Below are 72,089 nucleotides of genomic sequence, written 5' to 3'. Positions count from 1 at the left end.
GACGCGTGATTTATCGTCATGGAAGTGGGCACTTCTGTGATGATAATTTTGGTAATGTCATGGAACACTTCTAAGACAACACAGGTATGATTATCTTGATTCTGTCATAAAATCGTCATGGATGTACATGCATGACAGAAAACGTGACCTACTGTGACAAACACGTATCATCACGGAAGTGTATTTTTTGTAGTGATAGTGCCCCCTAGTTGGTGCTTTATAAGAGAAGATGGAGACTCAAATTTAAATTAAAAATTGCATAAAGTAAAATAAAGGCCCTTCACTTAGGGAAGTAGGGATTTGTAGAGGTGCCAGAGCTCAAAGCGAAAATTGAGAGATAAAAACATTTTGAGAGGCATACTTTTCCTACCAATGAAAACGACTTAGAGCTCCCAACACTTTCCATGCTAGACATATCATAGGCGGTTCCCAAACAGAAAATAAAGTTTATTCCTTTTTCCACCATACTTTCACTTCCCATGGCTAACCGTATCCACGGGTGCCCTCCATACCAACACTTTCAATGACAGAGTCTTTTCAATGACATAGTCTTTGGAGCAAATTGGTTCAGGATTCTAAGGTTAGAAAAGAGTTACCACTCAAGGGAGGAACATGATATGTGGAAGGCTATCCTAGTGGCTCAAGACTGACCGGTATACCTGGACCAGTCTATATTGAGCCATATTCATCAATTCGTCAGGCAATTTGGCCTGACAATGTATCCCTGTTGCACCAGACGCTTAATCAACCCTGGAACACAAGAGAACCCTTCATTTTTCATTTTTGGACTGGGCATCCCTAATACCTTTGCCTTACTCTTGTGCAATGACAAGTTAATAAACATTCATCGTGAGAATAACACATCTAGCATGGAAAATATCGGCCACCTCTCACCGCCTCGTGAGCGGTACGAGCACACAAAAGTGAAATTTATTTTCAAAATTAGAGATGGCACATACAAATTCTCTTAGAACGGCAAAAGAATACCGCATATAGGTAGGTATAATGGACTCATGTGGCAAAACTGGTTTAAAGGATTTTGGATGCACAAGTAGTGATCATACTTAGTGCAAAATGAAGGCTAGCAAAAGATTGAGAAGCGACCAACCAAGAAACCAATAATCTCATAAGCGAGCATTGAGCATAATTAACACCAAATAATGCACCACAAGTAGGATGTAATTTCATTGCATAACTATTAACTTTCGTGCTTGCATAGGGAATCACAAACTTAACACCAATATTCTTACTAAAGCATAATTATTCATCAACATGACTCACATATCACATCATCATATCTCAAAACTATTACAAGGAATCAAGTTTATTTTGTCCAATGATCTTCATGAAAGTATTTATTGTATCCTTCTTGGATATCTATCACTTTGGAACTAATTGTCATGTGTTGCTTTTGATAAGCTCAAACAAAGTTAACTGAAGATCATGAGCATAATATTTCTTTCTCTCAAATTAATTTAAGTGAAGCAAGAGATAATTTCTTGAAAATTTTCTAACTCTCAAATAAATCTAAGTGAAGCAAGAGAGCAAAAGACAAGCTACTCCAAAAAGATATAAGTGAAGATCAAGCGAGTAGTTAAGTAAATAGGTAGCTATTTGAGGACTCTCTCTTACTCAAAAACTTACAGATCTAAGTATTTTATTAAAACATCAAGCACAAACAAAATAAAACGACATTCTAAGAATAACACACATCATGTGAAGAAGCAAAAAACTTAGGTTCAACCGATACAAACCGATAATCGTTGAAGAAGAAAGGTGGGATGCCTACCGGGGCATCCCCAAGCTTAGATGCTTGAGACTTATTGGAATATTAACTTGGGATGCCTTGGGCATCCCCAAGCTTGAGCTCTTGTGTATTGTTCATTCCTTGTATATCATGGTTTTCCTAAATCTCAAAAACTTCATCCATGCAAAACTCAACAAGAACTCGTGAGATAAGTTAGTATAAGTCAATGCAAAAACCATATCATTCTCTACTGTAACAAATCACTAAAATTATTATTCAACATTTCATACTAAATGCCTCTGCATATTTAATACTCCTATCCTCGAATAGAATCATAAACAAGCAAACATATGCAAACAATGCAAACATAACAGCAATCTGCCAAAACAGTATAGTCTGTAAAGAATTCAAGATTCATCATACTTCCCTAATTCCAAAAATTCTAAAAATTTACCACACTGTAGAAAATTTATCATATGTTATTATGCAAAAAAATTCAACATTTTATCACATTCTGACCTTTCTAGGGACTTCTTGTAACAGCGATAAACTTTCTGTTTTGAAATAGCAACATGTAGACTTGCAAAATAAGCATGGTAAAGGCTATCCTTGGCATTTTTATTGAAAATAAAGATGAAAAACATTATTCTAAATAACATAAATCAAATCCTAGCAAAATAAATCGACTCTCCAAGTAAAACACATATCATGTGACGAATGAAAATATAGCTCCAAGTGAGGTTACCGATAATGTTGGAGACGAAAGAGGGGATGCCTACCGGGGCATCCGCAAGCTTAGTTGCTTGGATCTTCCTTGAATATTACCTTGGGGTGCCTTGGGCATCCCCAAGCTTAGGGTCTTGTCACTCCTTATTCTCCTCATAGCGATATCTCACCCAAAACTTGAAAACTTCAATCACGCAAAACTTAACGGAACTTCATGAGGTAGGTTAGTATGATAAAGAGCAAACCATTTCACTTTGGTACTGTCAAAGACAAGATTCATAATTGTTTCCACATGATGCCTACTGTAGCATATCATTTCTACAATTTATATTGAGCAATATAAGCCATAGAAACTAGAAAACAAGCAAACTATGCATTGAAAACAGAATTTGTCAAAAATAGAATAGTCTGTAGTAATTTGTACTCCAACCATACTTCTGCTACTCCAAAAATTATGAAAAATTAGGACAACATAGGTAATTTGTATATATATGACCTACAAAAGTTTCAGATCAAAATCACGTTCCAGTGAAGTTTCAAAATTCCTGGACTGAGCGCAAAAGCTTTGTTTTTGCACAGATTCAAGTTAACTATCATCCACACCATCCCAAAAGCTTTACTTGGCACTTTATTGAAACAAAAGCAATAAAACATGATTACTACAGTAGCTTAATAATGTGAACACACAAAAATAGTAGGTAGAAGTGTTGGGTTGTCTCCCGACAAGCACTTTTCTTTAATGCCTTTTAAGCTAGGCATGATGATTCCAATGATGCTCGCATAAAAGATAAGAAGTGAAACATAAAGAGAGCATCATGAAACATAAGTTACTCTCCCTTAATAATTTTCAGTAGCATCATGAACAGATTCATCAATATAACCATCACTTAAAGCATTCTTTTCATGATCCACAAGCATAGAAATTTTATACTCTCCACATAAGAAAATTTCTTCTCATTCACAATGGTGGGAGCATCATATGAAACTTGAATACTATAAATTGTTTCCATATTAAAAGAGTAATGTTCAGGAAAGGGGGAATCATAACTACGACAAGTTTTGTAAATATAATTCTCACTACTTTTTATAACATAAGTATCATCACAATAATCATCATAAGTAGCAACTTTGTTCTCATCATAGATAGGAGGCATGCAACCATCATAGCGAATTTGATCATTCAAAGTAGGGGGATGAAAAAATACCATATTCATTAAGCATGTCATCCCCAAGCTTGGGACACACATTACTTGCAGCAAATACATTCTAAAACATGTCATTGTCATCAAACATAGCATCCCCAAGCTTGTGACTTGGCATATCATAAGCATAATCACTCTCATCATTAATAGTATGAATAGCACCAACGGTATAACAGTTGCTATCATCATAATTTCCCAAGTTGGTGCCAAAAAGATTTCGAAGCTTATAAGAAGTATCATTATCTTCCCAATCATAATCATCACAACAAGCAACAGGCATAACAAAATCATCATCAATAGTGCTCTCGGACATTGTGCCATAAGACATAGAAGCAACATCATCATCAAGTGCATCATCTTTTTTGATTCATTTTCATGAGGCACAACAATAATAGGAGCAACATTATTTGGGAAAGATACCTTTTTACCTTTCTTCTTTCTTCTTTTGTTCTTCTTCACCACATCATGTGTGGGTTTAATTATTTTTTTCAAGCTTCTTATTGATGAGATTGGTTGAATAGGGAGCTCCTCCTCATCACCTATTTCATCATGAGAGAAAATAGGAGGGGAAGTAGAAATATTTACCCTTTCATTAGTATTCCTTTCATGTTCTATTGGTTTTCCCATCTTTCTATAGTTGGCAATACAAGCATTCTCGTTGCAATTTACCATGCAACATATAGATATTTTTAGATTAGTTTCAATGTCGTCCATGAGAATGAATACTTCAAACCAACTATTTTTATGTGTCAATTCTTCACTCCTCAAAATAAACAAAGTTCATTATAAATTTCTAGGGTGATCAAGTTATTGCAATATTTGGACATGATTCGATCATGAAAAAGCATGCATTGGAAATTAAGATGACCGTCCTTATTGCAAAGTTCACAAGTAATAGGAGAAAGACAACATAATTTTGTAGCAAATTCATCTATCAGTTTGAGCAAAGAATTGGTTCTATCATGCTTATGCTTCTTGCAAAATCTATCTTCCCTATAATGCACGTCTTCACAAACTTTATGCACTCCACAAAAATTGACATGCTTATAAGAAATATTTTTGTCATGACTTGTGCAATCATCATTAGCATTTTGGATATTCAAAGAATTCATACTAACAACATTGCAATCATGCTCATCATTTATACCAAACATTCTATTGAATTCTTCTCCTATCAATTGAGAACAATTTTCTCTTCCATCAGTTTCACAAAATACTTTATAAAGATGAATAATATGATGCAACCTCAATTCCATTTTTTGTAGTTTTCTTTTATAAACCAAACTAGTGATAAAACAAGAAACTAAAAGATTCAGTTGCAAGATCTAAAGATATAGCTTCAAGCACTCACCTCCCCGGCAACGGTGCCAGAAAAGAGCTTGATGTCTACTACGCAACTTTATTCTTATAGACTCGTGTTGGGCCTACAAGTGTAGAGTTTTGTAGGACAGTAGCAATTTTCCCTCAAGTGGATGACCAAAGGTTTATCAATCCGTGGGAGGTGTAGGATGAAGATGATCTCTCTCAAACAACCCTGCAACCAAATACAAGAAATCTCTTGTGTTCCCAACACGCCTAATACAATGGACAATTGTATAGGTGCACTAGTTCGGCAAAGAGATGGTGATAAAATTGTAATACGGGTGGTAGAAATATATTTTTATAATCTGAATAAATAAATACAACAAGGTAGTAAATAGTAAACAGGCACAAAAACTGTATTGCAATGCTTGGAAATGAGGCCTAGGATCCGTACTTTTGCTAGTGTAATCTCTCATCAATGCTAACATAATTGGATCATATAACCACCCCTCAAAGTGCGATTAAGAATCACTCCAAAGTTCCTATCTAGCGGAGAACATAATAAGAAATTATTTGTAGGGTACTAAACCACCTCGTACCTATTCTTTCCGATCGATCTATCCAAGAGTTCGTACTAAAATAACACCAAATAATTTCAGATTCATAATACTCAATCCAACACAAAGAACCTTAAAGAGCACCCCAAGATTTCTACCGGAGAAACGAACACAAGAACGTGCATCAACCCCTATGCGTAGACTACCCCAATGTCACCTCGGGAATCCACGAGTTGAGTGCAAAACACATATCAAGTGAATCAATATGATGCCCCAGTGTCACCATGAGTATACATATGCAAGACATATATCAAGTGCTCTCAAATCCATAAAAGTATTCAATCCGATAACAACGAAATCTCAAAGGGTAATACTCGATTTATCACAACAAGATAGAGAGGGGAAAACACCATATGGTTCGACTATATTAACAAAGCCCGTGATACATCAAGATCGTGACATCTCAAGAACACGAGACAAAGAGAGATTAAACACATAGCTACTGGTACAAACCCTCAGCCCCGAGTGTGGACTACTCCTTCCTCATCATGGTGGCCGCCGGGATAATGAAGATGCCCATCGGTGATGATTCCCCCCTCCGACGAAGTGCTAGAACGGGGTCCAGACTGGTTTTTGGTGGCTACAAAAGCTTGCGGCGGTGGAACTTCTGATCTAGGTTTTCCCCGAGGGTTTTTGGAATATTTGGGATTTTATAGGGCATAGAGGGGTGATACGTCTCCAACGTATCTATAATTTTTGATTGTTCCATGCTATTATATTATCTGTTTTGGATGTTTAATGGGATTTATTATGCACTTTTATATTATTTTTGGGACTAACCTATTAATCGGAGGCCTAGTGCAAATTGTTGTTTTTTTGCCTATTTTAGTGTTTCACAGAAAAGGAATATCAAACGGAGTCCAAACGGAATGAAACCTTTGGGAGAATCGTTCTTGGAACAAACGCAATCTAGCAGACTTGGAGTGGACGTCAAGGAAGCAACAAGGCGGCCATGAGGTAGGAGGGCATGATCAGGGGGAGGCGCGCCCCCCACCCTCGTGGGCCCCTCGTGGCTCAACCGACCTACTTCTTTCGCATATATATACTCATATACCCCAAAAAATATCCAGGAGCACCATGAAACCCTATTTCCACCGCCGCAACCTTCTGTACCCGTGAGATCCCATCTTGGGGCCTTTTCCAGCGCTCCATCGGAGGGGGAATCGATCACGGAGAGCTTCTATATCAACACCATAGCCTCTCCGATGATGTGTGAGTAGTTTACCACAGACCTTCGGGTCCATAGTTATTAGCTAGATGGCTTCTTCTCTCTCTTTGATTCTCAATACAAAATTCTCCTCGATCTTCTTGGAGATCTATTCAATGTATTACCTTTTGTGGTGTGTTTGTCGAGATCCGATGAATTGTGGGTCTATGATCAAGATTATCTATGAACAATATTTGATTCTTCTCTGAATTCTTATATGTATGATTTGATATCTTTGCAAGTCTCTTCGAATTATCAGTTTGGTTTGGCCTACTAGATTGATCTTTCTTGCAATAGGGGAAGTGCTTAGCTTTGGGTTCAATCTTGCGGCATCCTTTCCCAGTGATAGCAGGGGCAGCAAGGCACGTATTGTATTGTTGCCATCGAGGATAAAAATATGGGGTTTATATCATATTGCTTGAGTTTATCCCTCTACATCATGTCATCTTGCTTAATACTCTAGATGCATGCTGGATAGCGGTTGATGTGTGGAGTAATAGTAGTAGATGCAGAATCATTTCGATCTACTTTTCAAGGACGTCATGCCTATATACATGATCATGCCTAGATATTCTCATAACTATTCACTTTTCTATCAATTGCTTGCTACCCCTTGAGCATGCGTTGGTTTTTCCCTTGAAGAGGAAAGGGTGATGCAGCAAAGTAGCGTAAGTATTTCCCTCAGTTTTTGACAACCAAGGTATCAATCCAGTAGGAGGCTACACGCAAGTCCCTCGTACCTACACAAACAAACAAGAACCTCGCAACCAACGCGATAAAGGGGTTGTCAATCCCTTCACGGCCACTTGCAAAAGTGAGATCTGATAAAGGTAATAATAAGATAAATATTTTTGGTATTTTATGATATAGATTGGGAAGTAAAGATTGCAAAATGAAGTAGATCGGAAACTTATATGATGGAAAATAGACCCGGGGACATAGGTTTCACTAGTGGCTTCTCTCAAGATAGCATAAGTATTACGATGGGTGAACAAATTACTGTCGAGCAATTGATAGAAAAGTGCATAGTTATGAGAATATCTAGGCATGATCATGTATATAGGCATCACGTCCGCGACAAGTAGATCGAAACGATTCTACATCTACTACTATTACTCCACACATCGATCGCTATCCAGCATGCATATAGAGTATTAAGTTCATAAGAACAGAGTAACACATTAGGCAAGATGACATGATGTAGAGGGATAAACTCAAGCAATATGATATAAACCCCATCTTTTTATCCTCGATGGCAACAATCCAATACGTGCCTTGCTGCCCCTGCTGTCACTGGGAAAGGACACCACAAGATTGAACCCAAAGCTAAGCACTTCTCCCATTGCAAGAAAGATCAATCTAGTAGGCCAAACCAAACTGATAATTCGAAGAGACTTGCAAAGATAACCAATCATACATAAAAGAATTCAGAGGATATTCAAATATTTCTCATAGATAAACTTGATCATAAGCCCACAATTCATCGGATCTCTACAAACACACCGCAAAAAGAGTTACATCGAATAGATCTCCAAGAAGATCGAGGAGAACTTTGTATTGAGATTCGAAGAGAGAGAAGAAGCCATCCAGCGAATAACTATGGACCTGAAGGTCTGTGGTAAACTACTCACAACTCATCGGAGAGGCCTTGGTGTTGATGTAGAAGACCTTCGTGATCGATTCCCCCTCCAGCGGAGCGCCGGAAAAGGCTCCAAGATGGGATCTCACGGGTACAGAAGGTTGCGGCAGTGGAAATAAGGTTTCGTGGTGCTCCTGGATGTTTTCAGGGTATGTGGATATATATAGGCGAAGGAAGTCGGAAGGGAGCCACGAGGGGCCAACGAGGGTGGGGGGCGCCTCCCTGCCTCGTGGCTTCCTCGTTTGCTTCTTGACGTCCACTCCAAGTCTCCTGGATTGCGTTTGTTCCAAAAATAAATAACTCCCCCGAAGGTTTCATTCCGTTTGGACTCCGTTTTATATTCCTTTTCTCCAAAACACTAAAATAGGCAAAAAAAATAGCAATTTGGGTTGGTCCTCCGGTTAATAGGTTAGTCCCAAAAATAATATAAAAGTGTAAAATAAAGCCCATAAACATCCAAAACGGGTAATATAATAGCATGGAACAATAAAAAATTATAGATACGTTGGAGACGTATCAAGCATCCCCAAGCTTAATTCCTGCTCGTCCTCAAGTAGGTAAATGATAAAAACCTAATTTTTGATGTGGAATGCTACCTAGCATATTTCTCAATGTAATTTTCTTTATTGTGGCACGAATGTTCAAATCCAAATGATTCATAATAAAAGTTCATATTAACATAAAAATAGTAATACTTCAAGCATACTAACAAGTAATCATGTCTTATCAAAATAACATAACCAAAGAAAGCTCATCCCTACAAAATCATATAGTTAGGCTATGCTTCATTTTGGTCACACAAAATACTCCCATCATGCACAACCCCGGTTTCAGCCAAGCAATTGGTTCATACTTTTTAACGCGCTTTAGCTTTTTCAACTCTCACGCAATACATGAGCGTAAGCCATGGATATAGCACTATGGGTGGAATAGAATATGATGATGGAGGTTGTGTGGAGAAGACAAAATAAGGAGAAAGTCTCACATTGACTAGGCGTATCAACGGCCTATGGAGATGCCCATTAATAGATATCAATGTGAGTGAGTAGGGATTGCCATGCAACGGATGCACCAGAGCTATAAATGTATGAAATCTCAACAAAAGAAACTAAGTGGGTGTGCATCCAACTCGCTTGCTCAGGAAGACCTAGGGCATTTTGAGGAAGCCCATCATTAGAATATACAAGTCAGGTTCTATAATGAAAAATTCCCACTAGTATATGAAAGTGACAACATAGGAGACTCTCTATCATGAAGATCATGGCGCTACTTTGAAGCTCGGGTGTGGAAAAAGGATAGTAACATTGTCCCTTCTCTCTTTTTCTCTGAGTTTTCTTTTTTTATGGTGGGCTGCTACGTCTTGAGCTTGCGTTGGTTTTCCTTGAAGAGGAAAGGGTGATGCAGCAATAGTAGCGTAAGTATTTCCCTCAGTTTTTGAGAACCAAGGTATCAATCCAGTAGGAGGCTCCTCAAAAGTCCCACGCACCTACACAAACAAACAAAGAACTCGCAACCAACGCAAAAAAGGGGTTGTCAATCCCTTTACGGCCACTTGCGAAAGTGAGATCTGATAGAGATAGTATGATAAGATAAATATATTTTTGGTATTTTATAATATAGATTGGAAAAGTAAAGATGCAAATAAAAGTAGATTGAAAGCTTATATGATAAAATATAGACCCGGGGGCCATAGGTTTCACTAGTGGCTTCTCTCAAGATAGCATAAGTATTACGGTGGGTGAACAAATTACTGTCGAGCAATTGATAGAAAAGCCAATAATTATGAGATTATCTAGGCATGATCATGTATATAGGCATCACGTCCGTGACTAGTAGACCGACTCCTGCCTGCATCTACTACTACTACTCCACACATCGACCGCTATCCAGCATGCATCTAGAGTATTAAGTTCATTAGAACAGAGTAACGCATTAAGAAAGATGACATGATGTAGAGGGATAAACTCATGCAATATGATATAAACCCCATCTTTTTATCCTCGATGGAAATAATACAATGCGTGCCTTGCTGCCCCTATTGACACTGGGAAAGGACACCGCAAGATTGAACCCAAAGCTAAGCACTTCTCCCATTGCAAGAAAGATCAATCTAGTAGGCCAAACCAAACTGATAATTCGAAGAGACTTGCAAATATAACTTAATCACACATAAAAGAATTCAGAGGAGATTCAAATATTTCTCATAGATAAACTTGATCATAAACCCACAATTCATCGGATCTAGACAAACACATCGCAAAAAGAGTTACATCGAATAGATCTCCAGGAAGATCAAGGAGAACGTGGTATTGAGATCCAAAAAGAGAGAAGAAGCCATCTAGCTAATAACTTGATGATTGACAAGACCACTAGTTTCAAGAAAAGGGAAAAGGGAAAGAAAGGGAACTTCAAGTAGAATGACAAGCAAGTTATCACTCCCGCGAAGAAGCCCAAAGCTGGACCAAAGCCTAAAACTGAGTGCTTCTACTGCAAAGGAAATTGTCACTGGAAGCGGAAATACCCTGAATATTTGGTGGATAAGTAGGATGGCAAAGTGAACAAGGTTATATTTGATATACATGTTATTGATGTGTACCTTACTAGTGTTTATAGTAGCCCATGGGTATTTCATACTTGTTCGGTTGCTAATAATTAGTAACTCGAAACCGGAGTTACAGAATAAACAGAGACTAGTTGAGGGTGAAGTGATGATGTGTGTTGGAAGTGGTTCCAAGATTGATATGATCATCATCACACACTCCCTATACTTTCGGGATTAGTGTTAAACCTAAATAAATGTTATTTGGCGTTTGCGTTGAGCATGAATATGATTTGATCATGTTTATTGCAATACGGTTATTCATTTAAAGTCAGAGAATAATTGTTGTTCCGTTTACATGAATAAAACCTTCGATGGTCATACACCCAATGAAAATAGTTTGTTGGATCTCGATCGTAGTGATACACATATTCATAATATTGATGCCAAAAGATGCAAAGTTGATAATGATAGTGCAACTTATTTGTGGCACTGCCGTTTGGGTCATATCGGTGTAAAGTGCATGAAGAAACTCCATAAAGATGGACTTTTGGAATCACTTGATTATGAATCATTTGATGCTTGCGAACTGTGCCTTATGGGCAAGATGACTAAAACTCCATTCTCCGGAACAATGGAATGAGCTACTGACTTATTGGAAATAATACATACCGATGTATGCGATCCAATGAGTGTTGATGGTCGTGGCGAGTATCGTTATTTTCTGACCTTCATAGATGATTTGAGCAGATATGGGTATATCTACTTAATGAAACACAAGTCTGAAACATTTGAAAAGTTCAAAGAATTTCAGAGTGAAGTGGAGAATCATTGTAACAAGAAAATAAAGTTTCTACGATCTAATCGTGGAGGAGAATATTTGAGTTACGAGTTTGGCCTTCATTTAAAAACAATGTGGAATAGTTTCACAGCTCACGCCACATGGAACACCACAGGGTATTGGTTTGTCCGAACATCGTAAACCACACTTTATTGGATATGGTGCAATCTATGATGTATCTTACTGATTTACCACTGTCATTTTGGGGTTATGCATTAGAGACAGCTGCATTCACTTTAAAAAGGGCACCATCAAAATCTGTTGAGATGACACCTTATGAACTGTGGTTCGGCAAGAAACCAAAGTTGTCGTTTCTTAGAGTTTGGGGCTGCGATGTTTATGTGAAAAAGTTTCAACCTGATAAAGCTCGAACCCAAATCGGAGAAGTGCGTCTTCATAAAATACCCAAAGGAAACTATTGGGTACACCTTCTATCACAGATTCAAAGGAAAAATATTCGTTGCTAAGATGGATCCTTTCTAGAGAAGGAGTTTCTCTCGAAAGAAGTGAGTGGGAGGAAAGTAGAACTTGATGAGGTAACTGTACCTGATCCCTTATTGGAAAGTAGTTCATCACAGAAATCTGTTCATGTGACTCCTACACCAATTAGTGAGGAAGCTAATCATGATGATCATGTAACTTCAGATCAAGTTACTACCGAACCTCGTAGGTCAACCAGAGTAAGATCCGCACCAGCGTGGTATGGTAATCCTGTTCTGGAGGTCATGTTACTTGACCATGATGAACCTACGAACTATGAGGAAGCTATGATGAGCCCAGATTCCATGAAATGGCTTGAGGCCATGAAATCTGAGATGGGATCCATCTATGAGAACAAAGTATGGACTTTGGTGGAGTTTCCCAATGATCCGCAAGCCATATTGTATAAATGGATCTTCAAGAGGAAGACAGACACTGATAGTAGTGTTACTATCTACAAAGCTCGACTTGTCGCAAAAGGTTTATCGACAAATTCAAGGTGTTGAATACGATGAGATTTTCTCACTCGTATCGATGCTTAAGTTTGTCCGAATCATCTTAGCAATTACCACATTTTATGAAATCTGGCAAATGGATGTCAAAACTGCATTCCTTAATGGATTTATTAAAGAAGAGTTGTATATGATGCAACCAGAAGGTTTTGTCAATCCTAAAGGTGCTAATTGTTGGGGAACAAAGCAGAAATTCAAAATTTTCTATGCATCACCAAGATCAATCTATGGAGATACTAGCAACGAGAGAGAGGGGAGTGCATCTTCATACCCTTGAAGATCGCGATGCGGAAGCGTTACAAGAACACGGTCGGTGGAATCATTCACGAAGCGATTCAGATCGCGGCCGAATCCGATCTAAGCACCGAAGAACGGTGCCTCCGCGTTCAACACACGTGCAGCCCGGTGATGTCTCCCGTGCCTTGATCCAGCAAGGAGAGAGGGATAGGTTGGTGAAGACCCCGTCCAGCAGCAACACGACGGCGTGGTGGTGGTGGAGGAGCGCGGTACTCCTGCAGGGCTTCGCCAAGCACTACGAGAGACGAGGAGGGAGAGAGGTAGGGCTGCGCCTTGGGAGAGAGAGACTCATGTGTTGGGCAGCCCAAAACCTCCACTATATATAGGGGCAAGGGGGAGGGGGAGGCGCCCTAGGGTTTCCCCTAGGGGGGCGGCGGCCAGGGTAGATGGGATCTCCCCTTTGGGTGACTTGGCCCCCAAGCCAGGAGGTGGGAACCCTAGATGGGGCGCCCCAAACCCCCTGGTCACGTGGGAATAGGTGAGGGGGGCGCACAGCCCCTTAGTGGGCTGGTTTGCCCCCTTCCCTTGGCCCATGAAGCCCCCCAACACTTGTCGGGGCTCCCGAAATACCTTTCGGTCATGCTGGTCATCACCCGGTACCTCCGGAACACTTCCGAACTCCAAAACCCTTCGTCCAATATATCAATCTTCACCTCCGGACCATTCCGGAACTCCCCGTGATGTCCGGGATCTCATCCGGGACTCCAAACAACATTCAGTAACCACGTACATACCTTCCCTATAACCCTAGTGTCATCGAACCTTAAGTGTGTAGACCCTACGGACTCGGGAATCATGCAGACATGACCGAGACATCTCGCCGGTCAATAACCAACAGCGGGATCTGGATACCCATGTTGGCTCCCACATTTTCCACGACGATCTCATCGGATGAACCACGATGTCGGGGATTCAAGCAATCCCGTATGCAATTCCCTTTGTCAATCGGTACGTTACTTGCTTGAGATTCGATCGTCGGTATCCCAATACCTCGTTCAATCTCGTTACCAGCAAGTCACTTTACTCGTTCCATAATGCATGATCCCGTGACTAACTACTTAGTCACATTGAGCTCATTATGATGATGCATTACCGAGTGGGCCCAGAGATACCTCTCCGTCATACGGAGTGACAAATCCCAGTCTCGATTCGTGCCAACCCAACAGACACTTTTGGAGATACCTATAGTGCACATTTATAGCCACCCAGTTACGTTGTGACGTTTGGTACACCCAAAGCATTCCTACGGTATCCGGGAGTTGCACAATCTCATGGTCTAAGGAAATGATACTTGACATTAGAAAAGCTTTAGCAAACAAACTACACGATCTTGCGCTATGCTTAGGATTGGGTCTTGTCCATCACATCATTCTCCTAATGATGTGATCCCGTTATCAATGACATCCAATGTCCATGGTCAGGAAACCATAACCATCTATTGATTAACGAGGGTCTATGTATTCACACATGTATTACGGTTTCCAGTTAATACAATTATAGCATGAACAATAGACAATTATCGTGAACAAGGAAATATAATAATAACCATTTTATTATTGCCTCTAGGGAATATTTCCAATAGTCTCCCACTTGCACTAGAGTCAATAATCTAGCTCACATCACTGTGCGGTTGTAATGAATTCAACACCCATGGGGTTTGATCATATCTCGCTTGTGAGAGAGGTTATTAGTCAACGGGTCCGAACCTTTCAGATCCATGTGTGCTTTACAAATATCTATGTCATCTTGTAGATGCAGCTACCAGGCGCTACTTGGAGCTATTCCAAATAAATGCTCTACTATACGAATCTGGTTTACTACTCAGAGTCATCCGGATTAGTGTCAAAGTTTGCATGGGCGTAACCCTTTACGACAAACTCTTTTACCACCTCCATAATCGATAAAATTCCTTAGTCCACTAGTTTCTAAGGATAATCTTGACCGCTGTCATGTGATCCATTCCCGGATCACACTTGTACCCCTTAATTGACTCATGGCAAGGCACACTTTAGGTGCGGTACACAGCATAGCAAACTATGGAGCCTACATCTAAAGCATAGGGGACGACCTTCGTCCTTTCTCTCTCTTCTGCCATGGTCAGGTCTCGAGTCTTACTCAATATTCACACCTTATAACACAGCCAAGAACTCCTTCTTTGCCGATCTATTTTGAACTCCTTCAAAATCTTGTCACGGTGCGTACTCATTTGAAAGCACTATCAAGCGATTTTGATCTATCCTTATAGATCTTGATGCTCAATGTTGTAGCTTAATCCAGGTTTTCCATTGAAAAACACTTTCAAATAACCCTATATGCTTTCCAGAAATTCTACAGCATTTCTGATCAACAATATGTTAACAACATATACTCATCAGAAATTCTATAGTGCTCCCACTCACTTCTTTGGAAATACAAGTTTCTCATAGACTTTGTATAAACCCAAAATCTTTGATCATCTCATCAAAGCGTATATTCCATCTCCGAGGTGCTTACTCCAGTCCTTAGAAGGATTACTGGAGCTTTGCATATTTGTTAGCATCTTTCAGGATTGACAAAACCTTCTGGTTGTATCACATACAACCTTTCCTCAAGAAAAACATCGAGGAAACAATGTTTTGACATCGTATCTGCAAGATTTCATAAATAATGCAGTAACTGCTAATATAATTCCAACAGACTCTTAGCATCGCTACGAGTGAGAAAGTCTCATCGTAGTCAACTCCTTGAACTTGTCGGAAAACATCTTAGCGACAAGTCGAGCTTTCTTAATGGTGACACTTACCATCATTATCCATCTTCCTTTTAAAATCCATCTGTACTCAACAGCCTTACGACCATCAAGTAGTTCTACCAAAGTTTACACTTTGTTTTATACATGGATCCTCTCTCGGATTTTATTGCCTCGAGCCATTTGTCGGAATCCGGGCCCACCATCGCTTCTCCATAGCTCGTAGGTTCATTGTTTTCTAGCAACATGACCTCCAAGACAGGATTACCGTACCACTCTGAAGCAGTACGCATCCTTGTCGTCCTACAAGGTTCGGCAGTGACTTGATCCGAGGCTTCATGATCACTATCATCAGCTTCCACTTCAATTGGTGTAGGTGCCACAGGAACAACTCCCTGTGCCCTGCTACACACTAGTTGTAGTGACGGTTCAATAACCATATCAAGTCTCCGCCATCCTCCCACTCAATTCTTTCGAGAGAAACTTTTCCTCGAGAAAGGACTTGTTAATAGAAACAATCACTTTTGCTTCTGGATCTGAAATAGGAGGTATACCCAACTATTTTGGGTGTCCTATGAAGATGTATTTATCCGCTTTGGGTTCAAGCTTATCAGGATGAAACCTTTTTTCACATAAGCGTCACAGCCCCAAACTTTCAAGAAACGACAGCTTAGGTTTCTCTAAACCATAGTTCATACGGTGTCATCTCAACGAAATTACGTGGTGCCCTATTTAAAGTGAATGTGGCTGTCTCTAATGCCTAACCCATAAACGATAGTGGTAATTCGATAAGAGACATCATGGTATGCACCATATCCAATAGGGTGCAGTTGTGATGTTCGGACACACCATCAAACTATGGTGTTCCAGGCGGTATTAGTTGTGAGACAATTTCCACAATGTCTTAATTGTGTGCCAAACTCGTAACTCAGATACTCATCTCTATGATCATATCATAGACATTGTATCCTCTTGTCACGACGATCTCCAACTTCACTCTGAAATTACTTGAACCTTTCAATAATTCAGATTTGTGTTTCATCAAGTAAATATACTCAGTATCTACTCAGATCATCTGTGAAGTAAGAACATAACGATATCCACTGCGTGCCTCAGCACTCATTGGACTGCACACATCAAAATGTATTACTTCCAACAAGTTGCTTTCTTGTTCCACTTTACTGAAAACGAGGCTTTCAGTCATCTTGCCCATGTGGTATGATTTGCATGTCTCAAGTGATTCAAAATCAAGTGAGTCCAAACGGTCCATCTGCATGGAGTTTCTTCATGCGTATATACCAATATACATGGTTCACATGTCTCAATCTTTTCAAAAACGAGTGAGTCCAAAGATCCATCAACATGGAGCTTCTTCATGCGTTTTATACCAATATGACTCAAATGGCAGTGCCACAAGTATGTGGTACTATCATTACTATCTTATATCTTTTGGTACGAACATGTGTATCACTATGATCAAGATTCAATAAACCATTCATTTTAGGTGCAAGACCATTGAAGGTATTATTCAAATAAACAGAGTAACCATTATTCTCCTTAAATGAATAACCGCATTGCGATAAACATAATCCAATCATGTTTATGCTCAACGCAAACACCAAATAACAATTATTTAGGTTTAACACCAATCTCGATGGTAGAGGGAGCAGGCGATGCTTGATCACATCAACCTTGGAAACACTTCCAACACACATCGTCATCTCACCTTTAGCTAGTCTCCGTTTATTCCATAGCTCTTTTATTTCGAGTTACTAACACTTAGCAACCGAACCGGTATCTTAATACCCTGGTGCTACTAGGAGTACTAGTAAAGTACACATTTAATACAATGTATATCCAATATACTTCTGTCAACCTTGCCAGCCTTCTCATCTACCAAGTATCTAGGGTACTTCTGCTTCAGTGACCATTCCCTCATTACAGAAGCACTTAGTCTTGGGTTTGGGTTCAACCCTGGGTTTCTTCACTAGAGCAGCAACTGATTTGTCGTCTCATGAAGTATCCCTTCTTGCCCTTGCCCTTCTTGAAACTAGTAGTTTTACTAACCATCAACAATTGATGCTCCTACTCGATTTCTACTTTCGCTGTGTCAAACATCGCGAATTGCTCAAGGATCATCATGTCTATCCCTGATATGTTATAGTTCATCAAGAAGCTCTAATAGCTTGGTGGCAGTGACTATGGAGAACCATCACTATCTCATCTGGAAGATTAGCTCCCACTCGATTCAAGTGATTGTAGTACTCAGACAATCTGAGCACATGCTCAATGATTGAGCTTTTCTCCCTTAGTTTGCAGGTTAAGAAACTTGTCGGAGGTCGCATACCTCTTGACGTGGGCACGAGCCTGAAATCCTAATTTCAGCCCTTGGAACATCTCATATGTTCTGCGACGTTTCAAAAAATGTCTTTGTTGCCTCAATTCTAAACCGTTTAACATTACGCACTGAACTATCACGTAATCATCAAAACGTGTATGTCAGATGTTTGCAACATCCACAAATGACGCTCGAGGTTCAGCACACCGAGCGGTGCATTAAGGACATAAGCCTTCTGTGCAGCAATGAGGACAATCCTCAGTATACGGACCCAATCCGCATAATTGGTACTATCAACTTTCAACTAAAATTTTCTCTAGGAACATATCTTAAACAGTAGAACTAAAGCACAAGCTACGACATAATTTGCAAAGTCCTTTTGACTATGTTCATGATAATTAAGTTCATCTAATGAACTCCCACTCAGATAGACATCCCTCTAGTCATATAAGTGATACATGATCCGAGTCAACTAGGCCGTGTCCGATCATCACGTGAGACAGACTAGTCATCATCGGTGAACATCTCCATGTTGATTGTATCTACTATATGACTCATGTTTGACCTTTCGGTCTCTTGTGTTCCGAGGCCATGTCTGTACATGCTAGGCTCGTCAATTCAACCTAAGTGTTTTGCGTGTGTACATCTGGCTTACACCCGTTGTATGTGAATGTTAGAATCTATCACACCCGATCATCACGTGGTGCTTCGAAACAACGAACTTTCGCAACGGTGCACAGTTAGGGGGAACACTTTCTTGAAATTTTAATGAGGGATCATCTTATTTATGCTATCGTCGTTCTAAGCAAATAATATGTAAACATGACAAACATCACATGCAAATCATAAAGTGACGTGATATGGCCAGTATCATCTTGCGCCTTTGATCTCCATCTTGAGGCACGACATGATCACCTTTGTCACCGGCATGACACCATGATCTCCATCATCATGATCTCCATCATCGTGTCTTCATGAAGTTGTCTCGCCAACTATTACTTCTACTACTATGGCTAACGGTTTAGCAAAAAAGTAAAGTAATTACATGGCGTTTTCAATGAAAAGCGGGTCATACAATAAATTAAGACAATTCCTATGGCTCCTGTCGGTTGTCATACTCATCGACATGCAAGTCGTGATTCCTATTACAAGAACATGATCATTCTCATACATCACATATATCATTCATCACATTCTTTTGGCCATATCACATCACATATCATACCCTGCAAAAACAAGTTAGACATCCTCTAATTGTTGTTGCATGTTTTACATGGCTGCTATGGGTTTCTAGCAAGAACATTTCTTACCTACGCAAAAGCCACAACGGTGATATGCCAATTGCTATTTACCCTTCATAAGGACACTTTTCATTGAATCCGATCCGACTGAAGTGGGAGAGACTAGCACCCGCTAGCCACCTTTATGCAACAAGTGCATGTCAGTCGATGGAACCTGTCTCACGTAAGCGTACGTGTAAGGTCGGTCTGGGCTGCTTCATCCCACGATGCTGCCGAATCAAGATAGGACTAATAACGGTAAGCAAATTGAACAAACCAACGCCCACAACTACTTGTGTTCTACTCGTGCATAGAATCTACGCAATAGACCTAGCTCTGATACCACTGTTGGGGAACGAAGCAGAAATTCAAAATTTTCTACACATCACCAAGATCAATATATGGAGATACTAGAAACAAGAGAGAGGGGAGTGCATCTTCATACCCTTGAAGATCGCGATGCGGAAGCGTTACAAGAACGCGGTCGGTGGAATCGTTCACGAAGCGATTCAGATCGCGGCCGAATCCGATCTAAGCACCGAAGAACGGTGCATCCGCGTTCAACACACGTGCAGCCCGGTGACGTCTCCCGTGCCTTGATCCAGCAAGGAGAGAGGGAGAGGTTGGGGAAGACTCCGTCCAGCAGCAGCACGATGGCGTGGTTGTGGTGGAGGAGCGCGGTACTCCTGCAGGGCTTCACCAAGCACTACGAGAGACGAGGAGGGAGAGAGGTAGGGCTGCGCCTTGGGAGAGAGAGACTCATGTGTTGGGTAGCTCAAAACCTCCACTATATATAGGGGCAAGGGGAAGGGGGAGGCGCCCTAGGGTTTCCCCTGGGGGGGCGGCGGCTAGGGCAGATGGGATCTCCCCTTTGGGTGACTTGGCCCCCAAGTCAGGAGGTGGGAACCCTAGATGGGGCGCCCCAAACCCCCTGGTCGCGTGGGAATAGGTGAGGGGGCGCACAGCCCCTTAGTGGGCTGGTTTTCCCCCTTCCCTTGGCCCATGAAGCCCCCCAGCACTTGCCGGGGCTCCCGAAATACCTTTCGGTCATGTTGGTCATCACCCGGTACCTCCGGAACACTTCCGGACTCCAAAACCCTTCGTCCAATATATCAATCTTTAGCTCCGGACCATTCGGGAACTCCTCGTGACGTCCGGGATCTCATCCGAGACTCCGAACAACATTCGGTAACCGCGTACATACCTTCCCTATAATCCTAGCGTCATCGAACCTTAAGTGTGTAGACCCTACAGCCTCGGGAATCATGCAGACATGACCGAGACATCTCTCCAGTCAATTACCAACAGCGGGATCTGGATACCCATGTTGGCTCCCACATGTTCCACGATGATCTCATCGGATGAACCACGATGTCGGGGATTCAAGCAATCCCGTATGCAATTCCCTTTGTCAATCGGTACGTTACTTGCCCGAGATTCGATCGTCGGTATCCCAATACCTTGTTCAATCTTGTTACTGGCAAGTCACTTTACTCGTTCCATAATGCATGATCCCGTGACTAACTACTTAGTCGCATTGAGCTCATTATGATGATGCATTATCGAGTGGGCCCAGAGATACCTCTCCGTCATACGGAGTGACAAATCCCAGTCTCGATTCGTGCCAACCCAACAGACACTTTTGGAGATACCTGTAGTGCACCTTTATAGCCACCTAGTTACGTTGTGACGTTTGGTGCACCCAAAGCATTCCTACGGTATCCGGGAGTTGCACAATCTCATGGTCTAAGGAAATGATACTTGACATTAGAAAAGCTTTAGCAAACGAACTACACGATCTTGTGCTATGCTTAGGATTGGGTCTTGTCCATCACATCATTCTCCTAATGATGTGATCCCGTTATCAATGACATCCAATGTCCATGGTCAGGAAACCATAACCATCTATTGATCAACGAGCTAGTCAACTAGAGGCTCACTAGGGACATGTTGTGGTCTATGTATTCACACATGTATTACGGTTTCCAGTTAATACAATTATAGCATGAACAATAGACAATTATCGTGAACAAGGAAATATAATAATAACCATTTTATTATTGCCTCTAGGGCATATTTCCAACACTAACAAAATGTGCAAGATCCAGTGATCCATCTATGGACTGGTGCAAGCATCTCGGAGTTGGAATATACGCTTTGATGAGTTGATCAAAGCATATAGTTTTATACAGACTCGCGGTGAAGCCTGTATTTACAATAAAGTGAGTGGGAGCACTACAGCCTTTTTGATAAGCATATGTGAGTGGCATATTGTTGATCAGAAATGATGTAGATTTTTTTTGGAAAGCATAAAGGAGTGTTTGAAAGGAGTTCTTTAAAAGAAAGACCTCAGTAAAGCTACTTACATATTGAGCATCAATATCTATTGAGATAGATCAAGACGCTTGATAAGATTTTTCAGATTACATACCTTGATAAGATTTTGAAGTAATTCAAAATGGAACAGTCAAAGAAGGAGTTCTTGCCTGTGTTGCAAGGTGTGAAGTTGAGTAAGACTCAAAACCCGACTATGGCAGAAAATAGAAAGAGAATGAAAAGTCATTCCCGATGCCTCAGTCATAGGTTCTATAAAGTATGCTATGCTGTGTACCAGACCTATTGTATACCTTGCTCTGAGTTTGGCAAGGGAGTACAATTTTGATCTAAGAGTAGATCACTGGACAGCGGTCAAGAATATCCTTAGTGAGGACTAAGGAAATATTTCTCGATTATGGAGGTGATAAAAGAGCCCGTCGTAAAGAGTTACATCGGTGCAAGCTTTTACACCGATCCAGATGACTCTAAGTCTCAATCTGGGTACATATTGAAAGTGGGAGCAATTAGCTAGAGTAGCTCCGTGCAGAGCATTGTAGACATAGAATATTTGCAAAATACATATGGCTCTGAATATGACAGACCTGTTGACTAAACTTCTCTCACGAGCAAAACATGATCATACCTTAGTACTCTTTGGGTGTTAATCACATAGCGATGTGAACTAGATTATTGACTCTAGTAAACCCTTTGGGTGTTGATCACATAACGATGTGAACTATGGGTATTAATCACATACAGATGTGAATATTGGTGTTAAATCACATGGCGATGTGAACTATATTATTAACTCTAGTGCAAGTGGGAGACTGAAGGAAATATTCCCTAGAGGCAATAATAAAGTTATTAATTATTTCCTTATTTCATGATAAATGTTTATTATTCATGCTAGAATTGTATTAACCGGAAACATAATACATGTCTGAATACATAGACAAACATAGTGTCACTAGTATGCCTCTACTTGACTAGCTCGTTGAATCAAAGATGGTTAAGTTTCCTAGCCATAGACATGAGTTGTCATTTGATTAACGGGATCACATCATTAGAGAATGATGTGATGATTTGACCCATTCCGTTAGCTTAGCACTTGATCGTTTAGTATGTTGTTATTGCTTTCTTCATGACTTATGCATGTTCCTATGACTATGAGATTACGCAACTCCCGTTTACAGGAGGAACACTTTGTGTGCTACCAAACGTCACAATGTAACTGGGTGATTATAAAGGTGCTCTACAGGTGTCTCCAAAGGTACATGTTGAGTTGGCGTATTTCGAGATTAGGATTTGTCACTCCGATTGTCGGAGAGGTATCTCTGGGCCCTCTCGGTAATGCACATCACTATAAGCCTTGCAAGCAATGTGGCTAATGAGTTAATTACGGGATGATGCATTACGTAACTTGTAAAGAGACTTGCCGGTAATGAGATTGAACTAGGTATTGAAATACCGACGATCGAATCTCGGGCAAGTAACATACTGATGACAAAGGTAACAACGTATGTTGTTATGCGGTTTGACCGATAAAGATCATCGTAGAATATATGGGAGCCAATATGAGCATCCAGGTTCCGCTATTGGTTATTGACCGGAGACGTGTCTCGGTCATGTCTACATAGTTCTTGAACCCGTAGGGTCCGCACGCTTAAAGTTAGATGGCGGTTATATTATGAGTTTATATGTTTTGATGTACTGAAGATAGTTCGGAGTCCCGGATGTGACCACGGACATGACGAGGAGTCTCGAAATGGTCGAGACATAAATATTCATATATTGGACGACTATATTCAGACACCGGAATGGTTCTGGGGGTTATCGGATGTATATCGGAGTACCGGGGGGTTACCGGAACCCCCGGGGGGTTAATGGGCCTCATGGGCCCAAAGTGGAGTATAGGAGGGGCGGCCAGGGCAGGTCGCGCGCCCCCTCACCCTCTAGTCCGAATAGGACAAGGAGGGGGGCGGCGCCCCCCTTTCCTTCCTCTCCTCTCTCCCCTTCCTTCCTCATCTCCTACTTGGGCAAGGAAAGGAGGGAGTCCTACTCCCGGTGGGAGTAGGACTCCTCCCTGGCGCGCCTCCTCCTGGCCGGCCGCCCCCTCCCCCTTGCTCCTTTATATGCGGGGGCAGGGGGCACCTCTAGACACAACAATTGATCCTTGAGATCTATTAGCCGTGTGCGGTGCCCCCCTCCACCATATTCCACCTCGATAATATCATAGCGGTGCTTAGGCGAAGCCCTGCGTCAGTAGAACATCATCACTGTCACCATGCCGTCGTGCTGACGGAACTCTCCCTCGAAGCTCGGCTGGATCGGAGTTCGAGGGACGTCATCGAGCTGAACGTGTGCTGAACTCGGAGGTGTCGTACGTTCAGTACTTGGATCGGTCAGATCGTGAAGACGTACGACTACATCAACCGCGTTGTGCTAATGCTTCCTCTTTTGGTCTACGAGGGTACGTGGACTCACTCTCCCCGCTCGTTGCTATGCATCACCATGATCTTGCGTGTGCGTAGGATTTTTTTTGAAATTACTACGTTCCCCAACAGTGCCCCCCTCGGGGCACCCCTCTGGTACTTCTTTGGCCCATTGGATGTCTTCTGGTCCAAAGAAAATCTCCAAAAAGTTTCGACGCGTTTGGACTCCGTTTGGTATTGATTTTCTGTGAAGTAAAAAACAAGCAAAAAATAGCAACTGGCACTTGGCAGTCAATAGGTTAGTCCCAAAAATGATATAAAGTTGCTATAAAATGATTGTAAAACATCCAAGAATGATAATATAACAACATGAATACTTCATAAATTATAAATACATTGGAGATGTATCAAGACTCAAATAATATTCATTGATAATCTGATCATAAATCCACAATTCATCGGAACTCGACAAACACACTGTAAAAGAATATTACATCGGATAGAACTACAAGAACATTGCAGAGAAAATTGTATTGAAGATCAAAGAGAGAGAAGAAGCCATCTAGCTACTAGCTATGGACCTGTAGGTGTGTGGTAAACTACTCACGCTTCATCGGAAGGGCAATAGGGTTGCTGTAGAAGCCCTCCGTGATCGAATTCCCCTCCGGCAGTGTGCCAGAAAAGGCCCCAAGATGGGATCTCATGGGAACAGAAGGTTATATATGGTGGCGGAAAAGTATTTTGGTGGATACTTCTGGTGGTTTGGGAATATTTTAGATTTATAGAGCTGAGATGGAGGTTGGTGGACTCCCGAGGGGCCCACAAGCTAGGTGGCTCCCCCCTAGGGCGCGCCTTGTGGGCTTGTGGAGTCCTCGTGACTCTTATGGCCCTCTCCCCAAGTCTTCTGGTCCAAGATAAATCATCACGAAAGTTTTATTCGGTTTGGACTCCGTTTGATATTCCTTTTCTGTAAAACTCAAAAACAAGGGGAAAAAATAGAAACTGACATTGGGCTCTAGGTTAATAAGTTAGTCCCAAAAATAATATAAAATGGCATATTAATGCATATAAAACATCCCAAACAGATAATATAATAGCATGGAACAAAAAAATATAGATACGTTGGGGACGTATCAAACATCCCCAAGTTTAATTCCTACTCGTCCTCGAGTAGGTAAATGATAAAAATAGAAATTTTGATGTGCAATGCTACCTAACATATTTATCCATGTAGTCTTCTTTATTGTGGCATGAATATTCAAGTCCATAAGATTCAAAACAAAAGTTTAATATTGACATAAAACAATAATACTTCAAGCATACTTAATCAAAGTAATCATGTCTTCTCAAAATAACATGGCTTAAGAAAGTTATCCCTACAAAATCATATAGTCTGGTTGTTGCTCTATCTTCATCACACAAAGTATTTAATCATGCACAACCCCGATGACAATCCAAGCAATTGTTTCATACTTTAGTAATCTCAAACTTTTTCAACTTTCACGCAATACATGAGTGTGAGCCATGGACATAACACTATATGTGGAATAGAATGGTGGTTGTGGAGAAGACAAAAAGGGAGAAGATAGTCTCACATCAACTAGACGTATCAACGGGATATGGAGATTCCCATTAATAGATATCAATGTGAGTGAGTAGGGATTGCCATGCAACGGATGCACTAGAGCTATAAATGTATGAAAGCTCAACAAAAGAAACTAAGTGGGTGTGCATCCAACTCGCTTGCTCACGAAGACCTAGGGCATTTTGAGAAAGCCCATCATTGGAATATACAAGCCAAGTTCTATAACAAAAAATTCCCACTAGTATATGAAAGTGACAACATAGGAGACTCTCTATCATGAAGATCATGGTGCTACTTTTAAGCACAAGTGTGGTAAAAAGGATAGTAACATTGTCCCTTCTCTCTTTTCTCTCATTTTTTTCATTTGGGTTCCTATTGGCCTCTTCTATTTTTTGTAAAGTCCGGAGACTCATTCCAACTTGTGAGGGAATCATAGCTTCCATCATTCTTTCCTCACATGGAACAATGCTCTAATAATGATGACCATCACACTTTTATTTACTTACAACTCGATTCTAGAACAAAATATGACTCTATATAAATGCCTTTGGCGGTGTACCGGGATGTGCAATGATCAAGAGTGACATGTATAAAAAATATGAACGGTGGCCTTGCCACAAATATTATGCCAACTACACGATCATGCAAAGTAATACTTTACTAGACCGATAGCAAGTTTTATGTGGGAGAGGCCACTGCTAGCATGTCATTCCTGACTTGGAATTATATGTACTTATGATTGGAACTATTAGCAAGCATTCGCAACTACTAACGTTCATTATGGTAAAACCCAACCATAGCATTAAGATATATTGGTCCCCCTTCAACCCCGTATGCATCAATTTCTATGCTAGGTTGAAGCTTCTGTCACTCTTGCCCTCCAATACATAGTCCTATCAACATACAACTAACCCTATGGTGTGATCCACGCACGCGCTCATATGATGGGCACCAAAGGACAGCAACATAACCACAAGCAAATTAAACCAATCATAGCAATTCACCAATTACCGAAAGGACAACGAAAATCTACTCAGACATCATAGGATGGCAACACATCATTGGATAATAATATGAAGCATAAAGCATCATGTTCAAGTAGAGGGTACAACGGGTTGCGGGAGAGTGGACCGCTGTAGATAGATGGGGGAAGGTGATGGAGATGTTGGTGAAGATGACGGAGGTGTTGGTGTAGATCGCGGTGATGATGATGGCCCCGGCGGTGTTCCGGTGCCACCGGGAGAGAGGGGGGAGAGCCCCCCTTCTACTTCTTCTTCCTTGATCTTCTCCCTAGATGGGAGAAGGGTTTCCCCTCTGGTCCATGGTCTCCATGGCGTGGGAGGGGTGAGAGCCCCTCCGAGATTGGATCTGTCTCTCTATCTCTCTCTGTTTCTGGGTTCCCCGATTCTGCCTTTTCACCGTTTCTTATATTCCCGGAGATCCGTAACTCCGATTGGATTGAAACTTTCAACATGATTCGTTTCCGGATATTATCTTTCTTGCGGAAAAAGAAGGGTAACAACCGCCTTACGGGGTGTCCACGAGGGTCAGGGGCATGCCCACCCCCCTGGGGCACGCCCCCTGCCTCGTGGGCCCCTCGAGCATCGTCTCGCGTTGATTCTTCTTCCCAAAATTCATAAATATTACAAAAATAATCTCCATCAGTTTTTGTCCCGTTTGGACTCCATTTGATTGTATTTTCTGCGAAACGAAAAACATGCAACAAACAAGAACTGGCACTGGGCATTGGATCAATATGTTAGTCCCAAAAATAGTATAAAAAGTTTCCAAAAGTATATGAAAATTTTATAATATTGGCATGGAACAATCAAAAATTATAGATACGACGGAGACGTATCAGGCCACGCCCCCGCCCCTTGCCCAATTTGGTTAGGGCTGGGGGAGGCACGCGCCACCTCCTGTGGCAGCCTTCTCTCTCTCCACTATGGCCCATGATGCCCATTAACTTTCTCGGGGGGGGTCCGGTAATCTCCCGGTACTCGGAAAAATCTCCGATCTTCCTCGGGACCATTTCGGTGTCCGTATATAACCTTCCGATATATCAATCTTTACCTCACGACCATTCGACACTCCTCGTCATGTCCGTGTTCTCATCCGGGACTCCTAAAAAACTTTGGTCATCAAAAATACATAACTCAAAATACAAATCATCATCGAACGTTAAGCGTGCGGACCCTACGGGTTCTAGAACTGTGTAGACATGATCAAGACACATCTTTGATTAGTAACCAATAGCAGAACCTGGATGCTCATATTGGCTCCTACATATTCTACGAAGATCTTTATCGGTCAAACCGCATAACAACATACGTTGTTCCCTTTGTCATTGGTATGTTACTTGCCCGAGATTCGATCGTCGGTATCTTCATACCTAGTTCAATCTCATTACCGGCAAGTCTCTTTACTCATTCCATAATGCTTCATCCCGCAACAAACTCATTAGTCACATTGCTTGCAAGGCTTATAGTGATGAGCATTATCGAGAGGGCCCAGAGATACCTCTTCGATACACGGAGTGACAAATCCTAATCTCGATCTATGCCAACCCAACAAACACCTTCGGAGACACCTATATAGCATCTTTATAATCACCCAGTTACGTTGTGATGTTTGATAGCACACAAGGTGTTCCTCCGGTATTCGGGAGTTGCATAATCTCATAGTTAGAGGAACATGTATAAGTCATGAGGAAAGCAATAGCAATAAAACTGTAACGATCATAATGCTAAGCTAATGAATGGGTCTTGTCCATCACATCATTCTCTAATGATGTGATCCCATTCATAAAATGACAACACATGTCTATGGTCAGGAAACATAACCATCTTTGATTAACGATCTAGTCAAGTAGAGGCATACTAGGGACACTATGTTTTGTCTATGTATTCACACATGTACTAAGTTTCCGGATGATACAATTCCAGGATGAATGACAAACATTTATCATGTTATAAGGAAATATAGATGACAACTTTATTATTGCCTCTAGGGCATATATCCTTCTGTCTCCCACTTGCACTAGAGTCAATAATCTAGATTACATAGTAATGATTCTAACACCCATGGAGTCTTGGTGTTGATCATGTTTTGCTCGTGGAAGAGGCTTAGTCAATGGGCCTGCAACATTCAGATCCGTATGTATCTTGGTAATCTATATGTGTCCCTCCTTGACTTGATCGCGGATGGAATTGAAGCATCCCTTGATGTGTTTGGTTCTCTTGTGAAATCTAGATTCCTTTGCCAAGGCAATTGCACCAGTATTGTCACAAAAGATTTTCATTGGACCCAATGCACTAGGTACTACACCTAGATCGGATATGAACTCCTTCATCTAGACTCCTTCATTTGCTACTTCCGAAGCAGCTATGTACTCCGCTTCACACGTATATCCCGCCACGACGCACTGCTTAGAACTACACCAACTGACGGCTCTTAGATTCAATATAAATATGTATCTGGTTTGCGACTTAGAGCCATCCGGATCAGTGTCAAAGCATGCATCGACGTATCCATTTACGACATGCTCTTTGTCACCTCCATAAACGAGAAACATATCCTTAGTCCTTTTTAGGTATTTCAGGATATTCTTGACCACTGCCCAGTGATTCACTCCTGGATTACTTTGATACCTCCCTGCTAAACTTATAGCAAGGCACACATCAGGTCTGCTACATAGCATTGCATACATGACAGAGACTATGGTTGAAGCATAGGGAATGACTTTCACTTTCTCTCTATCTTCTGCACTGGTCGGGCATTGAGTCTGACTCAACTTTACACCTTCTAACACATGTAAGAACCCTTTCTTTGACTGATCCATTTTGAACTTCTTCAAAACTTTAACCGTGATCTTGTGAAAGTCCAATTAAGCGTCTTGATCTATCTCTATAGATCTTGATGCCCAATATATAAGCAGCTTCACCGAGGTCTTTCATTAAAAAATTCTTATTCAAGTATCCTTTTATGTTATCCAGAAATTCTGTATTATTTCCAATCAACATATGTCATCCACATATAATATTAGAAATGCTACAGAGCTCCCAATCACTTTCTTGTAAATACAGGCTTCTCCAAAAGTCTATATAAAACCATATGCTTTGATCACATTATCAAAGCGTATATTCCAACTTCGAGAGGCTTGCACCAGTCCATAAATGGATCGCTTGAGCTTGCACGCTTTGTTAGCACCTTTTGGATCGACAAAACCTTCTAGTTGCATCATATACAACTCTTCTTTAAGAAATCCATTAAGGAATGCAGTTTTGACATCCATTTGCCAAATTTCATAATCATAACATGAGGCAATTGTAACATGATTTGGACAGATTTAAGCATCGCTACGGGTGAGAAGGTCTCATCGTAGTCAACTCCTTGAACTAGTTGAAAACCTTTCGCAACAAGTCGAGCTTTGTAGACAGTAACATTACCGTCAGTGTCAGTCTTCTTCTTGAAGATCCATTTATTTTCTATGGCTTGCCGATCATCGGGCAAGTCCACCAAAGTCCATACTTTGTTCTCATACATGGATCCCATCTCAGATTTCATGGCCTCAAGCCATTTTGCGGAATCTGGGCTCATCATCGCTTCCTCATAGTTCATAGGTTCATCATGGTCTAGTAACATGACTTCCTTAATAGGATTACCGTACCACTCTGCTGCGGACCGTACTCTGGATGACCTATAGGTTCGATGGTAACTTTGATCTGAAGTTTCATGATCATCATCATTAGCTTCCTCACTAATTGGTGTAGGAATCACTAGAACTAATTTCTGTGATGAACTACTTTCCAATTCGGGAGAAGGTACAGTTACCTCATCAAGTTCTACTTTCCTCCCACTCACTTCTTTCGAGAGAAACTCCTTCTCTAGAAAGGATCCATTCTTAGCAACAAATATCTTGCCTTCGGATCTGTGATAGAAGGTGTACCCAATAGTTTCCTTTGGATATCCTATGAAGACGCATTTCTCCGATTTGGGTTCGAGCTTATCAGGTTGAAGCTTTTTCACATAAGCATCGCAGCCCCAAACTTTAAGAAACGACAGCTTGGATTTCTTGCCAAACCACAGTTCATATGGCGTCGTCTCAACGGATATAGATGGTGCCCTATTTAACGTGAATGAAGTTGTCTCTAAAGCATAACCCCAAAACGATAGCGGTAAATCAGTAAAAGACATCACAGATCGCACCATATCTAATAAAGTACGGTTACGACGTTCGGACATACCATTACGCTGTGGTGTTCCAGGTGGCGTGAGTTGCGAAACTATTCCACATTGTTTCAAATGAAGACCAAACTCGTAGCTCAAATATTCGCCTCCACGATCAGAGCGTAGAAAATTTATTTTCTTCTTACGATGATTTTCCAATTCACTTTGAAATTCTTTGAACTTTTCAAATGTTTCAGACTTATGTTTCATTAAGTAGATATACCCATATCTGCTCAAATCATCTATGAAGGTCAAAAAATAATGATACCCGCCACGAGCCTCAACACTCATTGGACCGCATACATTGGTATGTATTATTTCCAATAATTCAGTAGCTCGTTCCATTGTTTTGGAGAACGGAGTTTTAGTCATCTTGCCCATGAGGCATGGTTCGCAAGCACCAAGTGATTCCAAAATCCCATCAGCATCGAGTTTCTTCATGCGCTTTACACCAATATGACCTAAGCAGCAGTGCCACAAATAAGTTGCACTATCATTATCAACTTTGCATCTTTTGGCTTCAATATTATGAACATGTGTATCACTACAATCGAGATTGAACAAAAATAGACCACTCATCAAGGGTGCATGACCATAAAAGATATTACTCATATAAATAGAACAACCATTATTCTCTGATTTAAATGAATAACCATCTCGCTTTAAACAAGATCTAGATATAATGTTCATGCTTAACGCTGGCACCAAATAACAATTATTCAGGTCTAAAACTAACCCCGAAGGTAGATGTAGAGGTAGCATGCCGACGGCGATCACATCGATATTGGAACCATTTCCGACGTGCATCGTCACCTTGTCCTTAGCCAATCTTCGTTTAATCTGTAGCCCCTGTTTCGAGTTGCGAATATGAGCAATAGAACCAGTATCAAATACACAAGTGCTACTACGAGCATTAGTAAGGTACACATCAATAACATGTATAACAAATATACCTTTCACTTTGCCATCCTTCTTATCCGTCAAATACTTGGGGCAGTTCCGCTTCCAGTGACCAATCCCTTTGTAGTAGAAGCACTCAGTTTAAGGCTTAGGTCTAGACTTGGGCTTCTTCCCGGGAGTAGCAACTTGCTTGCTATTCTTCTTGAAGTTCCCCTCCTTCCCTTTGCCCTTTTTCTTGAAACTAGTGGTCTTGTTAACCGTCAACACTTGATGCTCCTTCTTGATTTCTACCTCCGCAACCTTTAGCATTGCGAAGAGCTCGGGAATAGTCTTTTCCATCCCTTGCATATTGTAGTTCATCACAAAGCCTTTATAGCTTGGTGGCAGTGATTGAAGAACTCTGTCAATGACACTATCATCAGGAAGATTAACTCCCAGCCGAGTCAAGTGGTTATGATACCCAGACATTCTGAGTATGTGTTCATTGACAAAACTATTCTCCTCCATCTTGCAGCTATGGAACTTGTTGGAGACTTCATAACTCTCAACTCGGGCATTGGCTTGAAATATTAAGTTCAACTCTTGGAATATCTCAGATGCTCCATGACATTCAAAACGTCTTTGAAGACTCGATTCTAAGCCGTAAATCATGGCATACTGAACTATCGAGTAGTCATCAGATCGAGTCTGCCAGATGTTCATAACATCAGCATCTCCTCTTGCAGCAGGCCTTGCACCTAGCGGTGCTTCCAGGACGTAATTATTCTGTGCAGCAATGACGATAATCCTCAAGTTACGGACCCAGTCTGCGTAATTGCTACCATCATCTTTCAACTTAGCTTTCTCTAGGAACGCATTAAAATTCAAGGGAACGGTAGCACGGGCCATCGATCTACAACAACATAGATATGCAAAAAAAACTATCAGGACTAAGTTCATGATAAATTAAAGTTTAATTAATCATATTACTAAGGAACTCCCACTTAGATAGACATCCCTCTAGTCATCTAAATGATCACGTGATCCAAATCAACTAAACCATGTCCGATCATCATGTGAGATGGAGTAGTTTTCAATGGTGAACATTTCTGTGTTGATCATATCTATTATATGATTCACGTTCGACCTTTCGGTCTCAGTGTTTTGAGGCCATATCTGCATATGCTAGGCTCGTCAAGTTTAACCCGAGTATTCTGCACGTGCAAAACTAGCTTGCACCCGTTGTATGTGAAAGTAGAGCTTATCACACCCGATCATCACGTGGTGTCTCGGCACGACGAACTGTAGCAATGATGCATACTCAGGGAGAACACTTATACCTTGAAATTTAGTGAGGGATCGTCTTATAATGCTACAGCCGTACTAAGAAAAATAAGATGAATAAAATATAAACATCACATGCAATCAAAATATGTGACATGATATGGCCATCATCATCTTGTGCCTTTGATCTCCATCTCCAAAGCACTTTGATGATCTCCATCGTCACCATCTTGACACCTTGATCTCCATCGTAGCATCGTTGTCGTCTTGCCAATTATTGCTTCTACGACTATCGCTGCCGCTTAGTGATAAAGTAAAGCAATTACATGTCGATTGCATTTCATACAATAAAGCGACAACCATATGGCTCCTGCCAGTTGCCGATAACTCTGTTACAAAACATGATCATCTCATACAACAATTTATATCACATCATGTCTTGACCATATCACATCACAACAAGCCCTGCAAAAACAAGTTAGACGTCCTCTACTTTGTTGTTGCAAGTTTTACGTGGCTGCTACAGGCTTCTAGCAAAAACTGTTCTTACCTACGCATCAAAACCACAACGATTTTTTGTCAAGTGTGTTGTTTTAACCTTCAACAAGCACCGGCCGTAGTCAAACTCGATTCAACTAAAGTTGGAGAAACAGACCCCCGCCAGCCACCTGTGTGCAAAGCACGTCGGTAGAACCAGTGTCATGAACGCGGTCATGTAATGTCAGTCCGGGCCGCTTCATCCAACAATACCGCCGAATCAACATAAGACGTTGGTGGTAAGCAGTATGACTATTATCGCCCACAACTCTTTGTGTTCTACTCGTGCATATCATCTATGCATAAACCTGGCTCTGATGCCATTGTTGGGGAACGTAGCATGCAATTTCAAAAAAATTCCTACGATCATGCAAGATCTATCTAGGAGATGCATAGCAACAAGAGGGGAAGAGTGTGTCCACATACCCTCATAGACTGAAAGCGGAAGCGTTAGTAAACATGGTCGATGTAGTCAAACGTCTTCGCGATCCAACCGATCCAAGTACCAAACGTATGGCACCTCCGTGTTCAGCACACGTTCAGCTCGATGACGTCCCTCAAACTCTTGATCCAGTAGAGGGTCGAGGGAGAGTTCCGTCAGCACGACGGTGTGGCGACGGTGTTGATGATGTGATCCGCGCAGGGCTTCGCCTAAGCACTACGACACTATGACCAGAGGAGTAAACTATGGAGGGGGCACCGCACGGCTAAGAGAATTCTTGGTCTGTCTTTGGGTTTCCCCCCGCCCCCGTATATAAAGGAGGGGAGGAGGAGGCCGGCGGCCTAGGAGGGGCCCGCCAAGGGGGGAGTCCTACTTGGACTCCTAGTCCAAGTAGGATTCGCCCCCCCCCCCCACACACTTCCTTCCAACAGAGAGGGGAAAGGGGAAAGGGGGAAGAGGGAGAAGAAAAGGGGGGTCGCGCCCCCACCCCTTGTCCAATTCGGTTTGGGTAGGGGTAGGCGCACGCCACCTCCTATGGAAGCCTTCCCTCTCTCCACTATGGCCCATGAGGCCCATTAACTTTCCCGGGGGGTTCCGGTAACCTCCTGGTACTCCAAAAAATCCCCGATCTTCTTCAGAACCATTGCGGTGTCCGTATATAACCTTCCAATATATCAATCTTTACCTCTCGACCATTTCGAGACTCCTCATCATGTCCGTGATCTCATCCAGGACTCCTAACAAACTTTGGTCATCAAAAACACATAACCCATAATACAAATCGCCATCGAACGTTAAGCGTGCGTACCTTACGGGTTCGAGAACTATGTAGACATGATCGAGACACATCTCCGATCAATAACCAATAGTGGAACCTAGATGCTCATATTGGCTCCGACATATTCTACGAAGATCTTTATCGGTCAAACCACATAACAACATATGTTGTTCCCTTTGTCATCGGTATGTTACTTGCCCCGAGATTCGATCGTCGGTATCTTCATACCTAGTCAATCTCGTTACTGGAAAGTCTCTTTACTTGTTCCGTAGAGTCACATTGATTGCAAGGCTTATAGTGATGAGCATTGCCGAGAGGGCCCAGAGATACCTCTCCGATACACGGAGTGACAAATCCTAATCTTAATCTATGCCAACCCAACAAACACCTTCGGAGACACCTGTAGAGCATCTTTATAATCACCCAATTATGTTGTGACATTTGATAGCACACAAGGTGTTCCTCCGGTATTCGGGAGTTGCATAATCTCATAGTCAGAGGAACATGTATAAGTCATGAAGAAAGCAGTAGCAATAAAATTGTAACAATCATAATGCTAAGCTAACGGATGGGTCTTGTCTGTCACATCATTCTCTAATGATGTGATCCCGTTCATCAAATGACAAAACATGTCTATGGTCAGGAAACATCACCATCTTTGATTAACGAGCTAGTCAAGTAGAGGCATACTAGGGACACTATGTTTTGTCTATGTATTCACACATGTACTAAGTTTCCGGTTAATACAATTCCATCATGAATAATAAACATTTATCATGATATAAGGAAATATAAATAACAACTTTATGATTGCCTCTAGGGCATATATCCTTCACCTAAGTCCCCTCACCAATTTTAACATTCCTGGAGATCTGGAACACTGGAAAATTTGGAACTTTTAGGGAAGTTCCAAAATCCTTAGGACCACCTTGCATTAAGGAGATCTCCAGAAGGTTGTTGGAGCCTCCAGGCACCCCTCCCCCCTCCCAGCACCTTGGGGTCGGGGGCGCCTTGAGCCCCTGGGTACCTCCAGGTGTGGGCCTCAGCCCCCCTAGTTGCTTCTTGATGCATAACCTCATAATCTTATTTTTCTAGATATTTTTGAAGGATTAAATAATTCCCCCCCCCCCTAAAATATACACCCAAAAACTGGAATTGGCACTGGTCACTTGATTAATAAGGCAACCCAATAAAAATTGATAAAAAAACATGGCTGAAGTGTTTAAAAGTGGTAGCGATATAGCATGAATCATATAAAAAATATCGATACGTTTGACACGTATCAGAGGGGTGTCCTGCCGCTCTCTCGCCGTAGTGAGGTCCATGTCATCGACTCGCAACCGTGGCCCATTGTGCTCAAGCCGGCTGAACAAGTGGCATCGTGGATCCAGTCTGTCATGGTGGACGATGTCCACTAACATGCAAGTGCATGGGGCGAACTTGTTGGCGCCGGCATAGGCCTTTGTGTTGTTCTCCCCATGCCTTTTGCTCGTTGGAGGCGTCGGTCCAGCGCGGGCTCTCCTCCAAACCCTAGCCGGATCTACACGGGTCACTGCCATGGGACTGGCCACCTCGCATGTTCTGGCTGCCACCAAGGAGTGTGGATCTGCCACCAGGTGGGCCGCGGATCCATCCCCTCTCCAGATTGTAGGGGGTTAAGGCTCCGGTGTTGTAAATATGCCTTAGAGGCAATAAAAAATGTATTATATTTTCATGTTCATAATTAAGTTATATCTTTGTGCGTAAATGGCATTGATTCTTGAATACAGATTTGGAGTAAAACTCAATTGCATATGTCGAAACATAAACATCAATATGATCCCTACTCATGTCCTTTTAAAAAAACATACGCCCGTAGGCATACGTTACTTGTATTAATACGAGTCGGAAAACATTACACATACCCTAGAAAGCACACATACAAATACGAAAATACAGGAAGGATATAAGCCGTACATCTGGCTTCGACATACATCACAGAAGACCCCAAACAAAGAAATTTTGCAATGACATCCTTGGTCTTCTCTGCTTCCGGTGATTGTACTGCTCCGCTGCGTCAAGACAAGCCACCGCTGCCGGAGGCCGAAAAAAACACGAATGAGCAGCTCACATGTAGTTGAAGGAACCCCTTGCACAGTGGCGTTAGTGAGCCGCAGCAGCCACCGGATCCGAAGAGCCGGATCTAGTCCCAAATCTTCTATCGGCCGGAAGCAACGACCACAGCGGTCGTGCTCCTCGAGCTCCGTCATCTCCGGGCCCGGGGACGATGCCATTGTGCCTTGTTGAAGGCAGCCAAGCCCTTGCCTCAAGACTAGCTTGTGTATTGATGATGATCTTGTTTTCCTGATCATGAGCATTCGTATAGTCTATACCTACCTACTAATAAAGCAAGGTGCGTTCCGTCAAATTTTTCATCCATTCACCGCCGAATAGAATTTTTTTCTATCCGAGGTGGTACTAATTTTTTATGCGTTTGTCTGCTAGAAAAGGAATTTTCGTACATGGGACGCGCACTATGGGCCAACGAAGCCAGCCCAGTTATTTTCCTGCACACGCAGCTAAGAAAATTCAAATTTCCTCACAGGGCGACAAATAGTCGAGTTTCGCACATCACAACCAATATTGGGCCATTTTTCTTTGTTTCTCTATTTGACTTCTATTTTTATTTTTATATTCCTTTCTCTTTTTTCCTTTCAAGTTTATTTTCATTTTAGAATTTATTTCATAAATTAAAATTCCCAAAAAAGTTCATAGCTAAAAAACAATTTTTGAAAAATGTTCAGAATTCCAAAAAATTGTTGTTATTTTGAAAAATATTAGGAACTTGCAAAAAGTTTCCTATTTTTTCAAATAAAAATATTGTTTTTCAACATTGTTCAAGATGTCTAAAAAGAGAGTGGCATTTCAAAAAATGGTCAAAAATTCAAAAAAAAACTTATTTTAGTGAAATTTTCATAATAAAAAATAATATTTGTGTATAAAAGATACACATTTTCTAAAAATCTTATGAATTTTCAACACATTTCAGATTTAAAAAAATGTTCACAAATTCAAATAATGTTCATGTTATTTAGTCGGACTTTCACACCTGACAACCAATATTGGGCTGGCCCATTTTTCTTTGTTTCTGTAATTTACTTCTATTTTTATTCTCCTTTCCCTATCTCTTTTTTCCGTTCCAAGTTTATTTTTCTTTAAGAAATTTTTTCATAAATTAAAAGTTCTCAAAAAAATCCAGACTTAAGAAAAACAATTTGTTGAAAATGTTAAGAATTCCAAATTTTTGTTGCTATTTTGAAAAATATTCGAACTTGCAAAAAGTTTCCCATTTTTCAATAAAACATTATTGTTTTGCAAAATTGTTTGAGATGTCAAAAAAGAAAATGGCATTTCAAAAATGCTCCAAATTCAAAAATATTCTTGTTTTAGTGAAATTTTCACAACTAAAAATAATGTTTTGTATAAAAGATACACATTTTCTGAAAATCTTATGAATTTTTAACACATGTTCCCGTTTTGAAAAAATGTTCAAAAAGTCAAACAATGTTAATGTTTTTATAAAAAAAGTTGGTGTTTACAGAAAATGTTTGTGAATTTAAAAAGATAATCCCTTTCATATTTTGTTCCTGTTTTTCAAAAGTGTACATAATTTTCAAAAAATTGTTCCGGATTTAAAAAATTGTTCATGTTTCCTAGAATATTCAGAAACTTCATACCTTAAAATCCCCTCGATTGAAAGGATTGAAAGGAAAAGTAGATTGAATAACTCGTGGGCCTTCTCTCTCGCGTACGATGACGTAACAAAACTTTTAAATGGCCTCGATCAATGAATGTAAAAATTGCGGATTCATTCCTTCACACACGGCGAAATCGAGAAGCTAAATGTTCATTTTTTGGTATGCACAGTGTTTTGCTTGCACATATAATTCTCACTGACTTTACATGCATACTATTTTAACTCCCGTTGCAACGCACGAACATATGTGCTAGTATCAATAATGAGAACACATTGTTATCAGAATAATGATGTTGGATAAACCCAACTCATGAATTACTAAGAGATCACATCGTTATCACGTTGTCGGTATTTTCATATAAACTGATACATCCTTAGACCATTAGAATATGGTATGACTGACATACAGGGTGCTTACTTTGGGGTTGTCAAACATCACATTCAAGATTGAGATTTAGTCTGATGATAGAGAGATACTCTTTGGGCCCACTCGGTATTACATTATCATTATCGTCTGCCAGATACATGTGATTGAGATCACATTGATACCGAAATACGGATACAAGTAAAGAGAACAAAACCAGTAACAAGTATAATCGGTATGGTGATCAAAGAGTTGATCACGGGGATACCGATAATATCTCACCTTAGGTTTGTAATGTGTAGTTGACGCCTCTTAAGTCGCTGAGAACATAAGAACTTCAGTCCTTTTTCCTCGACACCACGAGTTCTAAGACAAAAAGAACAGTGTACTTCAAGAATAGACAGACAGGAAGAACAGAGTGAACCGCCAACTCGAATCTTTATAAGTAGAAGAGATAGAAAAGATCCCGGCTCTAGAAGATGATAACCGCTATCTTTCGATCAGAGATTACAATGCAATCAAAATTCGGTGCAATTATGGTAGATGCATTGGTAGTAAGTGTACAACTACGCAAACACAAAATTGCTTCTAAGTGTAAGACAAGACACTCCAAAATTCCAGGACTCCCTCAATGATCCAATCTACCCTGACATCAAAATATATCAATATAGTATGTTTTGACATAAGAGCCCAGTCCTATGTCATCTCAGGGTATCAGTCAGAGAAGAGAACCATCAGGCATACAACTGCGCCAGATCGTCTTCAAACGTCTTCCTGATCACCTCCCTCTTGAGTTTGAGCGCAGACGTGACGAGGCCCGACTCGGGGGTCCATGGATCTGGTATCAGCTTGACTTTGGCTGGTGTCTCGAACTTCTCCAGTCGTGCTTGCTTCGCAGCCTGGAGTACAGAAAATGGATGTCAGTACTGGAAACTGTCGTCCCAACAGGATGCAGGATTTGCCTGACTGCAACTCTCAACTTGCTCTTGGACTAGAGGATGCAATTATCTTTGATGGAAGAGTGTGTGCATGTATGGTCAATGTTTATATGGAAGTTGCAACCACAAATGCCTTCACTACTCTTTACAATAGTAAAGATGTAAGTGCTTCTGAAACACATGCTCGATTATGTATGGCTTTATTGGGAAATTGTAACAAAGCAAACTGCACATGAAGTCATGTACTATATCCTCAAAATACATATACTCTTGTTTCTCTTCTTTTCTTTCAAAGACTTATAAGATGAACTTAGAAACAATGCTAAGATATGACATGGATGGTAAATATGTATGATTGCTAGTTTGCATTTAAATACATACACTGGGAGAAGTACCGAGTCAAGTATGATCTATGTGTAATGGAAACCCGAAAGTTGACTGAGGTCAACACAGAAACAAACCTTTGTTAAAGATTCAAGCACTTCTACAACAGCCTCGTGCTTCTGGCACAAATCAGCAAAATCGGTGTATGCAAGTCCTTGCTGCAATGCCCACCTTTCAAGCTCATTCTGTGCTGCTACCACAAGTGCAACACAGTAACTGTGAAAAGGATCGGCATGGATCATGATGTTCTCAACATATGGGCTCATAGCCAAGGCAGCTTCCACCTGTGTCATCCAATCAGTTAATATAAGTGCTACAAGAAACTTATCTCACCAGAGCAAGAATATTTCTTACCTTCCCGAGAGATACGTATTCACCATGTTGAAGCTTCACGATATCTTTCTTGCGGTCAATGATTTCAAGGCAGCCATCTGGATGGAAACGCCCTATGTCTCCAGAATAGAACCATCGTAGACCTCTTTCATCATCCTACACAAGTTATAAGAGGCGTGTGTTAGATCAATTATTATTGTGAAATAGAAGTCATTACTCATTAATGATGAAGTATGATTTGGTGTGTGAACAGATCAGTAACAAATTGACAACATACCTTATAGACTTCACTTGTTTTAGCTTCATTCTTGAAATAACCTTTAGTTACATTGGGACCTCCGATGACTATCTCCCCCCGAGGCATTGGTGAATCCGTTGTTAAGTATCCCCCTTCAGCCCAGTCAATCAACTGGAAGGTACAGTTGACATTGTGTCAAGAATTGTGAGGTAATAGGTCAGATATCCCATTAAGTAACAGGTCAAGGAAGAAATGCCAAAGCATAAACTATGGTATCACAAAGAAGAAAATTAACAACTTAATTCCTCTCGTTAAGAAATATCTTCAATACATTGGACTTGTCAGTATCAAAATTTGGATACATTGGCCTTGTCAGATATCAAAATTTGGATACATTGGCCTTGCCAGATATCAAAATTGGATACATTGGCCTTGTCAGATATCAAAATTTGGATACACTGGCCTTGTCAGATGTCAAAATTTGGAAATAGTAATCATATACTTCCTCCGATCCTAAATATAAGTCTTTTTAGAGATTTCAATACAAACTACATACGGATGTATATAGACATACTTTAGAGTGTTGATTCACTCATTTTGCTCCGTATGTAGTCCATATTGGAATCTCTAAAAAGACTTATATTTAGGAGCGGAGGGAGTAAGTTGTAGGAGTGGGAAGAACAGCTTTGATGTCAAAAACTGGGTCCAGCTCAAATGCTGAAAAAATCAGGCAACATTGTTATCTAACCTTAATATATGAACAAGGTAGTGGAGCACCAACACGGCCAACAGATGTATCATCATACTCAGAAAACGTTCCTCCAGCACAAGTTTCAGTCAGACCATACCCTTGGCCTATTGGAGCCCTGAAATTGCATAAGCCTATCAAAATACGGGACTTAAACATGCTGAAACAAACATACAGTATTGCCATTGTAACTAGGGTAGTTGGAAAGTTTCCAGTAACAGCATGAATGATGGTTACATAATCTTACCCAAGGCATATATTGATAAATCTCTGAGTGTCTCCGGACAGAGGTGCTCCACCTGAGAGTACAAAGCGAATATTTCCTCCCAATATTGCACGCACCTTCGTGAAGACAAGCCTGTCCCACAACAGTTTCTCTACTCCCCATGCACCAAGCCAACTTCCATTGATAGCAGCAAGTCGGCGGCTATATCCAATGTCAAATAATTTCTTCGCTACACCACCCTTTGCATCCACCTAAAACCATCTCGGTGTAAAGGCTAGCAGTCAGTAAACAAATGAGAGTACAAGATCCAATAGCGTAGTGGGAAATACCTTTTTTCTCACACCATCACGGACACGATCAAGTATAGCAGGTACAGCAGTCATCAGTGTCGGCCTCAGTGCAGAAGCATCGCCTAGGGTCCCCTTCTTTATTTTGCTTGATGTATCAGTCAGGGTCAAAGCTGATCCATATCCAATGGAGGCCCCAACAGCAGCCATAAGTGTCTATAAATCATAATATTTGCAGACAGAGAATTAAATAATGAACACAAATATTAATATATTGAAATGATATCCAACAGTTACCTCAGCTGCCAACTCAAGAATGTGCGCCAGTGGGAGGTAGGCCATGTATATATCCTTTTTGCCAAGTTCAGGCACAATGGTCATAACTGCTGAAAGTGTAGCCAGGACATTGCGGTGGGTCATCATAACTCCCTACAACACCATATGAGGTATATATTACTCCCTCCGTTCACAAATATAAGATGTTTTAGATATTTCAATATGGACTACATACGGACTGAAATGAGTGAACAAACACACTAAAATGCGTCTATATACATCCGAATCAGAAATAAGTGAATATCTTATATTTGTGAACGGAGGGAGTAGTTCATAGCTGAAGATATGGTTAAACAAGAATAGAAAGGGACTTTTGAGTCATGCAAACAAAAACATATTTTCAGAATAATGAACAACCAAAGTCAAACCTTGGGCAATCCAGTGCTACCACTTGTGTACATTATCACCGCAACATCAGATGGGAGAGGCATGTTTGCATCAACAGGTGCTTCAGCTCCCAATTTACCTACTTCCTCAAATGACTTAACTGACCAGCTAGTGCTGTTTTGAGCTATAGAAACTTCAGCCGAGATGCCTTCCTCATTGATGTAGATCACACGCTTGACAGTGTCAAGTTGCCAACCTATATCAATCAACTTCTTTAATTCCTTCCGACCACATATTACAGTAGTGACCTCAGTCTGTAGAGCAAAAGAGGGGAAATAAATAAATGTAAATCAAACAAAGAGTTAATTACATGCAGCAATAATCTTGGGGTGTGCTAGCAATTGCTGAAAAGTATTTGTTGCTTATCTACAGCGAAAATGCTACAAGAGGTCTATACTCTATAATTGCTGTCTATATAAACATGAAGGAAGAAAAACTTAACTAGGAGTAATTGTACAACATACTGAACACAAAGTGACAGTACTAACCTCATTTAGTGAGTGGCATAGTGCTTCCTCCCCCAACGAGGAATAGATGGTGACAACTGTTATGTTTTGTCTGAAGCATGCCTTGCAAATACAAAAATAGTAACTTCGAAATTGAGTACAATGACCAGAGTTCAACATACAATGAATAGCTACCAGAATGAATGTTTGTGCAGAGGAACCAACTTTGAATTGGTATAGAAGTTAAGTAACACGATCCAACCAATAACTTAAAAGTACATATAAAAAAACTCTCTATACCTACTTGTATTACTGGAGAGGTTAAAGTGTCCTAGAATATCATTTAAAAGGGTTGAGCATGGACATTTCTCATTATTATTTTCTCAAAATTAAAATGTCGTTGGTCTGTACGCATGCTGGCTTGGGAACAGTTATAGTGAAACAGAGATAGTACTAGGAATATATTTATTATCATTTGGTGTATATACTCTCTCTTTTAAATAAAATTGGTGTACGACCTGTATCCCAAGTCTCCATGCATCACATGAAATCTGCCACCACAACTACTATTGTCATCCAGTCATGCATCATAATAATGAAACATTGGGCTAGCCATTGATAATTATGAAATTTCTATCCATGCATAATAATAATGAAAGATTGGGCTAGCCATTGATATCTATGAAATTTCGGTCCTCACTTTACATGAGAATGAAAAAGAAAAGAACATATGGTGACAGGATATCCTTTTTGTAGTTGATACTGCTTATAGAGAAATTTTGGCAGTGAGCAGCACTTGGACTCACTGCGTAGCTAGAGAGGAAAAGATGCCTCGAGAATTCATTTCGAATTCGCAGTCAGTGTATAATTCACTTTGCTATGCAGGAACCCTGACTAATTTATGATTCTTTTGCACACAGATGTGTTCACAATATAAAGTGGACCAGTGACCACAATTTACGTAACCAAAAGTAAGAACCTCATGTAGTACCGCATGAAGAGACCAAAATGCATGGATTGATCTATCTATTGCTTGCAGGAAAAAAAAAGGGATTACCTGCAGTGCAATCTGCCACTCAGCCTGTGTCTCGGCAAAAATAGCAACACGCTCATTGTCCTGGCGACCTAAATTGACCAATCCTGAAGAAAAGTTGCAAACACTCTTGAAGGCCTCAGCGTAACATTTCCACTCGTACTCCCCCAGATGAAGCTTCTCAAAGGACCTCCCATCAGGTGATGATTCTATTTCCCTTGAAATGAGCTTCCTTGTGCCAAGGAGGGGCATGTAGAGATACTCTTTGCAAGCATGCTCAAACAGCTCAGCAAGTGTGTTGACCCCTTCCCAGTGTGTTTCAACAGGGCGTTCAAACCGATGGTTGCGGATCGCATAGCCAGGCTCTCCACCAACATCAACTGGCACACCCCTCTTCTTTTCAACCTTTCTCCTTTTCTGGAGCAGAAGAGAGACCGCGATGGGCACAAGAAGGCCAACAAAATAAGGATTCATACTTGTTCAAGGGCGACCTGACAGCTATATACTAGCTTATGGGAGGAAGGCTACAGATTAAAGATGCCTTGAAGAGAGAACCCTGAAAAATATAATTTCATGCTGTAAACAAAAACTGAAAATCCAGTGCGGATTGTATATAATGCAGATTCTTTACATACAAGGAGCTAATTGCATGTTAGATTGTTAGCCTTTTTATCTGTTCAGGTCCATTGTATAATCAATCCAATAACAAATGGAATATCAACTGGCAAAGTATGAAGCATTTAAGCAGTTTGGTAAAGTAAGATCATTCATAAAGATGGCCACCTGAAATGCAAAGCTTTTGCATGTTCTCTAAAAGTGCTGGTACGCGCACTTGCATAGTAGCATACAAAGCATGCATCAAAATTAGGTGTAAAAAATTGTGCATGCTCCTCTTTCCTTCTGCTAATCAATAAGCAATCAAATCTCCTGATTGGTTTCCAAACAACATATATACGAGAGCTATGACGTAGAGCAAGAAATACAACTAATTCTGCAGTCATCAAAAGTACCATCTGATAGAGCAAGAAATTAAAACCTAGTAGAATCTGGCCGCGCAACTGCACGGGTGTACTCCGCTAGTTTGGGGCAGAACTGAAAAGGGATACACTAATATTTCTAGTATTATGTGTCTTCAAGGCGAGGTGATAATAATGCTGTATACGGCGTAACAATGCGATGCGATGCAATGCGATGCGATGCGATGCGATGCACAAGGAACCCATTCCCGTGAGGCACTGAAACCTACGAAATCTTAACAAAAGTTTGCTCGGATTCTCTAGATTCCACGACCACGAGCGCTCGTTGCGATGTGCGGAACGGAGGGTGCGTACCTTCTGGACGTTGTGGGGGGTGGGGCGCAATGGCGCATGGAAGCTTCTGGAAGGGAGGAGGCGAAGGCGTGACGTCAGGCGGAGGTGGATCGATCGGCGCGGCGGGGAGAGGAGGAGGGGGTGGAGCTGCTCTGCCTCTTCTCCAAGTCTTCAGCCGCTAAATTCGCTTGAGGCCGGTGTGTGCTCTGGCCCCACCAATCTCCTCACTTCTCCGCTACCCAACGAGGCCCAAGGCCCCATCGGTCTATCCGATGCTGGAATGGCCCAACATTGTCTTCTCAAAAAACAAAAAGACAAAAAAAAATGCCCAACATTGGACCTTGCCGTCTACTCCGTTTGTTCCCAAATATATATTTTCTTTGAAATACTAGCACATATGTCGATTCTCAAAAAAGAAAATACTAGCACATATGTCAATTCTCAAAAAACAATACTAGCACATATGTCGATTCTCAAAAAAAAAAAAAACTAGCACATATGTCGTGCGTTGCACGCTGCGATGTAAAAAACAATTGTCATTAAACAGGTTTATCAAATTGAAGATAAGTTTGATGATGAATCAATTGACAACCCGATTATTTATATTATTTGTTCATATGTTGAGCATGCATTCGTACATGTTAGTTGCTCTCATAAATTTTGATAAGTGTATCAAAAGGAACTTGCAAGGGACTACATCGAAGAGCATGACAATTACATTTTTTTAAACATGATAGCTATATCAAAAATAATCTCACGGATGGTAGCTATGACAAAGAACCTATTTTTTTCTTTCTTAAACAACCTGGTAAGATAAAAGAGGCGCTAGGGTACAATTAGCAACACATGCTCATTAGTTAACATGCAAGTTAGTGGCCAACGGGCGATGGAAAAGAAGGCAACAGAACATAAATTAGTTGAACAAGCTAATGTCAACAATCGACAATCAAGTCACATGACGGGAAGAGAGCATTAGAGAGCGGATTAACTTGTGGCTCACTAACATGAATATTTAAGATGAGGCTAACAAATCGACACAGAAAGTTGGCACAGAAAGTTGGCACTGAAACATCATTCCCATGACCGCGTTGAGGTGATGATGGGGTTTGCAACATCTGGTTCATGTTCATGGATGACACACCTCGTGGTGCATGTGGCCAATGACAACAATAGAACGATAGACAATGTCTATAAAGTTGACGACGTCTCGATGAATTGATGGGTGCGAGTAATTGAAAATTTTCTCACTGATGACAAAGTAGACTTGTGACAGCCGGCGTAGATTGATGTCGAAATTCGTCGTCCACAATATACGATTCGAGCTCTTTTTTGTCTGAATAGATTCTTCTCGTCAATGCGGTCCCGGTGGCATGAACGTTCGATCAACAAATCTCTTGTGTGTAATGAATGATGATGGCATCCGGTGGCCATGTAAGGTGGCAGCTTAGGGCAGGGGATATATACCTAAACGGAACCTCTACACGTACGACACTCTTGTGTCCAATTCTTGTACAACAACCGTTCATGTGGTGTGCCTTATTTTTTTTTATGTATGGATACTTGTTGTGCATCATCTTAAAGGGATGATAGGAAAAATGTGGTTTTGTATGCAAGCCTACAAAGAGGCCCAACGTAGGCCAAAAAAGTCCAACTCGGACAGACAATGGTCATGCCTAGATGGCCCCAACGTACGAAATGGACCAAAGGACCAAAAAAGTAGAGAGACAATCCTCCCTTTCATATTAGGTATAGATATAGAAATATCATAGTACAAGGCACGTACACGCCGACCTGGCAAAACTGAAAAGACAGCGAGCCTTTGGACAAACGAACACCAGCCAAGAAGTAAAATTACAATCAAGACTGAAAAATCCTCTGAAGTTGACACCAACGTCCGTCACCTGCCTTCGGCACCACAACATCAGCCACCAAAAGAAAAAATGATGGATCACCTTAACACTCGAGATTGATGCGGATTTATGGCTGATATGCATCTTTGCGGATCTCCAAGGTGGCTCGTCAAAGGAGAAACCATAACCATTGAACGGATCAGACCGAGGCAACACCCCAGACACACCATTGAACTCCAGATCTGCACCCCCCCCCCCACACACACCTCAGACATTGGAGGAGGAAACTGTACCTGCCATCCACAAACCATGAACCCAGCACATGATCCGCCAGTTTTCAGGTCCCCATCGATGCAGACCACAATCTACATCCGTTCCTGGACTACCTCCCAAGCTCTGGGCCGACGCTCGCTTGAGCAAACATCGTCGCTAACGGCGGAGCTCAAGGACACAAGTCCACATAAGGATGCCGTGTGCCACACCATCCTTGCTTGGACAGACTGATTTCCAAATTCATCCCCAATCATAGGACCAATCACCTCGTTAGAGTAGGATCTAAACAAACTTTATTTAGCATGCCATCATCATCGTCGAAGCCAAGACGATGAACATCCTAAAATCCTAAACTACGAGGGTAAAGAATGATCCACACGCGTGGCTCTGGCGACCCCCCCCCCCACCCCCACCACCACCAGACGATCGAGGTCACCGGCATAGGGGAGTCACCGAAGGGCGGCGGCAGGGGAGACTCCTAGCAGCGGCGAGATTGCCTTTTTTTTCTTTGAGAGGAAGGAAGAAAAGCGAACAAGGCGCTCCACCTGCTTGCACTGGGGATGATCGATTCTGAAATCCTTTGTCCCTTTTCCAAAATATGAGAGTAGTAATTTTCAAAAAGACTCCAAAAAAATGTAAATTTCAAAAAGGTCATATAGATTTTCAATGGGTTGATCCATGTGGATTTTCTCTTTTAACTATTGATGTAGGGAAGTTGTCTTCATGTCCATTTAATAAGTGATAAGACCATAAAAGACAACCAGAAAAAATAGTACTCAAATGGTGGTCAGTCTATAGCTACATATGAATAGGTGTCAAAGTAATATTTGTCTTCTCTTTGAGTTTAGTCCTTGGTCGCAAGTCATGCCTTCCACCTATCAACAGTACCATCGGGTCTACTTCTTTTTGAGCACCCACTTAGGGCATCTCCAACGCGAACCCCTAAAATGGACACAATATCCGTCCAGAGACATGGGCATGAGAGGCGCCATCCAACTATGTACCTCAAAAGTTCGAACATATTTAAAACAATTTTGAACCCAAACGACTTTCATGCAAACCTGATGATTTTCATTAAACTAGACCACATTCATGACATTTCCATTAAACCTGATGATTTTCATTAAACCAGGCCACATTCATGTCATTTTGGAAAAAAATCATTAAACAAAAGCGTCTGAAACTTGAAATAGTCTAAATCTTTGCTGACGTATGTGTTCCAAGTCATTGTTGCTTCCCATGTTCGACATCTTCGCCGGTCGTGAGCTTCGGGAAGTGAAGCTGCGGGTCGATGAGGAAGAGTAAGCATGAGACACAGATGTGCCCACATGAGACATGGACGCCCGTCTCCCATGTTATACTCTTCCTCATCAGAGTTCGCGACCTGGATATCGTCGGTCGAGGTGAGGCTCACGATAGACGTGGTTACGGCGCAGCGCGAACGACGTGGAGTTGCCATCATGTCTGTCCGCAATTGCCTGTGCCACCATCCCGCCTCTGCGTCTGACTCCGGCGCGAGTGTTGTGTGCGGCCTCATAGTACGCATGCTGCTCGTCGAGGAAGTCTGGGTCCTCCGTGGCATGGCTGTCGCGGCCTTCGTGCTCGTGAACTCACCATAGATTTCGCTCGTTATCAGCTGGTGAAGCGCGGGGAGGGCAAGGTTCTAGTGATGTGCTTGCTCTATGGTGAAGCCGACATGGGCCAACGCGAGCGGGCACCAGCTCATTGTCAGACGCCTCCTCCATTGTCGGGTCATCGTCGCTTAGCTCCGATGATCTCGCTGGCAAGCCGGCCAATACCTGTTGCACATGACGGTCCTCCCAGTCGGCCGCAAGGCCGGCCAAAGCCGTGCTTCTGCTCCATCGAGAGGCTCTCCCACATCACTCTAGAGCTCACGATCATGGTGAAGGTGGTGCATGGAGGAGGAACATGGGTGGACATGGTATGGTGCGGATCATGTCAGGTGTGGCCACGTATAAATAGCGGTCACCGATCAGGCCAAGTGCGGGCTATTTCAATACGAGCATTGGAGTGGGTTTCTCGGTAGTCGCACTTGTTTAATCCGGTAGGTGGACTGATAGGGCAGGTGGTCTGAATGTGATAGATAGTTGTCTCATCCAGTCATGTCTCTCAGGCATTGAGTAGGCGCATGTGCTCTCTTGGCCGGTGCGCCACTTCAGTGCCGGGGTCTTCCAGTTAGTTCTCAAGTTATGTTAGAAAGAATTGAGTATGTATCATTATGAACTATTTTTTCAGTCATCTATATCTCGAGTTGCATATGCCTCTATAATAGACTTGGGAGCGTCATCCATAATGTATGCACTGAGATCATTATCAAATGCTTTTGCAATCCTTTGTCTTTTGCTTCTCGCATGAGATCATCATTATCCTTCTCAAGGACTTCCTCGTGTGGGTTCATGCAATAATCATCAGATGTACTAGATGTAGTAAATATCTCAAAAGAAATGCTAGTGGTGCTATACATATCTTCCATAGGAAACATATTTTCAAAAAATGTTGCATCATGAGATTTCAATATAGTACAACATGCATATCATGTACTTCATATTTAAGTACTGAAAACTATAAGCAATGCTTCGTTGAGCAGAACCTAGAAAGACATAATCCAAAGTCTTTGGTCTGAGTTTGCATTTGTTAGTGATTGGAACATTGACTTTCACCAAGCATCCAAACTGGAGCGATCACAATTTATCTTGGGAGGATATTCGTAATTTGTATCACAAGGGTAATCATCCATGGGTGATTCTAGGAGATTTTAATGAGATTTTATATTCCTCGGAGAAAGAGGGGGGCAATGCGAGACCGAATGGAATGATGAAGGATTTTCGTGACTGTCTAACAGAATGTGGCTTGGATGATATGGGGTTCATAGGCGATCCCTTTACATGGAGGAGAGGTGAGATTAGGGAACGTCTTGACCGTGCAGTATGTAATGTACAATGGGCGCATAAATTTCCTCGGGCGGCTGTGATTAATGAAAACCATGTACATTCTGACCACCGGCCGTTAGTTTTGGATATGAATTATTTTGACGGTAATGTTTAGGCCGCTGAATAGGGGTATTAAAAAATTTGAAGCCAGATGGCTTAAAGAAGAAACTGTTAGTGAAATTGTCAAGACATCGTGGGAGAAGGCAAAGCTGGATGGTATTCGCCCGACGCTCGCAGACAGGACCCGAGTGGTACACGCCGATCTACATTCCTGGGACCGTGAGATCTTGAAGGGACCAAAATGGAGAATTAATAAATTAAAAAAGAGTTAGAGATATTGAAATGTGGCCCTATGAATATAGATTCCCTTTCTAGGCAGAAAGAAATTGTAGTTCTCATTGAGAATCTGTTGGATCAGGAAGAGATTTTTTGGTTACAAAGAGGTAGAGCAAATTGGTTGATGCACGGAGACCGAAATACTTCCTTCTTCCATAATGCAGCTACTGCTAGGAAAAAGAGAAATAATATCAAAAAACTTCTCGATGATACTGGGGTCTGGCGACAAGATACAGAATTGAAGGATCATATCACAGAATATTTTAAAAAGCTTTTTACCTCAGAGATCGAGCAACCAAATCAGGATGTGTTATCACTGGTAAAGAGGAGAGTATCTACTGAGATGAACAATGCCCTCCTTTCTCCGTATACGGCTGATGATGTTCGTAAAGCCTTGTTCGACATTGGGGATTTGAAAGCCCCAGGGCCTGATGGGCTCCATGCTATCTTCTATAAAAGGTTTTGGCCAATGTTAGGAGATGATCTGATCAAGGAGGTTTTGAAATCTATAAACACTTGCACTATCCCATCTGGTGGGAATGATACTGCGATTGTGATGATCCAAAAGTCAATTCTCCGGAGAAGGTAACCCAGTTTAGACCAATTAGTCTGTGCAATGTGGTGTATAAAATTATTAGAAAAATTATTACCTCTCGCCTAAAGGTGTTCCTACCAGATATTATTAGCCCAACTCAAAGCGCGTTCGTGCCTGGAGGACTTATTACGGACAACGTATTGGTGGCATATGAATGCTTCCACACCATCAAGAAAAAGAGAGTAGGCAAAGAAGGATTATGTGCGATAAAATTGGATATGCATAAAGCATATGACCGAGTTGAATGGCTTTTCTCAAGGAGATTATGCTCAAACTTGGATTTCATGAGGCGTGGGTAATTTTATTATGGAGTGTATTTCTACGGTTGAATATCGTATTCGGTTTAATGCAGAGGAAAGTGAAAGTTTTAAACCTACTAGGGGTCTGAGGCAAGCAGACCCGTTGTCTCCTTACCTGTTCCTGTTATGCACGGAGGGTCTCACGGCTTTACTAATGCACGCGGAAGAAAATGGGAATATTTCAGGAGTAAAGGTTTGCAGAGATGCCCCATCTGTCACGAACCTTCTTTTTGCTGATGACTCTTTAATCCTTATGAAAGCAAATTTGCAAAGTGCAGAAACATTAAAATCAGTTCTAGATTCGTATTGCGTAGCTTCAGGGCAGATTGTCGGTGTCGACAAATCCAGCATCTTTTTTAGCCCTAATACGGGAGTGGACACTAGAGAACAAATGTGTACAATTCTCAATATAATGACTGAGGCCTTGAATGACAAATATTTAGGACTGTCGGCCAATGTGGGTTTAGATAAAACCGATTGTTTTCAATACTTAATCGATCGTATTGTTCAGAGAATTAGTGGTTGGAAGGAAAAACTTCTGTCAGCTGGAGGGAAGGAGATCTTACTTAAAGCGGTTGTTCAAGCTATTCCCACCTATGCAATGTCGGTCTTTAAAATTCCTAAATTGCAAAGGAATTATTGACGTGTTGGCGCATTTCCGGTGGGGAGCTGAGGACAGCCAAAGGAGGATGCATTGGATGGCTTGGTGGAAAATGTGTGTACCCAAGAACCAAGGAGGAATGGGTTTTCGGGATATCCATTGTTTCAATTTGGCTATGCTTGCTGAACAGGCTTGGTGTCTGATACGTCTCCAACGTATCTATAATATATGAAGCGTTCATGCTATTTTATTATCTGTTTTGAATGACTACGGGCTTTATTATACACTTTTATATTACTTTTGGGACTAACCTACTAACCGGAGGCCCAACCCATATTGCTGCTTTATTGCCTGTTTCAGTATTTCGAAGAAAAGGAATATCAAACGGAGTCCAAACGGAATGAAACCTTATGCAGTGTGATTTTTGGGAAGATTATGACCCAGGAGACTTGGATTTGAAGTAAAGGGAGCATTGAGGAAGCCACGAGATAGGGGGCGCGCCCACCCCCCTGGGCATGCCCTACCCTCTCGTGGGCCCCTCGAGGCTCCCCCGACCGACTTCTTTCGCCTATATATTCCCTTATACCCTAAAAACATCGAGACAGAAGATAGATCGGGAGTTCCGCCGCCGCAAGCCTCTGTAGCCACCAAAAACCTCTCGAGAGCCCGTTCCGGCACCCTGCCGGAGGGGGAACCCATCACCGGTGGCCATCTTCATCATCCCGACGCTCTCCATGACGAGGAGGGAGTAGTTCACCCTCGGGGCTGAGGGTATGTACCAGTAGCTATATGTTTGATCTCTCTCTCGTGTTCTTGACTTCACATGATCTTGATGTATCACGAGTTTTGCTATTATAGTTGGATCTTATGATGTTTCTCCCCCCTCTACTCTCTTGTAATGGATTGAGTTTTCCCTTTGAAGTTATCTTGTCGGATTGAGTCTTTAAGGATTTGAGAACACTTGATGTATGTCTTGTCGTGTTTATCTGTGGTGACAATGGGATATCACGTGCCACTTGATGTATGTTTTGGTGATCAACTTGCGGGTTCCGCCCATGAACCTATGCATAGGGGTTGGCACACTGTAAGGGCATGTTTATCCCTAAGGTGTTTTGGTGATTGATGACAATGCTTTTGCGGACTAATCGTGTGCCTTGAGTATTTCAGTTGCTTCGTCGTTAGGCACAAGACGGTTTGTTACCCCTCGAAGACTATTGAAGATGGTGGTGTTCTACGTCTCTTTTGGTGGATTTGAGTCGTAGGATAGCCGTTCTATTAAGAGGGGGTCCGCTGTGGAAAGGTTTGGGTGGAATCCTCACGTACACGCTTCTTCCTTTACCCTGCCTTTCCCTTTGCGCTTTGGAGCATCCTCCGTTATCTCCTCTTCTATGCAAAAAGAAGGATTCCTTTAGTGCTGCTAGTTGAGGCCTGCGGTAGTACTGCTTCTAGGAGCGGTAGTACCGCAGGACCCCGCGGTAGTACCGTAGGCGTCCACGGTAGTACCGCTCCTATGGAGCGGTAGTACCGTGGCCTCTGGCCAGGCTCAGCCTCTCTTGCGGCTGTAGGGGCGGATGTAATTTTTTACATCCGCGCCCTACGCGGTAGTACTGCCCCAGGTGCGCGGTAGTACCGTGAGTCCTGTTCCGTCTCAGTAGCACGAGCGGAAGTAGGGGCGGATGTAATTTTTTACATTCGCTCCCTGGGCGGTAGTACCGCAAGCCAGACGCGGTAGTACCGTGTCGGATTTTTGCACCATTCGATTTTCAGTGGAAGTAGACACGGATGTAATTTTATTCATCTGTGCCCTTCCCTGCCTAGTCCATCCTGGCCTTGTGGTAGTACCGCAATGGGGAGCGGTAGTACCGCGTCTGTGGCAGTACCACTCTCAGCCTTGGTGGCTCTAGCCTGGACTAGGCACTGTTGCTGCAGCGGTAGTACCGCGGCTCTTCACGGTAGTACCGTAAGCCCATGCGGTAGTACCGCTTGTCTGGAGCGGTAGTACCGCAGGTCGCGGGCTGAGTAAGTGGATGACGGTTGGATCCTTCTTTCTACTATATAAGGGGTGTCTTCTTCCTCTAGTTGATTACCTCTTCCATCCCTAAGCTCCATTGTTGCTCCAAGCTCCATTTTCGCCCGATCTCTCTCCCTAGCCAATCAAACTTGTTGATTTGCTCGGGATTGGTTGAGAAGGACCCGATCTACACTTCCACCAAGAGAAATTTGATTCCCCCCACTAATCCCTAGCGGATCTTGTTACTCTTGGGTGTTTGAGCACCCTAGACGGTTGAGGTCACCTCGGAGCCATAGTCCATTGTGGTGAAGCTTCATGGTGTTGTTGGGAGCCTCCAATTAAGTTGTGGAGATTGCCCCAACCTTGTTTGTAAAGGTTTGGTCGCCGCCTTCAAGGGCACCAATAGTGGAATCACGGCACCTCGCATTGCGTGAGGGCGTCAGGAGAATATGGTGGCCCTAGTGGCTTCTTGGGGGGCATTGTGCCTCCACACCGCTCTAACAGAGACATACTTCCCCTCAAAAGGAAGGAACTTCGGTAACACATCCTCGTCTCCACCGGCTCCACTCTTGGTTATCTCGCGCCTTTACTTTTGCAAGCTTACTTGTATTGTATCCCTTGCTTGCTTGTGTGCTTGTTGTTGTTGCATCATATAGGTTGTTCACCTAGTTGCATATCTAGACAACCTACTTTGATGCAAAGTTTATTTTGGTAAAGAAAAGTTAAAAATTGTTAGTTGCCTATTCACCCCCCCTCTAGTCAACTATATCGATCCTTTCAATTGGTATCGGAGCCTCGTCTCTTTTTTAAGGACTTTGCCATCCGAAGAGTATGGTTGACACCGTAGACGGTGGGGAGGAGGAGCACTCCGGTGTGAATCCGATCTCATCTACGGGTGATGGGGAAACCACGGTGTCCCGTGAGGAATTCAATGTGGTCTTGGACACATTGAAAACCTCAATGACAACCACGGTTGAAAGCATGTCTAATAAATTCCTAGAAGGACTTAAACTACCTACCTTGCAATTGAAAGTGGGTGATCCCACTAACAAGGTGACGGATGCTAACTCTGACAAGGGGGAAGCTAATAGTGAGAAGGGTCCTTCTACTAGTGGTATAAATGGCACCGGCATCTTTGCCCATGTGGAATCTCCAACTTATGGAGGACCGATTCCCTCTACTCATTTAAATCATGCCGGTCCTCCTCCTAAGATTGTGAAAAATGAGGATTTTGATTCTTGGGTGTATCGCTTCAAGCGTCATTTAAATCATGTGAATACTAATATTTGGAGAATCATTGAAGAAGGTTTCTATCCGCATGACCGAAGCAACTTCACCCCTAGAGAAGCAGTGGACAATCAATTCAATGAGAATGCTCTCCTCATCATCCAAGATGCTATCCTCCCCGAAGATCTCCCTTGTCTTCGACCCCATGCCATTGCCAAAGATGCATGGCAATGCGTTGTGTCTCTCTATCGGGGAAGTGCAAGCATTCAACGCTCCAACTATGAAGTGGTGCAAGATGAAGCCGATGAGTTTGCAATGAAAGAAGATGAAGAACCTCATGAGCTCTTTCGAAGAGTGACCAAACTCGCGGTCTCACTCTGAGATCATGGGAGCAAGGACACGGATGACAATCGAATCAAGCGCAAGTTCCTCAAGGCTATGATGCCCTACAACAAGGCCATGTCCTCCGTCATTCGTCAAAGACCGGACTTCCACTCCATGACCTCAAGTGAAGTATTGGATGAGTTCGTTGCAATGAGCATCTTGGACAAGACCGCCGACAACGTGGTGCTCCGCTCTCAAAGGGCAAAGAAGCCCAACCTTCACTTGAAGGCCAAGGTTATTGTGGAAGAAGAGGAAGAGGAGGAGGATGAGGAGAGCAACCCCGAAGATACGAAATATGATTATCATGAGCACATGGCTCTTGCTTCAAGACAATTTTGGAGCAAGAAGAACTCAAGGCCAAACTTCAACATGACCAACTCAAGTGGCTTCAAGGGCAAGCAACGAGTAAGAACATGTTACAACTATGGCAATGTGAGCCATTTCGTTGCGGATTGTCCTTACGAGAAGCGGGAAGACAATGGTGGCAAGCTTATCCGAAAAGACAAAGCCAAGTCCTTCCCAAACAAGAACAACTTCACCAAAAAGACTCCTTCTCGAGGGTTGGTGCTTCAAGAAGAATACCGTGAGGCTGACGATGATGATGAAGATAGTGAAGCGGTGGCCATGGCATCTGTTGCCATTGCCACAACTCCCCGGATGTCCCTCTTTGATTCACCCAACGAGAACATCACCGCCAAGTGCCTCATGGCCAAAGCCTCTAACAAGGTAACCCCAACATCAAAACCAGCATCATTACTAATCCCTCTTTAGAGGGTTGCATTGATGAACATGAGGGGTCTAATGAGGATGTGAATGAATTTGAGTCATTTATGAGTAAGCTCAAGGACAAATCCAAGAAGCACTTTGTTGCTCTCTTGGAACAACTTGGTGAAGCCAATGACATGATCGAGGCTCACGAAGAAACCATCTCTAAGATGGAAGGTCATAGTCGAGACTATGACGATGAGATATCAGATCTCTCTAATGCTCTTGAGGAAGAGCGTGGGCATCATTTGACTCTTGAGGAGTCACACAACGATGACCATGCTAAGTTAAAGAAAGATCTTGATCATGCTCTTGTTGTGACTCGTGTGCTAACTTCCGAGAAGGCTAAACTTGGGGTTGATCATGCTAGACTCAAGGAGGAGTTTGATGTACTTGACAAGGCCCACAAGGTCTTGAAGGGTGCTCATGATAACCTCAAGGAGTCTCATGCGCAACTCCAAGTTAAGCTAACCAAGGAAAAGGCCACCTTTCCTCATATGGTATTAATTGATAATGCATATGCCACTAACCCGTGTTGTGATCATGTGCATCTTGTGGAGGAGAATGCCAAGTTGAAGGATCAACTTGAGAAAGGCCTCGTGACACGCATTCAAGGTGAGAAGAACCTCAACGACTTTTTGAGCAATCAAAAGGAAGTTGTTGCCAAGGAAGGAATTGGGTTCGCACCCAAGTCCAAGAATAAGAAGAAGAACGACAAGACCAAACGACCTCCTCCTCTCAAGCAAACCTTTGTGAAAGAGGGAGAGTGTGCTCCTAATGAGAAGAAGAACAATGTGAAGGGTGTTAATGTCAAAAAGGGCAAAATCACCTCCTCCCCCAACAAAGCCGGCGACTTTAACCCTTCATATGTGTTGTGTCGTGCTAGTGATGGGCATGTTTATGCTAAATTTGTTGGTTCTCCCTATGAGTGCATTGAATGGTCTATTTGGGTTCCTAAGACCCTTGTTACTACCATCAAAGTACCCATTACTAAATGGGTACCTAAAACCAAGCATTTATCTCTTGTAGGTGTTTGCTTCCAGTGGGGGATCATGGTTGCTCGATAGTGGAGCAACAAATCATATGACTGGGAGCAAGGACTTGGTGGTGGACGTGCACAAGATTCCTTCTATGCCCACCAATGTCGAGTGGGGTGATGCCTCGTCTTCTAAGGTATTGGGTCTTGGCAACGTTGTCATTTCTCATGATCTAACGATCGAGAAATTCATGCTTGTTGAGTCCCTTGCATTCAATCTTCTTTCCGTTCGTCAACTTGCACTCATGGGCTTTGCCACTTTATTTGATATTGATACCATGGCCCTCTTGTGGAGCAAGACTCTTAAAGTAGCCTTTGTTGGGCATGTCGAGAACGGTCTTTATGTGATTAACTTTTTGGAGCAACCCACTAAGACCGCGACATGCCTAATGGCTAAAGTTGATGTGGGATGGCTTTGGCATCGCCATTTAGCCCACGTCAATATGAGATCTTCGCAAAGTCTCCTCAAGGGGGACCATGTCCATGGACTAACAAATGTTAGTTTTGCCAAAGATCGTGCTTGTAGTGCTTGTATTGAAGGAAAGCTTCATGAGAAGGCTCACCCTCCCACGACCATCATCTACTCGAAGAGACCCTTGGAGCTCCTTCACATGGATCTCTTTGGGCCTCCATCCTTTGATAGTCTTGGAGGTAGAAAGTATTGCTTGGTGATTGTGGATGATTATTCAAGATACACTTGGGTATACTTCTTCAAGAGGAAGAGTGAGACTCAACAAACCGTCATCGACTTTGCAAATGAAGCTCAATGTCAACATGATGCAAAGATCTTGACAATAAGAAGTGACAACGGCACCGAGTTCAAGAACTACACCTTGGATGAGTTTCTTAGTGATGAGGGGATCAAGCATCAATATGCTGCACCATATACCCCTCAACAAAATGGTGTCGCGGAGAGGAAGAATCGGACGTTGATGGATGCAGCAAGGACCATGATGGCGGAGTTCAAGTCTCCATACAACTTTTGGGCCGAAGCCATCAACACAGCATGTCATGCATCCAATCGGCTCTATCTCCGCAAAGGCTTGAACAAGACTCCTTATGAAATACTCATCGGTAACAAGCCCAATCTCAAGTACTTCCGGGTGTTCGGGTGTAAGTGTTTCATTCTCAAGAAAGGTGTTCGTTTGTCTAAATTTGAGGCTAGAGCTTATGAGGGCATATTTGTTGGTTATGCTACAAACTCTCATGCTTACCGTGTCCTCAACAAGTCCACCGGACTCATTGAGGAGACAGGTAACGTGGAGTTTGACAAAAATAACGGCTCCCAAGTGGAGCAAAGTGGTACTTGTGATGTAGGTGATGAAATTCCTCCCCAAGCCATAAGAAGAATGGGTATTGGTCATATTCTACCCATTGAGGAACCCCTTGTGGCCGAAGGAGAAGGACAATGCTCCACTCAAGTGGAGCCATCACCTCCCCAAGACCCACATGCTTCCGAAGAACAAAGTGAAGGCCCTCAATCTCGTGAACAAGACCAAGGGCAAGATCAACCTCAAGATGGTGGTGAACCACCCAATGATTCCCAAGGTCAAGTTGTCCCCCTCGAGCAAGTTCAAGATCATGAGCAAGCTCAAGATCAAGAACAAGCTCAAGACAACGCTCAAGATAATCAAGTTAACCCTCCTCCTTCCACATCCGAGGAGGAATTAGAGCATCGTGCTGCGAAGATTGCTTCCAAGCTCACCACCAAAGGTCATCTCATGGAGAATGTGGTTGGAAGCCTAAGAAAGGGGGTAAGCACTCGTAGACAATTAACAAACTATTGTGAACATCACGCGTCTGTCTCTTGTATTGAATCCCAAAAGGTCTATGAGGCGCTCAAAGATCCAGATTGGCTCAATGCCATGCATGAAGAACTCAACAACTTCGAGTACAACAAGGTGTGGAGATTGGTGCCAAGGCCGTCGGGGAACCACAACGTCATTGGAACCAAGTGGATTTTCAAGAACAAGCAAGATGCTCATGGGAACGTCATTGGCAACAAGGCAAGATTGGTAGCACAAGGCTACTCCCAAGTCGAGGGTATCGACTACGGTGAAATATTTGCTCCCATTGCTCGCCTTGAATCCATTAGTTTGTTGATTGCTTATGCTTCCCATCACAACTTTAAGTCACAACAAATGGATGTGAAAAGTGCTTTTCTTAATGGACCTATTAATGAGTTGGTTTATGTCAAGCAACCCCCTTGGTTCGAGGATCCCTACTTCCCAGATCATGTGTATCAACTCAATAAGGCACTATATGGCCTTAAACAAGCCCCACGTGCATGGTATGACCACCTTACCGAGTTGTTACAAGATCGTGGATTTGAGGTTGGGAAAATCGATCCCACTCTTTTTACTAAGAAGGTCAAAGGGGAGTTGTTTGTATGCCAACTATATGTTGATGATATTATCTTTGGTTCCCCTAACAAAGCTTTCAATGAGGAATTTGCCGCTCTCATGACCTCTAAGTTCAAGATGTCTTCGATGGGAGAGTTGAAGTTCTTCCTTGGTTTTGATATCAAACAAAGAAGAGAAGGTACCTTCATCAACCAAGCCAAATACACTCAAGACATGCTAAAAAGGTTCAAGCTAAGTGATATCAAGCCGGCTTCTACTCTGATGCCTACTAAGTGCCAACTTGACATTGATCCCAATGGTAAAGTGGTGGATCAAAAGTATATCGCTCCATGATTGGCTCCTTGCTTTACCTTTGTGCATCTAGACCGGATATCATGTTGAGTGTGGGAATATGTGCACAGTTTCAAGCCGCACCGAAGGAAAACCACTATGTGACGGTCAAGCGAATCTTTCGATATTTGGCTCATACCCCAAACTTTGGCTTATGGTACCCAAGAGGAGAAAACTTCAAGCTTGAAGGATATACGGATTCCGATTGGGCGGGAGACAAAGTGGGTAGGAAGTCCACCTCCGGAGGGTGCCAATTTCTTGGTTGCTCTTTGGTGAGTTGGTCTTCCAAAAAGCAAAGTTGTGTGTCTCTCTCGTCCACCGAAGCGGAGTATGTGGCGGCCGGTAGTTGTTGTGCACAACTCTTATGGATGAGGCAAACTTTAAAGGAGTACGGTGTCATTTGTGACAAAGTGCCTCTTTGGTGTGATAATGAAAGTGCCATCAAGATTTCTCTCAACCCGGTGCAACATTTCAAGACGAAGCATATTGAGATTTGGTATCACTTCATTCGGGATCACATTAGGCTAGGGGAGATCGAGCTCAAGTATGTCAATACTCATGATAACCTTGCAGATATTTTCACGAAGCCCTTGGATGAAGCAAGATTTCGCGAGTTAAGGCATGAGCTCAATATCATTGATTTGAGCAATGTGACTTGAACCCTTGCACATCGCACCACACTCAACTTGTTGTCTAGTTTAGGTGTAGGCATGGACATAGGGGGAGTGTTGTTCTCTTAATGAACTCTTCCTCCCCCCATTATGCATAAATTGATCAACTCTTTCACATTAGCCATTTTTTATGGTACATGTGCTTCAAAGACGAGTTTTGGTCATGGGCCCAAGGATAATTCTTCGTGGTGCCATACCAATCAACTCAAACATAGGTGGCTCCAACCACCTGTTGGGGAACGTAGTAATTTCAAAAAATTTCCTACGCACACGCAAGATCATGGTGATGGCATAGCAACCAGAGGGGAGAGTGTTCGTCCATGTACCCTCGTAGACCGTAAGCGGAAGCGTTAGCACAACGCGGTTGATGTAGTCGTACGTCTTCACGATCCGACCGATCCAAGCACCGAACGTACGGCACCTCCGAGTTCAGCACACGTTCAGCTCGATGACGATCTCCGGGCTCCGATCCAGCAAAGCTCCGGAGATGAGTTCCGTCAGCATGACGGCGTGGTGACGATGACGATGTTCTACTAGCGCAGGGCTTCGCCTAAACTCCGCGACGATATGATCGAGGTGGAATATGGTGGAGGGGGGCACCGCACACGGCTAAGGAATGATCCGTAGATCAACTTGTGTGTCTATGGGGTGCCCCCGCCCTCCTCCTTTCCTACTCCTACTAGGAGGGGGAAGGAAGGGGGAGAGGGGGAAGGAAAGGAGGGGGGGGGCGCCGCCCCCCCTCCTAGTCCAATTCAGACCAGAGGGGGGAGGGGGCGCGCGGCCCATGCTGGCCGCCCCTCTCTCCTTTCCCCTAAGGCCCATAAGGCCCATTACTCTCCGGGGGGGGGGGTCGGGTAACCCCTCCGGCACTCCGGTTTTCTCCGAAATCACCCAGAACACTTCCGGTGTTCGAATATAGTCGTCCAATATATCAATATTTATGTCTCGACCATTTCGAGACTCCTCGTCATGTCCGTGATCACATCCGGGACTCCGAACAAACTTCGGTACATCAAAACTTATAAACTCATAATAAAACTATCATCGTAACGTTAAGCGTGCGGACCCTACGGGTTCGAGAACTATGATGACATGACCTAGAACTATTCTCGGTCAATAACCAATAGCGGAACCTAGATGCCCATATTGGTTCCTACATATTCTACGAAGATCTTTATCGGTCAAACTGCATAACAACATACGTTGTTCCCTTTGTCATCGGTATGTTACTTGCCCGAGATTTGATCGTCGGTATCCAATACCTAGTTCAATCTCGTTACCGGCAAGTCTCTTTACTCGTTCCGTAATGCATTATCCCGTAACCAACTCATTGGTCACATTGCTTTCAAGGCTTATAATGATGTGCACTACCGAGAGGGCCCAGAGATACCTCTCCGACAATCGGAGTGACAAAACCTAATCTCGAAATACGCCAACTCAACATGTACCTTCGGAGACACCTGTAGTACTCCTTTATAATCACCCAGTTACGTTGTGACGTTTGGTAGTACCCAAAGTGTTCCTCCGGTAAACGGGAGTTGCATAATTCTCATAGTTACAGGAACATGTATAAGTCATGAAGAAAGCAATAGCAATATACTAAACGATCAAGTGCTAGGCTAACGGAATGGGTCATGTCAATCACATCATTCTCCTAATGATGTGATCCCATTAATCAAATGACAACACATGTCTATGGTTAGGAAACATAACCATCTTTGATTAATGAGCTAGTCAAGTAGAGGTATACTAGTGACTATGTGTTTGTCTATGTATTCACACATGTATCATGTTTCCGGTTAATACAATTCTAGCATGAATAATAAACATTTATCATGATATGAGGAAATAAATAATAACTTTATTATTGCCTCTAGGGCATATTTCCTTCAGTCTCCCACTTGCACTAGAGTCAATAATCTAGATTACATAGTAATGATTCTAACACCCATGGAGTCTTGGTGCTGATCATGTTTTGCTCGTGAGAGAGGCTTAGCCAACGGGTCTGCAACATTCAGATCCGTATGTATCTTGCAAATCTCTATGTCTCCCACTTGGACTTGGTCCCGAATGGAATTGAAGCGTCTCTTGATGTGCTTGGTCCTCTTGTGAAATCTGGATTCCTTTGCCAAGGCAATTGCACCAGTATTGTCACAGAAGATCTTCATTGGTCCCGATGCACTAGGTATGACACCTAGATCAGAAATGAACTCCTTCATCCAGACTCCTTCATTTGCTGCTTCAGAAGCAGCTATGTACTCCGCTTCATATGTAGATCCCGCCACGACGCTTTGTTTAGAACTGCACCAACTTACAGCTCCACCGTTTAATAAAAACACGTATCCGGTTTGCGATTTAGAATCGTCCGGATCAGTGTCAAAGCTTGCATCGACGTAACCATTTACGACTAGCTCTTTGTCACCTCCATATACGAGAAACATATCCTTAGTCCTTTTCAGGTATTTCAGGATGCTCTTGACCGCTGTCCAGTGATCCACTCCTGGATTACTTTGGTACCTTCCTGCCAAGCTTATTGCTAAGCATACGTCAGGTCTGGTACATAGCATTGCATACATGATAGAGCCTATGGCTGAAGCATAGGGGACATCTTTCATTTTCTCTCTATCTTCTGCTGTGGTCGGGCATTGAGTTTGACTCAACTTCACACCTTGTAGCACGGGCAAGAACCCTTTCTTTGCCTGATCCATTTTGAACTTTTTCAAAATTTTATCAAGGTATGTGCTTTGTGAAAGTCCTATTAAGCGTCTTGATCTATCTCTATAGATCTTGATGCCCAATATGTAAGCATCTTCACCGAGGTCTTTCATTGAAAAACTTTTATTCAAGTATCCCTTTATGCTATACAGAAATTCTATATCATTTCCAATTAATAATATGTCATCTACATATAATATCAGAAATGCTATAGAGCTCCCACTCACTTTCTTGTAAATACAGGCTTCTCCAAAAGTCTGTATAAAACCATATGCTTTGATCACACTATCAAAGCGTTTATTCCAACTCCGAGATGCTTGCACCAGTCCATAAATGGAACGCTGGAGCTTGCACACTTTGTTAGCACCTTTTGGATCAATAAAACCTTCTGGCTGCATCATATACAACTCTTCTTCCAGAAATCCATTCAAGAATGCAGTTTTAACATCCATTTGCCAAATTTCATAATCATGAAATGCAGCAATAGCTAACATGATTCGGACAGACTTAAGCATCGCTACCGGTGAGAAAGTCTCATCGTAGTCAACCCCTTGAACTTGTCGAAAACCTTTTGCAACAAGTCGAGCTTTATAGACAGTTACATTACCATCAGCGTCAGTCTTCTTCTTAAAGATCCATTTATTCTCAATGGCTTGCCGATCATCGGGCAAGTCAACCAAAGTCCATACTTTGTTTTCATACATGGATCCCATCTCAGATTTCATGGCCTCTAGCCATTTTGCGGAATTTGGGCTCATCATCGCTTCCTCATAGTTCGTAGGTTCATCATGGTCAAGTAACATGACTTCCAGAATAGGATTACCGTACCACTCTGGTGCGGATCTTTATTCTGGTAGACCTACGAGGTTCAGTAGAAACTTGATCTGAAGTTTCATGATCAATATCATTAGCTTCCTCACTAATTGGTGTAGTTATCACAGGAACCGGTTCTTGTGATGAATTACTTTCCAATAAGGGAGTAGATACAGTTATCTCATCAAGTTATACTTTCCTCCCACTCACTTCTTTCGAGAGAAACTCCTTCTCTAGAAAGGATCCGAATTTAGCAACGAAAATCTTGCCCTCAGATCTGTGATAGAAGGTGTACCCAATAGTCTCTTTTGGGTATCCTATGAAGACACATTTCTTCGATTTGGGTTCGAGCTTATCTGGTTGAAGTTTCTTCACATAAGCATCGCAGCCCCAAACTTTAAGAAACGACAACTTTGGTTTCTTGCCAAACCACAGTTCATAAGGCGTCGTCTCAACGGATTTTGATGGTGCCCTATTTAACGTGAATGCGGCCGTCTCTAAAGCATAACCCCAAAACGATAGCGGTAAATCAGTAAGAGACATCATAGATCGCACCATATCCAGTAAAGTACGATTACGTCGTTCGAACACACCATTTCGTTGTGGTGTTCCGGGTGGCGTGAGTTGTGAAACTATTCCGCATTGTTTCAAGTGTAGACCAAACTTGTAACTCAAATATTCTCCTCCACAATCAGATCGTAGGAACTTTATTTTCTTGTTACGATGATTTTCCACTTCACTCTGAAATTCTTTGAACTTTTCAAATGTTTCAGACTTGTGTTTCATTAAGTAGATATACCCATATCTGCTCAAATCATCTGTGAAGGTGAGAAAATAACGATATCCGCCGCGAGCCTCAACATTCATTGGACCACAAACATCAGTATGTATGATTTCTAACAAATCAGTTGCTCGGTCGATAGTTCCGGAGAACGGCGTTTTAGTCATCTTGCCCATAAGGCACGGTTCGCAAGTACCAAGTGATTCATAATCAAGTGATTCCAAAAGCCCATCAGTATGGAGTTTCTTCATGCGCTTTACACCTATATGACCTAAACGGCAGTGCCACAAATAAGTTGCACTATCGTTATCAACTCTGCATCTTTTGGTTTCAACACTATGAATATGTGTATCACTACTATCGAGATTCAATAAAAAATAGACAACTCTTCAAGGGTGCATGACCATAAAAGATATTGCTCATATAAATAGAACAACCATTATTCTCTGATTTAAATGAATAACCGTCTCGCATCAAACAAGATCCAGATATAACGTTCATGCTCAATGCTGGCACCAAATAACAATTATTTAGGTCTAAAACTAATCCCGATGGTAGATGTAGAGGTAGCGTGCCGACTGCGATCACATCGACTTTGGAACCATTTCCCACGCGCATCGTCACCTCGTCCTTAGCCAATCTTCGCTTAATCCGTAGTCCCTGTTTCAAGTTGCAAATATTAGCAACAGAACCAGTATCAAATGCCCAGGTGCTACTGCGAGCATTAGTAAGGTACACATCAATAACATGTATATCACATATACCTTTGCTTACTTTGCCATCCTTCTTATCCGCCAAATACTTGGGGCAGTTCCGCTTCCAGTGTCCAGTCTGCTTGCAGTAGAAGCACTCAGTTTCAGGCTTAGGTCCAGACTTGGATTTCTTCTCTTGAGCAGCAACTTGCTTGCCATTATTTTTGAAGTTCCCCTTCTTCTTTCCTTTGCCCTTTTTCTTGAAACTGGTGGTCTTGTTAACCATCAACACTTGATGCTCCTTCTCGATTTCTACCTCCGCGGCTTTTAGCATTGCGAAGAGCTCGGGAATAGTCTTGTTCATCCCTTGCATATTATAGTTCATCACGAAGCTCTTGTAGCTTGGTGGCAGTGATTGAAGAATTCTGTCAATGACACTATCATCAGGAAGATTAACTCCCAGTTGAATCAAGTGATTATTATACCCAGACATTTTGAGTATGTGTTCACTGACAGAACTATTCTCCTCCATCTTGCAGCTGTAGAACTTATTGGAGACTTCATATCTCTCAATCCGGGCATTTGCTTGAAATATTAACTTCAATCCTGGAACATCTCATATGCTCCATGACGTTCAAAACGTCGTTGAAGACCCGGTTCTAAGCCGTAAAGCATGGCACACTGAACTATCGAGTAGTCATCAGCTTTGCTCTGCCAGACGTTCTTAACGTCGTCAGTTGCATCAGCAGCAGGCCTGGCCCCAGCGGTGCTTCCAGGACGTAACTTTTCTGTGCAGCAATGAGGATAATCCTCAGGTTACGGACCCAGTCCTGTAATTGCTACCATCAACTTTCAACTTTGCTTTCTCAAGGAACGCATTAAAATTCAATGGAACAACAGCACGAGCCATCTATCTACAAACAAACATAGACAAGCAAAATACTATCAGGTACTAAGTTCATGATAAATTTATGTTCAATTAATCATATTACTTAAGAACTCCCACTTAGACAGACATCTCTCTAGTCATCTAAGTGATCACGTGATCCAAATCAACTAAACCATGTCCGATCATCACGTGAGATGGAGTAGGTTCAATGGTGAACATCACTATGTTGATCATATCTACTATATGATTCACGTTCGACCTTTCGGTCTCCGTGTTCCGAGGCCATATCTGTATATGCTAGGCTCGTCAAGTATGACCTGAGTATTCCGCGTGTGCAACTGTTTTGCACCCGTTGTATTTGAACGTAGAGCCTATCACACCCGATCATCACGTGGTGTCTCAGCACGAAGAACTTTCGCAACGGTGCATACTCAGGGAGAACACTTCTTGATTATTAGTGAGAGATCATCTTAAAATGCTACCGTCAATCAAAGCAAGATAAGATGCATAAAGGATAAACATCACATGCAATCAATATAAGTGATATGATATGGCCATCATCATCTTGTGCTTGTGATCTCCATCTTCGAAGCACCGTCGTGATCACCATCGTCACCGGCGCGACACCTTGATCTCCATCGTAGCATCGTTGTCATTACGCCATCTATTGCTTCTACGACTATCGCTACCGCTTAGTGATAAAGTAAAGCAATTACAGGGCGTTTGCATTTCATACAATAAAGCGACAACCATATGGCTCCTGCCAGTTGCCGATAACTTCGGTTACAAAACATGATCATCTCATACAATAAAATATAACATCACATCTTGACCATATCACATCACAACATGCCCTGCAAAAACAAGTTAGACGTCCTCTACTTTGTTGTTGCAAGTTTTACGTGGCTGCTACGGGCTTAGCAAGAACCGTTCTTACCTACGCATCAAAACCACAACGATAGTTCGTCAAGTTAGTGCTGTTTTAACCTTCGCAAGGACCGGGCATAGCCACACTCGATTCAGCTAAAGTGAGAGAGACAGACACCCGCCAGCCACCTTTAAGCACGCGTGCTCGTAACGGTGAAACCAGTCTCGCGTAAGCGTACGCGTAATGTCGGTCCGGGCCGCTTCATCTCACAATACCGCCGAACCAAAGTATGACATGCTGGTAAGCAGTATGACTTGTATCGCCCACAACTCACTTGTGTTCTACTCGTGCATATAACATCAATGCATAAAACCTAGGCTCTGATACCACTGTTGGGGAACGTAGTAATTTCAAAAAAATTCCTACGCACATGCAAGATCATGGTGATGGCATAGCAACGAGAGGGGAGAGTGTTCGTCCACGTACCCTCGTAGACCGTAAGCGGAAGCGTTAGCACAACGCGGTTGATGTAGTTGTACGTCTTCACGATCCGACCGATCCAAGCACCGAATGTACGGCACCTCCGAGTTCAGCACACGTTCAGCTCGATGACGATCTCCGGACTCCGATCCAGCAAAGCTCCGGAGATGAGTTCCGTCAGCATGACGGCGTGGTGACGATGACGATGTTCTACTAGCGCAGGGCTTCGCCTAAACTCCGCGACGATATGACCGAGGTGGAATATGGTGGAGGGGGGCACCGCACACGGCTAAGGAACGATCCGTAGATCAACTTGTGCGTCTATGGGGTGCCCCCCGCCCCCATATATAAAGGAGCAAGGGGGGAGGCCGGCCGGCCCTTGGAGGGCGCGCCAAGGAGGAGGAATCCTCCTCCTAGTAGGAGTAGGACTCCTCCTTTCCTACTCCTACTAGGAGGGGGAAGGAAGGGGGAGAGGGGGAAGGAAAGGGGGGGGGGGCGCCGCCCCGCCTCCTAGTCCAATTCGGACCAGAGGGAGGAGGGGGTGCGCAGCCCATGCTGGCCGCCCCTCTCTCCTTTCCCCTAAGGCCCATAAGGCCCATTACTTTCCCGGGGGGGGGGGTCCGGTAACCCCTCCGGCACTCCGGTTTTTTCCGAAATCACCCGAAACACTTCCGGTGTCCGAATATAGTCGTCCAATATATCAATCTTTATGTCTCGACCATTTCGAGACTCCTCATCATGTCCGTGATCACATCCGGGACTCCGAACAAACTTCGGTACATCAAAACTTATAAACTCATAATAAAACTGTCATCGTAACATTAAGCGTGCGGACCCTACGGGTTCGAGAACTATGTAGACATGACCTAGAACTATTCTCGGTCAATAACCAATAGCGGAACCTGGATGCCCATATTGGTTCCTACATATTCTACGAAGATCTTTATCGGTCAAATCGCATAACAACATACGTTGTTCCCTTTGTCATCGGTATGTTACTTGCCCGAGATTTGATCGTTGGTATCCAATACCTAGTTCAACCTCGTTACCGGCAAGTCTCTTTACTCGTTCCGTAATGCATTATCCCGTAACCAACTCATTGGTCACATTGCTTGCAAGGCTTATAATGATGTGCATTACCGAGAGGGCCCAGAGATACCTCTCCGACAATCGGAGTGACAAAACCTAATCTCGAAATACGCCAACTCAACATGTACCTTCGGAGACACCTGTAGTACTCCTTTATAATCACCCAGTTACGTTGTGACGTTTGGTAGTACCCAAAGTGTTCCTCCGGTAAACGGGAGTTGCATAATTCTCATAGTTACAGGAACATGTATAAGTCATGAAGAAAGCAATAGCAATATACTAAACGATCAAGTGCTAGGCTAACGGAATGGGTCATGTCAATCACATCATTCTCCTAATGATGTGATCCCATTAATCGAATGACAACACATGTCTATGGTTAGGAAACATAACCATCTTTGATTAATGAGCTAGTCAAGTAGAGGCATACTAGTGACTATGTGTTTGTCTATGTATTCACACATGTATCATGTTTCCGGTTAATACAATTCTAGCATGAATAATAAACATTTATCATGATATGAGGAAATAAATAATAACTTTATTATTGCCTCTAGGGCATATTTCCTTCACCACCGCCCCCTCCTTGGAGAGGTTGTGTCTCGTTTTGGCCTTTGTTGCCTCTGGTTTGGTTGCCGTGTTTCGCTTGTTAGCTTGTTGGTGTGTGTGTTCTCTTGAAGGTTCCGTGCAAAGTCGTTTTTCTCCCATGCTTGAAACTGCATTTTCTTGGGTTCACGGTACTACCATGGTCAGCCACGGTACTACCGCAGGGCACAGTACTACCACAACCAGCACAGTAGTAATTTTTTACTGCCGCTGGTGGAGCAGTACTACCGCCCGTAGCGCGGTACTTCCGCCCGGGCGGTACTACCGCAATGAGTTGTGGTACTACCATGATGTAGCGAGCGCGTGGGGGTTATGAGTGGGCAGGGGGAGTTCCAACTCCGCCATACCCATTCACTCCTTCTCCCCACGCTGCCTCTCTCTCTCTCCTGCCCACGACGGCGCCGGAAACCCTCGCTAGATCTCCCTCTCCGGCTGCTCTCCTCGGATTCCGACCGGTGGGATCGTTCCCCACCACTTCCTCTTGCCATGGACCAAGGTCTTTCCCCAAATCCCTTTCTCTTTGGTTTGTTCTTTTGCTTCTAGGTTTTTGGGGAGATGCTAGTTGTTCATGCGATTTTAGGCCAAATCTTTGCAAGAGTAGGATGGAGGAGAGTAGTAATGCGTAGAGTTTTTACATGATTTGTTGTCCCGTGGTAGATTTGATCGACCGTAGTACCGCTTTGTCGTCACGATAGTTCTCGGATTAATTTGTTGCTTCAGATCTGAAAACACACGGTACTACCGCACCTCCGGTGCAATACTACCGTACCTTCTGCGTGGTACTACTGCGCCCGCGGTACTACCGTGATTTGGCGCGGCACTAATTTTTTAGTTCCGCGCGACCAAGCGGTACTACAGTTGATGTCAAATCTCTCGTGTGGCAATTATTATGTGCAAATTCTACTTGTTTCACTGTTTTGTTGTGTTCTTTGCACTGATCCTTCTCGCGTTTCTTGCGTGTCTGTTTTGTGGTGTGTGTGGCTCAGGTGCTCATGCTCGTCGTTCCAACCCTAGCTGTGACACGGGCTCCAAGCGCCTTCGCAATCAAGACGAAGCTCCTGAGGGCTCCAGTGCCCCCAACGCAGGACCAAGACCACCGCCAACAAAGACAAGGAACCTGCCATGAGTATGGTTGAGATGCCGCTTGCTGAGTTCGTCGCTCGTAGGAAGATCAATCCCTACGTGAATCCTCATGCCAACCTTCGAGGAAATGAGTTGTTCTGGACCAAGCAGGAGAACCTCATTTATTTGGATGTGATCAAGGCCAAGAGGAATATCTATGTGGATGTGCATTGGATCGACATGCATCACATGAGGGAAGAGAAGCACCGGGCATACTTTGGTGAGGCTCTGGATCTAGTTGAGCAATTTGGCATTGAGCATATCATCTCCTTTCACAAAGACTATGATCCAGATATTGTGGCTCAGTTCTTTGCCTCGGTGTACTTTCATCCTAATGAGGACAGGACGATGACTTGGATGTCCAATGGTCGGCGGCTGACGGCTACCTGGAAGGAGTTCATGACTTTGCTTGGTGTTTCAGATGAGGGGCTCGCCACTCCCCAAGGTGTTTGTCCTCATGCCAATTCTGAGTCTGCCAACAAGAACAAGCTTCAGCCCTTCCTTGTTGAAAAGAAGCTCTCCAGTGGCAAGTCTTCGTGGGTGCTCAACTCATTCCTTGACATCATGTACCGGATCTTCCGCAACTCTCTCTTCCCACGCATTGGGGATAAGGACAAGGTACACGCCTATCTTGTGGAC

At 42.6% G+C, this 72,089-nt stretch overlaps 1 protein-coding gene across 1 annotated transcript; it reads right to left on the bottom strand.

The window, feature by feature from the left end:
- Positions 1 to 39,456: 39,456 nt before the first annotated feature.
- Positions 39,457 to 45,950, bottom strand: LOC123111042 (long chain acyl-CoA synthetase 9, chloroplastic). The gene is made up of 12 exons (XM_044531721.1): positions 45,725 to 45,950; positions 44,418 to 44,949; positions 43,403 to 43,483; positions 42,896 to 43,168; positions 42,489 to 42,620; positions 42,234 to 42,407; positions 41,926 to 42,155; positions 41,679 to 41,796; positions 40,970 to 41,101; positions 40,714 to 40,848; positions 40,437 to 40,643; positions 39,457 to 39,936 (listed from the first exon to the last, which is right to left on the bottom strand). The coding sequence occupies exons 2-12, from the start codon at positions 44,865 to 44,867 to the stop codon at positions 39,772 to 39,774; spliced, it is 2,097 nt and encodes a 698-aa protein (XP_044387656.1). The 5' UTR covers positions 44,868 to 44,949; positions 45,725 to 45,950; the 3' UTR covers positions 39,457 to 39,771.
- Between the last annotated feature and the right edge of the window lie 26,139 nt (positions 45,951 to 72,089).

The sequence above is a fragment of the Triticum aestivum genome, chromosome 5B (genome assembly GCF_018294505.1).
Source record: "Triticum aestivum cultivar Chinese Spring chromosome 5B, IWGSC CS RefSeq v2.1, whole genome shotgun sequence".
NCBI lineage: Eukaryota > Viridiplantae > Streptophyta > Magnoliopsida > Poales > Poaceae > Triticum > Triticum aestivum.
This window is presented reverse-complemented; position numbering and strand designations above follow the sequence as displayed.

Excerpts from the sequence above, each read along its gene's own strand:
- LOC123111042 (XM_044531721.1), bottom strand. The coding sequence starts at position 44,867 with ATGAATCCTTATTTTGTTGGCCTTCTTGTGCCCATCGCGGTCTCTCTT. Across the intron at positions 42,621-42,895 it reads GTAGCACTGGATTGCCCAAG|GGAGTTATGATGACCCACCG; the intron begins GTTTGACTTTGG and ends ATGGTGTTGTAG. Across the intron at positions 42,156-42,233 it reads GTGATGGTGTGAGAAAAAAG|GTGGATGCAAAGGGTGGTGT; the intron begins GTATTTCCCACT and ends AGATGGTTTTAG.